The following is a 71,846-nucleotide window of genomic DNA, read 5'->3' as shown; positions in this document are numbered from 1 at the left end:
GCGCCCAGCACCCCGGGCGTCCCGGCCCGCGAGCGCTCCCGCGCCCCGGGTGTCCCGGCCCGCGCGCGCTGCAGCGCCCCGGCCGAGCACCTCTGCTGCCTCGGCCGGGCGCCCCTGCTGCCCCGGCCGAGCGCCTCTGCTGCCTTGGCCGGGCGCCCCTGCTGCCCCGGCCGAGCACCTCTGCTGCCTCGGCCGGGCGCCTCTGCTGCCCCGGCCGAGCGCCTCTGTACCTCGGCCGGGTGCCCCTGCTGCCCCGGCCGAGCGCTCCTGCCGCCTCGGCCGGGTGCTCCAGCCGCCTCGGCCGGGTGCCCCTGCTGCCCCGGCCGAGTACCTCTGCTGTCTCGGTCGGGCGTCCTCGCTGCCCCGGCCGAGCGCTCCTACCGTCTCGGCCGAGTGCCCCCGCCGCCTCGGCCATGCACACCCGCCGCCGGGCACGCCGCGCCCGGCCAAGCCTCACGCCCGGCGCGCCCCGTGCCCATCTAGACGACGCGCCCTGCGCCCTCTTGGGCATTGTGCCTCGCGCGCCCCGCTCCTGGCCACCCGGTGGGCCTCAAGGGGGGCGGCCCAAGGCCCCCTCCAACACTATAAATACCCCCCCCCCCCCTAGGGGGAGGGAAAGACACACCTTTTCTCATTGGTAAATTCACACAACTCTTCTCTCCCACTCGAGAATTCTCTCCTCTCTCGTGCTCTTGTGACATTCCAAGAGCGCGCGCTCCTCCTTCCTCGACTCAGAAAGACAAGGACCCCCTCCACTAGAGGGAGCGCGCTCCTCTTCTGCGACCCGAGCTTCTACAGTACACATTGCTCTCCTGCTTCTTGGCATTTGAGCTAGAACTCCGAGCTATGAGGCAAGCGACCCCTCTAAAGTCTTCACTACTTCCTACGAGCCGGGTCCTACTCTAAAGCCTTGGATTCTCAAGCCTCCGAGCCCAAGATAGCCCCCAACACACAAATTGAACTACGTTTTGACCTGATCCCGACTAAAGGGTACGTAGGCAGCCAACCTTTGGCACGGTCACACCCCCCAAAACACACCTCAGGGTATGGAGGGTGCAGCTCGGTCTACGAGCTCCCATTTTTGGCCAGGGCGCGGTCACTTGGTCCGGCCTTGAATCGAACCGCCCGAGGTATTTAATCGTCGTTCATTTTCGTGCGACAATATTGCATTCGGTAAGACTCTCGATAGATGAGTCACCAGCCAGCCACCTCCGTGGGCACCCGAGTGACTAGCTTGAGGTACGGCCTCAGGAACCTAGCACATCGTCTAGGAGGGCAACCTCGTGACAACGAGGGCTAGCCCTAAGACCCGATAAGTGACCCCGAGGCCACACTCCGAGAGGACACGGCTCGAGGGCTTGCCGAGCTCCTAGACCGCCCCGGCGTCGACGGCGCGCTTATCACCGACCTCCTCGGGTACGGCGTCAAGGACCACGTCAACCACGACCAGAGAGACCCCAACAACGTGGCAAGATCAAAAATCGACGAGGCCAATCTCAAGGTCCCGAAAGGGACGCTCCAAGCTCACCGTTTGCGTCCAAAACCCTTGTAGAGACGACTACGTCGATGATCGCAGCATCCATCGAGGGCGTCACCTGAATGACATACCATTGCCAAGGTTGATAGGAACGGCCAGCGGAGACTTGAGATACCGCCTTAATTCGGCCAGCAGAGACTTGAAAGACCGTCTCAATTCTCGAAGGGAATCTCATGGGAGTGACTTGAGGGATAAACTCAACACCCGACGCGAGATCACAAGAGAAGTCATCTCGGGACACCAACCACCCAACGCTGTTAATCAAGCATCCAACAAGAAGCGAGTTGCCACACTCATGGCACCAGCCACCGGTCCCGACTCGCAAAGGAAGAGGCGTAGAAATGGTCAAGTCCCTAATGACCATCATTCTCCAGCCCCGAAGCAATCCTTCGTCCTTCTCAACGCAACACCCGACAGGATCCTGAGCTTACACAGAGAGAAGCTGGGATCTTCGCCTCCAATGAAGAAGGACCCCGCAACGCGGGATAGGAGCAAAGAATGCGAGTATCACCGAGACCATGGACACGCGACGACCGAATGTTACCAGCTTAGGAAGCAAATTGATTCCCTGATTCGAGGCGGGAATCTCAAAGAATTCGTCGCACCCGCTAGCAAGGTGACAACCCCGACTGAGCGCCCGACTCGTCAGAGGGAAGGAGACGTCTACTAAAGAACAAGCTCCCACCACTTGCAGGCACGACTGTCACGGCTTTCGCCGTTAAACTCACGCCCGAACTTGCTCGACCTTGTGTCCTTTTATTTCAAGCACGTTATTTTCTTTTTCCAAAGAAGGCCAAGTGCCATGGCAAGCTGTAACAACCTCCTCATTGCAATAAAAAAAATTGCGCTACCTATTGTGACATATTATTGTATATCCCCTGCACGAGAGTTTCCTGCTTTTCGTCTCCCAAACGCAAGAAACTCGGGGGGCTAATAGGGAACAACACTCAATCAAAACAACTCAAAAAAAATAAAATAAAAGTATAACAAAGTCTCAAGGGGCCGATGGTTAGGCCGGAGGTCCCGAAGAGAAACAATCTTCACATGACTCCTCGAGTTGAGTTCACTCCTCGAGTTGAGCTCCAAGTCCACGAGTCGACTGCTAAGTCCTCGTGTTGACTCTTCACATGACTCTTCGAGTTGAGTTCACTCCTCAAGTTGAGCTACAAGTCCACGAGTCGACTGCTAAGTCCTCGTGTTGACTCTTCACATGACTCCTCGAGTTGAGCTCCAAGTCCACGAGTCGACTACTAAGTCCTCGTGCTGACTCTTCACATGACTCCTCGAGTTGAGGCCAGTTCTCGAGTTGAGTTCCAAGTCCACGAGTCGACTAATGACTCCTCGTGTTGATTCTACACATGACCCCTCGAGTTGAGGTCACTCTTCGAGTTGAGTTCCAAGTCCACTAGTCGACTGATAAGTCTTCATGCCAACTCTACACATGACTAACCCTCGAGTCAACCTTACGTGTAACCCCTCGAGTCGAGTCTATTCCTCAAGTTGAGTCCCAAAACCCACGAATCGACTTGAAAGTCCTCGTGTCAAACATGCACAACTTCCCGAGTCACCAATCAACGGTAGACCCACAAGACTCAATCTTAAATCTAAATGCTCTCCCACGAGCAACAAAAACTCTCCCCTAACGACCTACTTCAGTCGCCCCTAACGGCGCAACAAAATTCACTCCATGACGCTCTCGTGAGAGAAAGAATGGGCCAATTGAGTCCCCAAACGTGACACGCGCGCCACGGCGCCATGCTCACAAGGGCACAAGACTCGACCCGAGAGCCTCAACCCGAAAACGCGACCAGTGCACTAAGGTGCCACACTCGCCGGGGGATCAAGTCTACACCTAACCCTGCCTATCATATGATACGCGCACCCAAGGGTGCCATGCTCATAAAGTGGTATGGTCACGCTCGCCGCCCAGCTCGTGCGCCGATAGGCAGCGAGTCACATATGGGTTTCAAAGGCCTGCGCCCGCCGGACGAAACTGGTCTAGCCAGCGTCCACGGAAAACCTGGTCACACAAATGTGGCGCCAAGGCCCCCCCGAGGCCCAAGCCGTGCAAATCGATCACGCCTTCATTGGTAGGTCGAGAAAATAAGCCGCGCACAATAAAGCCGTGCAAATCGATCACGCCTTCATTGGTAGGTCGAGAAAATAAGCCGCGCACAACAAAGCCGTGCAAATCGATTACGCCTTCATTGGTAGGTCGAGAAAATAAGCCGCGCACAACAAAACCGTGCAAATCGATCACGCCTTCATTGGTAGGTCGAGAAAATAAGCCGCGCGCAACAAAGCCGTGCAAATCGATCACGCCTTCATTGGTAGGTCGAGAAAATAAGCCGCGCACAACAAAGCCGTGCAAATGGATTACGCCTTCGTTGGTAAATCGAGAAAATAAGCCGCGCACCACCAATAAAGACGTGCAAATCGATTACGCTTTCATTGGTAAGTCGAGAAAATAAGCCGTGCACCACCAACAAAGCCGTGCAAATCGATCACGCCCTCATTGGTAGGTCGAGAAAATAAGCCGCACGCAACAAAGCCGTGCAAATCGATCCCGCCTTCATTGGTAGGTCGAGAAAATAAGCCGTGCACAACAAAGCCGTGCAAATCGATTACGCCTTCATTGGTAAATCGAGAAAATTAGCCGCGCACCACCAACAAAGCCGTGAAAATCGATTACGCCTTCATTGGTAGGTCAAGAAAATAAGCCACACACAACAAAGCCGTGCAAATCAATTACGTCTTCATTGGTAAATCGAGAAAATAAGCCGCGCACCACCAATAAAGCCGTGCAAATCGATTACGCCTTCATTGGTAAGTCGAGAAAATAAGCCACGTACCTCCGAGACGTGCAAATCGATTACTCCTTCATTGGTAAGTCGAGAAAATAAGCCGCGCACCACAACCAAAGCCATAAAAATTGATTACGCCTTCATTGGTAAATCGAGAAAATAAGCCGCGCACCACCAACAAAGCCGTGTAAATCGATTACGCCTTCATTGGTAAGTCGAGAAAATAAGCCACGCACCTCCGAGACGTGCAAATCGATTACTCCTTCATTGGTAAATCGAGAAAATAAGCCGCGCACCACCAATAAAGCCGTGCAAATCGATTACGCCTTCATTGGTAAGTCGAGAAAATAAGCCGCGCACCACCAACAAAGCCGTGCAAATCGATCACGCCGTCATTGATAGGTCGAGAAAATAAGCCGCACGCAACAAAGCCGTGCAAATCGATCCCGCCTTCATTGGTAGGTCGAGAAAATAAGCCGCGCACAACAAAGCCGTGCAAATCGATTACGCCTTCATTGGTAAATCGAGAAAATTAGCCGCGCACCACCAACAAAGCCGTGAAAATCGATTACGCCTTCATTGGTAGGTCAAGAAAATAAGCCACGCACAACAAAGCCGTGCAAATCAATTACGTCTTCATTGGTAAATCGAGAAAATAAGCCGCGCACCACCAATAAAGCCGTGCAAATCGATTACGCCTTCATTGGTAAGTCGAGAAAATAAGCCGCGCGCAACAAAGCCGTGCAAATCGATCCCGCCTTCATTCGTAGGTCGAGAAAATAAACCACGCACAACAAAGCCGTGGAAATCGATTACGCCTTCATTGGTAAATCGAGAAAATAAGCCGCGCACCACTAACAAAGCCGTGAAAATCGATTACGCCTTCATTGGTAGGTCAAGAAAATAAGCCACGCACAACAAAGCCGTGCAAATCGATTACGCCTTCATTGGTAAATCGATAAAAATAAGCCGCGCACCACCAATAAAGCCGTGTGTTGTCGCAGTTTTTCAGACGACTATTTAGGAGTCAAAGGCGGTTAGACCCAAGGCCGGACCAAGTGGTCTTGCCTCGACTCGAGCGTGTCGGACTTGATATCTCAAGTCGTCCCTTAGCTGTTGGTGATGTCTATCTCGTCCAGCACCTGAAAAAGTAAGAAAATAGGTGTGAACTACAAAGGGGAAACAGAGGGGTTGCCTCTGTTTACCTCTCCGACGCTCAACATTAGTAGGATTGAGGTGGATATAGAGGGTTTAGGTGTTTAGAGGCCGAGACTTGAGAGAAACGAGCGAGGTACGAGTTCGGCAGCGTTTCAGTACTCAAGAATGGATTCCCTGGACCAGGGGAGATCCCCCATCATTTATAGGCGACCAAGGGGCATTTTGGGCATCCCCTTGGCCGAGGGCCGGCCTTGAGGCGGCCGTGGAGGGCAGGGATGCCTCTGACCCGGCCATGGAGGCCATGGACGCCTCTGACCCGGCCATGGAGGCCATGGATGCCTCTGAGGCGGTCATGGAGGCAGGGGATGCCTCTGAGGTGGCCATGGAGGTGAGGGACGCCTCTGAGGCAGCCATGGAGGCGAGGGACGCCTCTGAGGCGGCCATGGAGGCAAGGGACGCCTCTGAGGCGGCCATGGAGGTGAGGGACGCCTCTGAGACGTGGAGGTCGAGCTGAGGTCGAGCTCACGAGGCCGAGTGGAGGTTGAGTTGAGGTCGAGCTCATGAGGTCGAGTGGAGGTCGAGCTGAGGTCGAGCTTATGAGGTCGAGCTAATGATGCCGAGGTCGAGCTCATGAGGCCGAGGTCGAGCTCATGAGACCGAGGTCGAGGTCGAGCTCATGAGGCCGAGGTCGAGCTCATGAGGCAGGAGGTCGGCCATGGAGCCGGAGGCCGAGCTCATGAGGCCGAGGTCGAGCTCATGAGGCCGAGGTCGAGCTCATGAGGCCGAGGGTCGGCCATGGAGCTGGAGGCCGAGCTCATTATGCCGGAGGTCGGCCATGGAGCTGGAGGCCGATCTCACGAGGCCGGAGGTCGGCCATGGAGCTGGAGGCCGAGCTCATGACGCCGGAGGTCGGCCATGGAGCTGGAGGCCGAGCTCATGAGGCCGGAGGTCGGCCATGGATCGGGGGAGTCCCGGGGTGGTCGCTATCGCGGCCGTCGCTGCTCTACCGGGCCGAGATGGACCGGTAACATTAGCCCCCCGAGTTTCCGGTCGAGCGTAGGTCGAGTGGAAACTCAAAATCTACGCTTTCATGCGGGTGCGGGATGAACGTTCTCGGGTTTGCGAGCACGCCGTAGAAGGGCTTTCAATGCATCGCGGGGGACGGCCTCTGGTGCGTCACAAGGGACGACCTTTGTGCGTCACGGGGAACGGCCTTTTTGCGTGTCTTATATTCTCGTCATACTATCGTAGTCGACTCGCATGGTTTTGTCGGTGCGCGTCTTATTTTCTCGACTTACCAGCGAAGGCGTAATCGATTTGCGCGACTCGGGCCTCGGGGAGCCCCGGTGTCACGTTCGTGTGACCGGGTTTCCCGCGGATGCTTGCTAGACCAGATACGTCCGGCGGACGCAAGCCTTTGAAACCCATTTGTGACTCGCTACCTTTCGGCTCACGAGCTGGGCAGCGAGCGCGGTGCCACATTTGTGTGGCCAGATTTCCCGTGGACGCTGGCTAGACCAGGTACGTCCGGCGGACGCAAGCCTTTGAAAACCATTTGTGACTCACTGCCTTTCGGCTCACGAGCTGGGCGGCGAGCGCTATGGCACATTTGTGTGGCTAGATTTCCCGTGGACGCTGGCTAGACCAGATACGTCCGGCGGACGCAAGCCTTTGAAACCCATTTGTGACTCGCTGCCTTTCGGCTCACGAGCTGGGCGGCGAGCGCTATGCCACATTTGTGTGGCCAGATTTCCCGTGGACGCTGGCTAGACCAGGTACGTCCGGCGGACGCAAGCCTTTGAAACCATTTGTGACTCGTTGCCTTTCGGCTCACGAGCTGAGCGGCGAGCGTGATGCCACATTTGTGTGGCCAGGTTTCCCGTGGACGCTGGCTAGACCAGATACGTCCGGCGGACGCAAGCCTTTGAAACCCATTAGTAACTCGCTGCCTTTCGACTCACGAGCTGGGCGGCGAGCGCGGTGCCACATTTGTGTGGCCGTTCCACCTCACGAGCGTGGCACCCTTGGGTGCGCGTGTCGTGTGATAGGCGGGGTTAGGTGTAGACTTGATCCCCCGGCGAGTGTGGCACCTTAGTGCACTGGTCGCGTTTTCGGGTTGAGTCTCTCGGGTCGAGTCTTGTGCCCTCGTGAGCGTGGCGCCATGGCGCGCGTGTCACGTTTGGGGACTCAATTGGCCCATTCTTTCTCTCATGAGAGCGTCATAGAGAGAATTTTGGTGCGCCGTTAGGGGCGACTTTGTTGCTTGCGTGAGAGCATTTAGATTTATCATTGAATCTTGTGAGTCTATTGTTGACCGGTGATTCAGGAAGTTGTAGATTTTTGACACGAGGACTTTCAAGTTGATTCGCGGGTTTTGGGACTCAACTCGAGGAATAGACTCGACTCGAGGAGTTACACGTAAGGTCGACTCGAGGGCCAGTAAGGTGTAGAGCTGGCACGAAGACTCATCAGTCGACTCGTGGAGCCGGACTTGTCCTCAAGGAGTGATCTTGACTCGAGGAGTCGTGCGGAGCCGGCACGAGTAGTAGTTAGTCGACTCGTGGACTCGGAACTCGACTCGAGGAGTGAACTCGACTCGAGGAGAAATGTAAAGTCGGTACGAGGAGTAGCTTGTCGACTCGTGGACTCGGAACTCGACTCGAGGAGTGAACCCAACTCGAGAAGAAACGTAGAGTCGGTACGAGGAGTAACTTGTCGACTCGTGGACTCGGTACTCGACTCGAGGAGTGAACTCAACTCGAAGAGAAATGTAGAGTCGGCACGAGGAGTAGCTTGTCGACTCGTGGACTCGAAACTCGACTCGAGGAGTGAACTCAACTCGAGGAGAAACGTAGAGTCGGCACGACGAGTAGCTTGTCGACTCGAGGAGTGAACTCAACTCAAGGAGAAACGTACAGTCGGCACGAGGAGTAACTTGTCGACTCGTGGACTCGGTACTCGACTCGAGGAGTGAACTCAACTTGAGGAGAAATGTAGAGTCGGCACGAGGAGTAGCTAGTCGACTCGTGGACTTGGTACTCGACTCGAGGAGTGAACTCAACTCGAGGAAAAATGTAGAGTCAGCACGAGGAGTAGCTAGTCGACTCGTGGACTCGATACTCGACTCGAGGAGTGAACTCAACTCGAGGAGAAATGTAGAGTCGGCACGAGGAGTAGCTAGTCGACTCGTGGACTTGGTACTCGACTCGAGGAGTGAACTCAACTCGAGGAGAAATGTAGAGTTAGCACGAGGAGTAGCTTGTCGACTCGTGGACTCGGAACTCGACTCGAGGAGTTAACTCAACTCAAGGAGAAATGTAGAGACGGCACGAGGAGTAACTTGTCGACTCGTGGACTCGGTACTCGACTCGGGGAGTGAACTCAACTCGAGGAGAAATGTAGAGTCGGCACGAGGAGTAACTTGTCGACTCGTGGACTCGTTACTCGACTCGAGGAGTGAACTCAACTCGAGGAGAAATGTGTAGATCGTCTCTCTTTGGGACCTCCGGCCTAACCATCGGCCCCTTGAGACTTTGTTATGCTTTTATTTTTATTTTGTTTTTTTCTTTTTGAGTTGTTTAGTTGATTGGGTATTGATCCCTGTTAGCCCCCCGAGTTTCTTGCGTTTGTGAGACGAAGACCAAGAAACTCTCGTGTTGGAGGTATACAATAGTGTGTGTTGCCATGTATAGGATAGCTCTTTATTGCAAAAAGGGGGTCGTTACAGGTCGTCATGGCATTTGGCCTTCTTTGGAAAAAGAAAATTGCATAATTGAAATGAAGCGATTACAAAGTCGAGTGAGTCCGGGCATGAGTTTAAGGGCGGAAGCTGCGACAATCACGGTTTGCTAGCAGACGCGACGAATTCCTTGAGGCCCCCACTTCGAATTAGGGAATCAATTTGCTTCCTAAGCTGGTAGCATTCTGTCGTTGCGTGCCCGTGGTCTCGATGATATTCGCATTGTTTTCTCTTATCCCGTGTTGCGGGGTCCCTCTTCAGTGGAGGCGGGGATCCTAGCTTTTCTTTGTGTAAGCTCAAGATCCGGTCGGGCGTCGTGTTGAGAGGGACAAAGGATTGTTTCGGGGTCGGGGAAGGAAGGTCATTAGGGACTTGACCATTCCTGCGTCTTTTCTTTCGCGAGTCGGGACTGACGGGCGGTGCCATGAGTGTGGTGGCGCGCTTTTTGTTGGATGCACGGCTAGCAACGTTGGGCGATTGGTGTCCCAAGGCATCCTTTCTCTCGATCCCGCGTTGGGCGTTGAGTTTTTCTCTCAAGTCGCTCCAATGAGATTCCCTTCGGGAATTGAGGCGATCTCTCAAGTCTCCGGTGGCCGTCCCTATTACTTTAGGCAAAGATACGTCACTCGAGTGACGTCCTCGATAGACGCCACGGCCATCGACGTCGTCATCTCCCCGGGGGTTTTGGACGCGGATGGTGAGCTTAGAGCGTCCCTTTCGGGACTTAGAGGTCGAGCGTCCTCGAGTATTACTCGACACTTGACGCCTTGACGTGGTCTCCCGAGGGTGTCCCCTCGAGGGCGCGTGCGCGTGCTCATTAGAAAGTTGACGTCTAGACGCGGTCGCCCGAGGGTGTCCCCTTGGAAGCGTGCACGTGTGTCCCCTTTCGTGAAAAGCATGGTGGAGGTCGGTCTCGTTGGTTCCTGATTTCGCCACATAGTCGGAGTCTTTCTCGTCATGGTTGACGTCGTCGACGTTGTTGGAGTCGAGGAGGTCGGCTATGAGCGCACCGGTGACGCCGGGGCGGTCTAGGAGCTCGGCGAGCCTTCGAGCCGTGTCCTCTTGGACTGCGGCCTCGGGGTCATTCGCCGGGTCTTGGGGCTGGCTCTCGTTATCACGAGGTTGCCCTCCCAGACGATGCGCAGCGATTCGGAGGCCGTACCTCGAGCTAGCCGCTCGGTCGCCCACGGAGGTGGCGGAGACATGACTCATCTCTCGAGAGTCGTCGTCGAAGGTAGAAGAAAAGTGGTAGAGGGAATGCGTCGCCAAGGTCGGGAGATCACCTCCTTCTAGCACCAAAATGTTGTCGCAGTTTTTCGGACAACTATTTAGGAGTCAAAGACGGTTAGACCCAAGGCCGGACCAAGTGGTCTCGCCTCGACTCGAGCGTGTCGGACTTGATATCTCAAGTCATCCCTTAGCTGTTGGTGATGTCTATCTCGTCCAGCACCTGAAAAAGTAAGAAAAGAGGTGTGAACTACAAAGGGGAAAGAGAGGGGTTGCCTCTGTTTACCTCTCCGACGCTCAACATTAGTAGGATTGAGGTGGATATAGAGGGTTTAAGTGTTTAGAGGCCGAGACTTGAGAGAAACGAGCGAGGTACGAGTTCGGCAGCGTCTCAGTACTCAAGAATGGATTCCCTGGACCAGGGGAGATCCCCCATCATTTATAGGCGACCAAGGGGCATTTTGGGCATCCCATTGGCCGAGGGCCGGCCTTGAGGCGGCCATGGAGGGCAGGGATGCCTCTGACCCGGCCATGGAGGCCATGGACGCCTCTGACCCGGCCATGGACGCCTCTGACCCGGCCATGGAGGACATGGACGCCTCTAAGGCGGTCATGGAGGCAGGGGACGCCTCTAAGGCGGCCATGGAGGCGAGGGACGCCTCTGAGGCGACCATGGAGGCGAGGGACGCCTCTGAGGCGACCATGGAGGTCGAGCTGAGGTCGAGCTCACGAGGCCGAGTGGAGGTTGAGCTGAGGTCGAGCTCATGAGGTCGAGTGGAGGTCGAGCTGAGGTCGAGCTTATGAGGTCGAGCTAATGAGGGCGAGGTCGAGCTCATGAGGCCGAGGTCGAGGTCGAGCTCATGAGGCCGGAGGTCGGCCATGGAGCCGGAGGCCGAGCTCATGAGGCCGAGGGTCGGCCATGGAGCTGGAGGCCGAGCTCATTACGCCGGAGGTCGGCCATGGAGCTGGAGGCCGAGCTCACGAGGCCGGAGGTCGGCCATGGAGCTGGAGGCCGAGCTCATGACGCCGGAGGTCGGCCATGGAGCTGGAGGCCGAGCTCATGAGGCCGGAGGTCGGCCATGGATCGGGGGAGTCCCGGGGTGGTCGCTATCGCGGCCATCGCTGATCTACCGGGCCAAGATGGACCGGTAACACCGTGCAAATCGATTACGCCTTTATTGGTAAGTCGAGAAAATAAGCCACGTACCTCCGAGACGTGTAAATCGATTACTCCTTCATTGGTAAGTCGAGAAAATAAGCCGCGCACCACAACCAAAGCCATAAAAATCGATTACGCCTTCATTTGTAGGTCGAGAAAATAGGCCGCACACAACAAATCCGTGCAAATCGATTACGCCTTCATTGGTAAATCGAGAAAATAAGCCGCGCACCACCAACAAAGCCGTGCAAATCGATTACGCCTTCATTGGTAAGTCGAGAAAATAAGCCACGCACCTCCGAGACGTGCAAATCGATTACGCCTGCGTTGGTAAATCGAGAAAATAAGCCGCGTACCACCAACAAAGCCACGCAAATCGATTACGCCTGCATTGGTTAGTCGAGAAAATAAGCCACGCACCTCCGAGACGTGCAAATTGATTGCGCCTTCATTGGTGAATTGAGAAAATAAGCCGCGCACTGCCAAGCCTCGCAAATCAATTACGCCCTCATCGGCAAATCGAGAAAATAAGACGCGCACCGAGAAAACCGTGTGAATCAACTACGATAGTATGTCGAGAACATAAGACAAGTAAAAAGAAAGACAAAAAACGCCGTCCCTCTCGACGCACAAAAGCCGTCCCTCGCGACGCACAAACGCCGTCCCTTGCGACGCATAATAGCCGTCCCTCGCGAAGCACAAAAGCCGTCCCTCGCGAAGCACAAACGCCACCCCTCGCGGAACACAAAAGCCGTCCCTCGCGACGCTCAAAGGCCATCCCTCGTGACGCGAAAAAGCCGTCTCTCGCGACATAAATAAGCCATCCCTCATGACGCACAAAAGTCATCCATCGCGACGCACAAAAGCCGTCCCTCGTGATGCGCTAGGACCGCTCTACGACGCACTCGCAAACTCGAGAGTGGTCGTCTGAAGTCCATGTGTCGACGTGATTCTTGGGTTTCCACTCAACCTACGCTCGACCAGAAACTCGGGGGGCTAATGTTGTCGGCCCGTCAACGACCGACAGGGGCAAAAGAGTCAAAACGCGCCACGATTCAAAGAACCACGAGGAGGCGAGGTGTCGCTGGCCAATCCGGACCAACATAGGTGGAACCGTCGCGACGACTCTCGGCCGGCCAAGTCCTATCCGGCCGACTCCCGGCCGGCTAAGGCCCGTCCGGTCGACTCCCTGCCGGCAGATTCCCGGCCACTGGCTGGCCCAAGTTAAACCGGCCAATGACCGGCCCAAACCTTTAGCCGACCAATGGCCGGCCCAAGTTCAGCCGGCCAATGGCCGGACCAAGTTCAGCCTGGCAATGGCCGGCCCAAACCTTCAGCCGGCCAATGGCCGGCCCAAGTGCCGCCAGCCAATGGCCGGACCAAACCTTCAGCCGGCCAATGGCCGGCCTAAGTTCAGCTGGCCAATGGCCGGCGTTAATTCAGCCGGCCAATGGCCGGCCTTAATTCAGCCGGCCAATGGCCGGCCCAAGTTCAGCCGGCCAATGGCCGACCCAAAAACTCACTCGGCCAAGGGGTCCCCAACACACCCCTTGGTCGCCTATAAATATGGAGGTCCATCCTCCCCCGAAAGGTAATCCATTTTTTAGTCCCGAAACGCTGTCGAACTCATACTTCGCTCGTTTCGCTCATCTTTGGCTTCTCACCCTCTAAAACCTCTATACTCCACCTCAATCCCACTAATGTTGAGCGTCGGAGAGGTAAACATAGGCACCCCCTCTGTTTCCCCTTTGTAGTTCACGTGTTCTTTCTTCCTTTTCAGGTGCTTGGACGAACTCAAGGGACATTGGCAACTAAGGGACGACTTGGGATACCAAGTCCGACACGCTCGAGCCCGAACGCGATCACTTGGTCCGGCCTTGGGTCGAACCGTTTGCGGCTCCTAAATCGTTGTCCAAAAATGAGCGACAACATGTTCGGAAACACGTTTCCTAGTGTATAGAGAGATAGAGTGGAATTCTAGAAATTGATTCTTAGATCGACATGTTTCAAGGGAGAGCAGTGCTAATGCACAAAGGCACAAGATACATACTCTGAAATTTCCTATTTTCTACAAGGGAAAGTGTGTGAGAAAAGATTTAACTTTTGACTCACTTTAACACTTAAAGTTTGAGATTACACATCTTCTTGCATCTTCTTGCCAACTAGTCTTCGATGAGACCTCCCACTTAAATTTTCAAGAGCAATAAATTTTGAACATAAAAGATATAGATATAGTTTTGAAAACATTTTGAAAACACATTTGTTTTGTATGACAAAACATTTTCAAGTTTGAAAGTGAAAACAACTTTTCAAAATTCGAACTAGTTTTTATAAAATCTCAATTTCAAGTAAGTATTCAAAATATCAAAACTTTTCAATCTTACATATTATGTTTATTATTCTTAAAAAAAATTGCTTAAGGAAATTTTTCCATTCGAGTTCTAGAACTCTCGGAATGGGATCCGGGATCCGAAATCTTGGAATCCCGGACAACAAGTACCTCGGAGTAAAAATGTCGTAGATCGCGGCTCCAATGTCCAATTGAGACAATTCAAAATTATTTGAAAAGTAGACTCACATGCCTTTAATTTGGTTTAAGAACCATTCAATGGACTCCTTTTACCAAGAGGTATTCTAAAGCTCAAGGAATTTCGGATAAAAATTCGGCCGAGGACAAAAGTGCGAGAGAATTAGGTGTAACGAAATGTTTTATTGAGTTGTTATGTCTTATTGATGTGTTTTATTAACAAGGTGATAATAAGCATAAAATAAAATAACAAAAAATACAAAACAAGCGAGTAAATAAATAAGGCAAGCAAGACAATATTACTTTCTCATGAAATTACCCGAAATTCTCAAACTTCTCAAAACACAATTTTAATAGCATCCCAATAGTGTAGAAAATCAACATGCATTTTAATTTAAAGGCCCGAGCGATAAATGAAAAAAAATCTACAAAAACAATTCTAGCAAATTCATTACTTGAGTAAAATTAAGAAAACAATTTTCATACTCGTAGTTTAAATTACATGTACATGCTTAAACTTTGACCATAGCTCTGATACAATTTGTTGGAATAGATATAGGACTAAGAATGATTTATCGCTTCTTTTAAGCGGTGGAAAATAGAAAATTCTTTAAAACATGTAAAACGATTTTACTACCTAGACAAAGTGCATGAAGATGTAAACTAAAATAAAACTATAATGAGTTTTCACTCGGTACTAACCTCGCTTGAAGCTTGAGCATTGAGAAGCTTGTGGATTGGTTGAATCACTCGTGTTGTCGGCCCGTCTCAAGCCGACAGGATTAAAAGGACCCCTTGAACATGCACCGTCGCCGAGCCGGATGCCCCGGGCCTCACGATGGGAAATCCTGGACCGGTTGGCCGTCCAACGCTCGGCTACTCGGCCAGTCGGCTTTCCGGACAGCAGTCCGCTCGGTCAGCTGGCCAGTCAGCCATCTGGGCAGCAGCTCGCCCGGCCATCCAGCAGGTGCTCGGCCAATCGGCCATCCGGGCAGCACCTCGCCCGGCCATCCAGCAGGCGCTCGGCTAGTCGGCCATCCGGGCAGCAGCTCACCCGGCCATCCAGCAGGCGCTCGGCCAGTCGGCCATCCGGGCAACAGCTCGCTCGGGAATCCAGCAGGCACTCGGCCAGTTGGCCATTCGGGCAGTAGCTCGCCGGCCATCCAGCAGGTACTCGGACCAGTCGGCCACTCGGCGCACGGGTCACTCGGCCAATGGTCGACCGGCCATTCAGCCAACGGCCGGCTGACTACTCGGCCGCCCAACCTCCAAGGCATCCCCGAGCTCTATAAATATCGAGCTCGGCCCTCACTAAAAGGGAACCAATTTCCCCTCGTGCTTGAGTACCCGAAATGCTGTTGCGATCCTTACTCACTCGTTTCACTCGACGCGAGCGATGAACCTCTAAACCCCTCTGTTTCCCTTTTGTAGTTCACGTGTCTTTCTCTTATTTCAGGTATTCCAATGAATGCTACCAACATTCAAGCTAAGGGACAACTTGGGATACCAATTCCGACACTTTCAAGCCCAAATGCGACTACTCGGTCTGGCCTTGGGTTGAACCGTTTGAGGCTTCTCAATCGTTGTTCAAAAACGAGCGACAATATTTTGGCGCTAGAAGGAGAGGACTCCCGACTTTAGCAGCTCATTCTTCCATCCATTACATTTCATTCTGCATACACTTTTCAAGCTTTCCATCAAGAGATGAGCAAAGCACCCACAGCCTCCGCTGCAGGCGACCCAAGGCTGCCAGTTCAAGGTACGCCTTCCGCCGACTCCCTCACGGGGAATTGGGATGACCGTCCCAAGGCGGTGAACCAAGTGCAAGCCGTGGCCCTCCTCGTCCCGGCGGTGATGGCGAGAGCCTCATCGAGGAGACAACCCAAAGATTAGTTGAGTTGTTAGCAAGACCCGGCGTGAATAGAGATATCATCTCACGCCTCCTAGGCCACGAAGGCGAGGGCGAGGATTCACAAGATCACGACTATGTCGGAGATGACGCGGTCGAACCGTCTGAGACGGGTTAGTTGTTCACCCAATCGCCGACCGTTCAAGGCCATGAGGGGGCGCGCCCTCGCTCAAGAGGATACCCCAGAGCGTCCGTGTCTAGACGCCAAGATTCAAGCGAATTCCTCGAGCGTGCAATCTCGAGGTCCCGAGAGGGACTCTCTAGGATCACCATGCACGTCCGACCTTCTCGAGAAGAAGATGGCGCAGATAGCCAAGTCGAGGACGACGTCCGAATAATCTTCCCACGACGAGAGTCGTAGGAACCGCGAATGGGGATTTGAGAGATCGCCTCGCATACCGAAGGGAACCTCAAGGGGAAGACTTGAGGGAAAGGCTCAACAATCGCCATGGAACCACCGGGGGAGTAACCTTGGAATGCAACCCGCCCAGTGTTGTCGACCAAGCGTCCAACGAGAGGTGTGTTGTCACACCCATGGCCCCAGCCGTCGGGCTTGCCAATGACTTGGACATGATAACGATGATCCAAAGTCTTCAAAACCAAATCCTCGAGATGCGAGAGTCAGGGGCAGGTTCTTATGGGCCGCACAATAGGGTTGAGGCATCCTATTCGCCATTAACCGCCCAAGTTCTCACATTACCCTCCGACGAGAACTTCAAATTGCCCACGATCCCTCCATACGACGGGCTGTCCGACCCCAACTTTCACATACAACATTACAAAACATGGATGCTGATGCAGGGGCAGCCCGATGCCACCCTCTGCTAGGCCTTCAGCTGGACCCTCACGGGCTCGGGCTTCGAATGGTTATGGAGTCTCAAGCCAGGTAGCATCGCATCCTTCCAAGCGCTAAGAGAGCCGTTCCTAGCTAGATTCTCCACGCTCGTGGCACAAAAGAAGCCAAAGTCCTACTTATGGACTATAAGGCAGGAGAACGGCGAAACGTTGCACGAATACCTCGCCAGGTTCACGAAAAAGTTGCATAAAGATGAGGGCTTCGACGACAAGGACGCCATCACTGCTATAACCAAAGGGGCCACGACGAGTGACTTTCTGAAGTCTATCATGGGGAAATTCCTGAAGGATATGGTTGAGCTAATGGCGAGAGCCAGGACCTACATGGGAATTGAGAACTACCTTGAAGGGCGAAAAGATGGCGATTATAGCAGTCGTTGTCGAGACGAATCAAAGTTGCGACCTCCCCAAGTCGCGAAACAAAAGGAACAAGGTCAGCCAGGCCGCCCTCCCCCAAGGTCGTGACAGCCCCTCATCGACGACTTCAGAAGGTCATCTTTCACCCCACTAAACACTACGCCGGATCAAATTCTCACTCTCCACCGAGACAAGCTGTGATCGCCGGCACCATTGAAGAAAGATCTCGCGACGCGGGATAGAAGAAAGTATTGTGCATATCATCGAGATCATGGACATATAACCTCCGAGTGTTATCAGCTTAGACGAAAAATCTAGGCACTGATCCAAGATGGAAAGCTGAAAGAGTTTGTCATGCGCACAGCCGAGGTGACAACCGCAACCGAGCGCCCGCCTCAGTAAGGAAAAGGAAAGGGGATGGTCGCGATAGCGGACCCCGGAGTGAGAGACGAGCCAGCAAGCTCGAGTATGAATATTGTGAAGACAATTGTGGGGATGCCAGAGTACGGAGATTCTCACAACCAACCAAAGAAATATTTGAGAGCCGTCTCCCACGAGAAAATCTCCCAGAGTATCAACTTCACTGATACGAACCTCGGCCGACTAAGCTCCGAGATCCGATACCCCAACAGCACAGCGACGGATCGTCTATAATTTAGGAACGAAGGTGGATCGAATGACGCCATGGACGGATGCGAATGGCCACTTGATGAGTTAGTTTTCGAACTCCTACACGCACCGCTTTGTAAGAGACTCTAATAGTTCTAAACGAACCAAAGAGAGAATGAAAAATCCTCACAGAAAAGTGTTTTTACTCGAAAATCAAATTGTGTCTTGCATTCAGCCTAAAGGCTTAATTTATAGAGTTTACAAAGGATAAATTCGTAGCTCCATGGGCCCCATAACCTAATAAGCCCATTTAGCCTTATTTAAGTACTAATAAACATAAAACAAAGGACCAGCCCAATACAAACGCATATGGGCTTTTTAAATAACATGTCTTGGCCCAAATAACACAAACTGAAAATAGAAAAATAGGAATAGTCCGACTAATTCAATTCAGCCCAAATAACGTTCTTCATTGGTGTTTATTGGCTTCCTTGAATTCTCTCCTTTGCGAGCTTGTCCCCTTCTTCACCTTGGAGCTTGATGATTAGATTGTTAAGCTCCTCCTTGAATCTCCTCGCTCGAGCTCTCGTCACGGGTCCTTCCGGCACTTGGTATTTTGCTTGCGGCTCCTTTTGGGGCATGTCCTCATCATTCCTCTCGTCTTGAAAAGGATTTGCCCTCAAATCATGATCTGCATCAAAAGGAGATAAGTCAGTCACATTGAATGTAGCACTAACATTATACTCACCTGGGAGATCCAATTTGTAGGCATTATCGTTGATCCTGCGAATAACTTGGAATGGTCCATCGCCACGCGGCTGTAGTTTGGACTTGCGTTGCTCTGGAAAATGCTCCTTGCGCATATGTAACTAGACCCAATCACCAGGTTCGAAAATCACTCTCTTGCGGCCCTTGTTTGGCTTGCTGCGCATACTGCTCTGTTCTTCGTTCAATGTTGAGTCGTGCCCTCTCGTGAAGCTGCTTAACAAGCTTTGCTTTCTGTTCACCATCTAAATTCACATGCTCAGACATAGGAATATGAGATAAATCCAATGGCGTTAGTGGGTTAAAACCATAGACAATCTCAAAGGGTGAGAATTTAGTAGATGAATGAATAGCGTGGTTATAAGCAAACTCAACATGTGGTAAACAATCTTCCCAAGTTTTGATATTCTTCTTAATTATTGCCCCCAACAAAGTCGACAAGGTCCTATTAACTACTTCGGTCTGACCATCAGTTTGGGGGTGACAAGTAGTCGAAAACAACAACCTAGTACCCAACTTAGCCCATAAGGTCTTCCAAAAGTAACTTAAGAACTTGGTATCCCTATCCGAGACAATCGTCCTAGGCATGCCATGCAACCTAACAATCTCTCGAAAGAACAAATCTGCAACATTAGAAGCATCATCGGTTTTGTGACAAGGGATAAAATGTGCCATCTTTGAAAACCTATCAACCACTACAAAAACAGAATCACGACCTCGCTTAGTCCTAGGCAAGCCTAACACAAAATCCATAGATATATCTACCCAAGGTGAGCTAGGAATAGGCAAAGGTGTATACATACCGTGTGATTGAACTTTCGACTTAGCTTTCCTACATGTGACACAATTACCACAGATCCTCTCAACATCACGCTTCATGCGAGGCCAATAAAAGTGCTCTTGGATTACTCCTAGAGTTTTAGCTATCCCAAAATGTCCCATAAGGCCCCCACCATGAGCTTCCCTAACTAACAACTCCTGAAGAGAACAACTAGGCACACAAAGTCTACCAAACCTGAACAAAAAACCATCATGCCTAAAGTAATATCCCGACGCCATCTTCTCACTTCGTAAATATCTCACTAAACTCTCGGTCTCCTGGATACAACTCTTTGATATGTTCAAAACCAAGCAGTTTAGCATCTAGAGTGGAAAGTAAAACATACCTCCGAGAAAGGGCATCGGCTACCACATTATCCTTACCTTGTTTGTACTTGATGACATATGGAAACGGCTTGATGAACTCCATCCATTGCGCATGCCGTTTGTTGAGCTTTTGTTGTCCCTACAAGTACTTGAGTGACTCATGGTCGGTGTGGACCACGAACTCTCTTGGCAAAAGGTAGTGCTGTCAAGTCTCTAAAGCTCGAATCAATGCGTACATCTCCTTGTCGTAAATGGGGTAGTTAAGGGTGGCCCCACTCAACTTTTCGCTAAAATATGCAATAGGCCGTCGATCTTGCATGAGAACTGCTCCGATTCCCACGCCGGATGCATCACACTCGACCTCGAATGGTTTATCGAAGTTAGGTAATGCGAGACAAGGAGGGTTGACTAATTTTTCTTTGATTGCGGTGAACGCCTCCTCTTGTGCTTGCCCCCATGCGAACGCCACATGTTTCTTTATCACCTCCGTGAGCGGGGCAGCGATCGTGCTAAAATCTCTGACAAAGCGCCTATAAAAGCTCGCTAAGCCATGGAAACTCCGTACTTGTGCTGCATTTGTCGGTGTCGGCCACTCCTGAATAGCTTTCACCTTTTCCTCATCTACCTGCACTCCTTTTGAACTTACAACAAAACCCAAGAAAACAACGTGATCAGTGCAAAAGGTGCAGTTGTCAAGGTTAGAAAATAACTGTTCACGTTTGAGTACAATAAAAACCTCACGCAAGTGTAAGACATGATCATCCAAGGTCTTGCTATAAATCAAAATATCATCAAAGTATACCACCACAAAGTTACCAATGAACGAACGCAAAACATGATTCAGAAGTCGCATAAATGTGCTAGGTGCATTAGTCAAACCAAAAGGCATCACTAACCATTCATACAACCCAAGTTTAGTTTTAAAAGCAGTTTTCCATTCATCCCAATCTTTCATTCTAATTTGGTGGTACCCACTCTTTAAATCAATTTTAGAGAAAACACATGCACCATGTAATTCGTCTAGCATATCATCCAATCTAGGGATAGGAAATCGATACCTGACCATGATGTTGTTGATGGCTCGGAAATCCACGCACATCCTCTGGGACCCATCCTTCTTTGGAACCAATAGAACTGGTACGGCGCAAGGGCTCGTGCTCTCTCTAAAGTTCCTCGACTTGCCATTGCAACTCCTTCGTTTCCTCAGGGTTGGTTCGGTAGGCCGGTCTGTTTGGAAGCGAGGCTCCGGGTACAAGGTCAATCTGGTGCTCAATCCCCCGAATCGGTGGTAATCCCGTTGGCATGTCTCGAATAACAACGTCTTTGAACTCCTGCAAAAGAGAAACAATGGCAGTAGGTAGGACCTCGCCATGTTGGTTAGTGAATAAGGCAGCCTCCTTGTACACAAGTAAAATCATCGGCTGTTTGGCAAATAAGGCTTTCCTCACATCACTTTTTCCCGCAAAGAAGTTGTTTTGTTTTCTCTCACCGATTTTGTTTTTCATGACCCCATCTTTTCTTTCACTCCCCACTTCTCTCTCGGGTTTTCTCTCTGGGACTCTCTCTTTTTTTTTCTCTGTTTTTACCTCATCCCTTGGTTCTTTTCCCTTGTCTAGTGCCCTAAACCTTTCCCTCTCTTGTTGCATCTTCAGTTGATCTTCATGAACTTGCTTTGGAGTAAGGGGTGCGAGGGTGATGCTACGATTCTTGTGCCTGAGGGAGTACTTGTTGGTGTTGTTGTCAATGGTGCCCACAAGAAGAGTTGTAATCTTTATATTCTACATTTGATGTAATAAAGTCTCATGAAGACTCTTGCTTATAATTGCTTATTCATTAATAAAAAGTTGAAACGTTCATTCAATCTTCCTTGTTTGAAGCTTTATGATAAAAACCTTAGTCTTTAGTCCATAAACAAACTAAACAACTTACGAAGAGACAAATGTAGATTTGCATGATAAAACTCTTCGTAGTTTGCTTAAAACGATATATTCGCAATCTAAGGGTCAAAGGACTATTGACCCCAGTATGATTATTAGAAGAATCTATGATGTTTGGTTATGAGGCATTGAGAGTTGGAGACTCTATAGTTCTTCTAGGTATCTTCCGAAGGTACTGAATTGACCAGTGCACTTCTAGAGACAAGATAAGAACAAACCATTTAACCTCTTATGTCTCGAAGTCACTACGTATGAATTGCATCGTGCTTACCTTAATCCTGAAATGAGACATGTCATTTCACACCTTAGTATTCTCATTTGAGAAAGTAAGAGTTCGGACTCACTATGTGATTCTGAACAGGGCCTATTGGTGAAGTACTAAGTTGTGAGAATGTCATGAGTAACTTTGTGAAGTTCTCATAGATATGGAATTCATGTAAAAGATTGCTGAAATGCAATGTATATCACCTCATGCTTTGTTCCTTGGAGTGTGAATAAATGAACTGGACAGTGTCCAAATTGAGTCTTGACTCTTTTGGATGAAACAATGTGACTTGTGAGCTCCTCGTCAATACATTGTTTCTAACTTATTCACAAACGACAAAGGAGTTGAGGAAATAACAGCTAGAAGGGTAAAATGGTAATTTTGTAAATCCCGACTAGCTGATGATATTCATGAAGGGTAAACACTGATAATATTCTGTGGATCCGCTCATTACAATTAGGTTGAATTCTTGAGTAGAAAAAAAATTCAATTGAACCGAGAGATTTTCAGTGTCAACTCTTTAGTGGAGTCAGTTGACATTAAGCTAAACTTGGAAAAGGTTTGTGAACTTTTGAGTCCAAGTATTTTAGCTCAAGCTTTGTTCATTTGGATCCATGAGGTCACTATCACGAATCACATCGATTAGGAATAGTTAAATTGGAAGCTAAGTCAAAACAAGAACGAAAATTGTCAAAAGGGTATTTTTGTCTTTTGAGACATAGGATGAAATGGATGTCAATAAATTTTTTGACAAGTTCATTTGATGACTTAATGTCACTCGGCCATATTGAAATAATTGGGCCTTGTGGATTAATTTCATTTCATAAGAATTTTATTGAAAATTCTTAATGGGCCTTTCTCATGTTGTCATGAACAAATGAAGAAGCTTCTAGAAGCTCCTTCTAGAATGAGTTTGGGCGCCTACCCTATAGAGAAATAGGAGAGATTATTTTGTGCATAAATGTATCAAGATACTTGCCAAAAGAAAAAGAGGAAACAAATTTGCATATGGATGCTTAAGAATTTCGGCCAAGTTGAGAAAAAGGCAAGGCATGGAACAAAATAGGAAACAAATCCAAGGCTTAATGAGGCCTATGTTGGCCGAGTGTCGCGAGAAAAAAAAGGGGAAATTGGCTCATGAATATGTGATATTCTATAGAAGAGGAAACTGCCTTATTAAAGGTGAGACCTCTCCTATAAATAGGAGCCCCTTTCTTCACATTTCATTCATTCCAAAGTTTTAGAGATTGAGAGCTTCTCTCTCTAGACTTGGCCGATCCTCTCTCTCCCTCTTGAATTAATTTTATTTCATAAGAATTTTATTGAAAATTCTTAATGGGCTTTTCTCATGTTGTCATGAACAAATGAAGAAGCTTCTAGAAGCTCCTTCTAGATGAGGATAGGCTCCCAAATACCCAAGGAAAAGAGAGAATATTTTGTGCATAAATGTATCAAGATACTTGCCAAAAGAAAAAGAGGAAACAAATTTCCCCTAAGAGGAACATGGTGGGCGCCCAAATATGGTCAAGAGAGAAGCAAATAAAAGAGGAAACAAATCCAAGGACTTGCTTGGCAAGTCTTGGCCGTGTGACTCCTTGAAGGAAAAGGGAAATTGGCTCATGAATATGTGATATTCTATAGAAGAGGAAACTACCTTATTGAAGGTGAGACCTCTCCTATAAATAGGAGCCTCATTTCACACTTTTCATTCATCCAAGTTTAAGAGATTTGAGAGCTTCTCTCTCTAGACTTGGCCGCCCCTCTCCTCTCTCTCTCTATTCAATTTCGTTTTTATTGTTTTGGCACCTAGGTCCTCATTTGACCTAGAGTTTAGCTCTGCGACTTCAAGACTCGTTCTCAAGTCGTAGTGTTTAAAAGTGCCCACTCACTAATTCCTTTTCTCTCGAGTGATTTAGTGATAGAAACTTTTGTGGTTGCTCGAGGTGCCGAGGAAAGGAAGAGAGATGCTACGAGGGGAGACGAGCGTTGCAACTTTCTAAGAGCTCCTCAAAGATCAAGCTTCAAGAAAGGTTAGTAAACTTCTTAGCTTATAATAGTTTTTAATTACATGTACTTGCACTTGTCTAGGTTAGTAAAAACCGTTTTTACTTGTAAAAGAAAATTTTTAAAATTCCGCCGCTTACCGAAGCGTTAATTATTTTCTTAAACCCTAGATCGATTCCAACAAATGGTATCAGAGCTATGGTCAAAGATTAGCATGTACATGTATTTAAAATTATGAGATTGAAAATCGTTTTCGAAAGTTTACTAATTTTGTGACAAGTTATAATTGTTATCTTAGATTTTTTTTTTAATTTATTGCTCTTGCCTTTAAATTAAAAATCATGTTGTTTTTCTATGATTGTTTTAAAACACATTAGAATCAGTTCTAAAAGTTTTTAATTTTTTATATTGAAAAACGTGTTTTAAAGGTTTGAGAAATTTCGAGTAAAATTTTGTGACTAGTTTTCTTGTCTTACTAGTTTCTTGTTTTTTACTTGAATCGTTTTATGCTTCTTGTTATTTCTTTTATGCTTTGTTATTACCTTGCTAATAAAAACACAAATAAAAGCTTTAACAACCTTCATAAAACGTTCCGTTACACTCAATTCTTTTTCGCACCTAAAGAGGACCAAGCTTTAATTATTTCTTTTTCTTCGAGCTGGAGTAAACCCGCATTAAAAGTATCATAACTCTCTGCTCCGAAATCTAAATTTAATGATTCTTGAATCAAATTAAAGCTCTGTCTGTTCTCTGTCCAATGCCACCGGTTTCGGCTCAAAAGGACATCGGAGCCGCCAGATATGGCGATTTTACTCCGAGGTGCGCGGCTGTGCTGAAACTCCAGTTTTTTAGAAATCCGGGTTTTCAAACCCCACTACCATGAGTTATAGAACTCTAATGAGAAAATTTTCTTGAGCAAAAATGTTTTTCATATGATTATAAACATGATGTGTAAGATTAAAATGTTTTTATTTTTGAAAGTTTAATTGAAATTGAGTTTTTACAAAAACTAGTTTGAATTTTGAAAAACCGTTTTTACTTTCAAACTTGAAAAATATTTTGTCATCCAAATCAAATAACTTTTCAAAATGTTTTCAAAACTATATCTATATCACATATGTTCAAAATCTATATGCTCTTGAAAATTTGAGTGGGAGGTCTCCTTGTAGACAAGCCGAAAAATAAAAAGATGTGTAATCTCAAACTTTCAAGTGTTCGAGTGAGTTGAAGTTCACACTTCCCTCACGCACTTTCCCGAAATAGAAAATAGGAAAAGATCGAGTATGTACCTTGTGCCTTTATGCACTAATACTACTCTGAACATGTCGATCTTGGATTCTCTTCTAGTTGTCCGCTCTGTCGCTCTTTAACTAGGAAATCTGCTTCCGAACTTATAAGAGTCGACGAACCAACTCCAAAAACTAAGTGGGAGGGTTATACTTGTTGTTTGTAACCCACGATCCCCAACACTAATGAAAAGTGCAAGTGTCGCCGGACTAAGAGTCACCCTCGTGGCCCTCTCTTAAATGAGAGTACTCAAGGGCGCTTTGCTCTGATCATTGCTCAATGAGCTACGTCCGAGAGTGAGACGATGATGACAAGGCCTCCCCTTGGGGGATTGTTTTTCAAAGTTGACCTTTTGGACTAAGTGGTTGGTTGCACACTTAGACTCAATCCCTAGTAATCCTCCCTCGAGGCCCTGCGAAAGGATGTGAGTGATCAAACTAATTTACAAGGTGGCTAGTCAAAATTGATGTATTGACATCTTGGCTTAGCATTAATGATGTGTCATTTACTTATAAAAGGAGATTTTTTGCGGCCTTCTCTTGAGGGAGTAAATTATCGTTTGGTTTATAACACCTTTGGATTTTATAAAAGTCTTAATAAAACTTAAATCCTAAACCAAAGACTAATCATAAACTTGTTTCAACTTAAATAAGCAACATGTCTCGCAAACATCTCTCGTTCATCCTTTCCTCGAACAAACTCGAAAACGAAAACTACGTAGATTCGAAACATAACCTCGACATAATCCTTACCAAGCATAAATGGGTACTCACCACCCCGTGTCCTCCTCTGACGAATAATGATTCAACTCAAGAGGACAAAGACGCCTTGGCGGCCTGGCTCTGCTCCGATGAGATTGTGACGTTCTATATCTTAGCATCAATGAACAATGTGTTGCAACAACAACATCGTGACATCGAGACTTCCGTCGACATGCTCGCCAATCTCCATGAGATGTTTGGATTGCAAAGGCGTCAAGCAAGGCAAAAAGCAGTCCGACAATTTATGAACTGTCGCATGAAGGCTAGGACTCCTGTTGGAGACTTTATGATATTGATCATTAGTCATCTGAGTAAAATGGAAATCCTAGGATATGAGATTGATGGGAAGAATGTCATAGATGTGATCTTAGAAACTCTCCCCGCATCTATTGATACCTCTAAGATGAACTACTCCATTAACAAGCTAGAGTACACTGTTACCAAGCTTATGGAGGAACTTCACACTGCTGTAGGTCTCACTAAGAGAAAGAGGAATCAAGGAGAGGCACATGCTACTGAGCACACAGCCTCCGCCTCTAGAACTGAGAAGGGACCTTACAAGGTAGATAAAAAGAACTGTACCGCCTATCTCAAAGCAAAGGAACATAGTATTGTACTAGTTACCGAAGCATGCTTAGTAGCTGATAATGTATCAATGTGGATTCTTGACTCCGTTGCTACTAACCATATTTTTTGTTCCTTGAATGGTTTCAAGAAAACCAAAATCTTAGAGGAAGGCGAGTTCTGTTTCAAATGGGGTGATGGGAGCCTGGTGTCTGCGAAGCTGTGGGATCCGTGACGCTGTCTTTTGAAGACCGCACTTTAAACTTGAATAATGTTTATTTTGTTCCTACCTTTGGGAAGAACTTAATATCCGTTGCTCGACTTCTTGAGCAAGATTATTGTTTAAAGTTCATAAAGAATGGAATTCGTATTTCGTTTCCTGATAATTCTTTTGTCACTGATGCATGTATGAAGAATGCTCCCACTCAAACTTCCATCTTAGACACCGAAATAGATAATGATCTAATTAGGGAGCCAAAGATGATCAAACTTTCTGAATCCTCCGATCTAACAAAATCAACATACCTCTGGCACTTGAGACTTGGTCATATCAGTCTAGATAGGATTAAGAGACTTGTGAGGGACGGTCCACTCCAAGCCTCTGCAATAGGTTCATTGCCTACTTGTGAATCCTGCATAGAACGAAAAATGACTAAGCGACCTTTCTCCGATAAGGGTCGAAGAGCCACTGAGTTTTTGGAACTAGTACATTCTGATGTATGTGGTCCGCTCAACCAACATGCACATGGAGGATACGAATACTTCGTTACCTTCACCGATGATTACTCGCGATATGGTTTTGTCTATTTGCTCAAACACAAATCCGAGACCTTTAACGTATTTAAGGTCTTTAGGGCTTTAGTGGAAAAGCAAACTGGCAAAGTGATCAAAACCCTTCGATCTGATCGAGGTGGTGAGTATATGTTTGGAGAGTTCGATGACTTTCTTAAAGAAGAAGGTATCGCTTCTCAGCTTACCGCACCTGGCACACCTCAACAAAACGGAGTATCAGAGAGAAGGAACCGAACTCTTATTGAGATGGTTAGATCAATGATGAGTTACTCATCACTCCCTCTTTCCTTTTGGGGATATGCCCTCGAAACAGCCGCTTACATTCTGAACCAAGTTCCGTCTAAAACGGTTCCTGGTACTCCTTATGAACGATGGACTGGCCGTAAAGTGAATCTTGGCCGCATCCGAATTTGGGGTTGCCCTGCACACGTGCTGAGGCAAACGACTAGCAAGTTGGCTAGTAGGTCAGAATTGTGCCTGTTTGTGGGATATCCAAAGGAAACCAAAGGTTTTACTTTCTATAGTCCCGAGGACGATAAGACTTTCGTTAGCACGAATGCTCGTTTCCTCGAGGAGGACTTTATGAAGGATGCAAAACCTAGAAGCAAAATTGTGCTTGAAGAAAAGTTGGGTGAGGAAGCTTCTACCTCATCTGTAAGAACTGTTCTTACCCCAACTGAAACACAACCTAACTCATCAGAATCTCGTCAAGTAGTACTTAGACGTAGTGGGAGGGCTACTCAAAAGCCTGACAGGTACATGTCTTATGGAGACTCTCTTGTAGCCGTCTCCGACATGGATGACCCTATTTCCTATAGCCAAGCGATGGCTTGTTCTGAATCAAACCTTTGGCTTGTCGCCATGAAAGTTGAAATGCACTCGATGTATGTCAACAAAGTCTGGAAACTTATAGACCTTCCTGAAGGGATTAAACCCGTAGGGTGTAAGTGGATATACAAGAAGAAAAGGGGTCCTGATGGGAACGTCGAGACGTTCAAAGCACGACTTGTGGCGAAGGGTTATACCCAACAAGAAGGGATTGACTATGAATAAACCTTCTCGCCAGTCGCGATGCTTAAATCCATCCGCATACTCCTATCCATAGCTGCAGCTCTCGACTATGAGATCTGGATAATGGATGTCAGGACAGCCTTTCTGAATGGCAATCTTGACGAGCGCATTTACATGGCTCAACCAGATGGTTTCGTGGAAGAAGGTCAAGAGACCAAGGTTTGTGAGTTGCTTAAATCCATTTATGGACTAAAGAAAGCATCTAGGTCATGGAATATTAGATTCGATGAAACTGTAAAGAGCTTTGGCTTTGAACATTCAATAGATGAGCCTTGTGTTTACAAGTTAATACACGAAGGCAAAGTTGTGTTTCTGGTACTATATGTCGATGATATACTACTCATTTGTAATGACGTGGGTAAGTTATCTGAGGTTAAGGTCTGGCTGGCAAAGCAATTCGATATGAAGGATCTAGGAGAAGCCGCGTACATTCTGGGGATCCAAATCTTTCGAGATAGGAAAAACCGGACCCTGTCGCTCTCTCAAGCATCTTATATTGATAAGGTAATGGATCGCTTCTCGATGCAAGACTCCAAGAAGGGCCAAACACCCTTTAGGCATGGAGCTTCACTCTTTTGTTGGAATCGATCTAGGGTTTAAGAAAAAGTTTAACGCTTCGTTAAGCGGCGGAATTTTAAAAATTTTCTTTTTAAGTAAAACTAGTTTTTACTAACCTAGACAAGAGCATATGCATGTAAATAAAAACTAATATGAGCTATAAAAGTTACTAACCTTTTTGATGCTTGAACGTTGATGAGCCTTTGGAAGGTTGGCAACGTTCGTCTCCCCTCGCAGCACGTCTCTCTTTTCTTTCCTCGGGAACTCGAGCAACCACGATAGTTTCTATCACTAAATCACTCGAAAAGAAGGAATTAGTGAGTGGGCACTTTTAAAAACTACGACTTGAGAACGAGTCTCGAAGTCGCAGAGCTAAAGACTAGGTCGAGTGAGGACCTAGGTGCCAAGACAAGAGAAAACCGAAAATAAACTAGAGAGAGAGAGAAGAGGACTTCGGCCAAGTTCTAGAGAGAGAGTCTCTCAAATCTCTTAAACTTGGATGAATGAATTGTGAGGAATGGGGCTCCTATTTATAGGAGAGGTTTTACCTTCAATAAGGTAGTTTCCTCTTCTATAGAATATCACATATTCATGAGCAAAAATCCTTTATTTCCCATTCTATCTTGGGCGCCCAAGGCTGCCTCCTAGAGGCTTGGATTTGTTTCCTTTTTTGTTCCTTGGCTTGCCCTTTTCTCACTTGGCCGAATTTCCACATGCATGTGTGGGAAATTTGTTTCCTCTTTTTCTTTTGGCAAGTATCTAAATACATTTATGCACAAAATAAACTCTCCTATTTCTCTATAGGGTAGGCGCCCATAATCTTCTAGAAAAGGCTTCTAGAATTTTCTTCACTTGTTCATGACAACATAAGAAAAGGCCCATTTAGAATTTTCAATAAAATTCTTATGAAATGAAATTAATTCACAAGGCCCAATAATCAAGTTATGGCCGAGTGACATTAAGTCATCAAATGAACTTGTCAAAAAATTTATTGACATTCATTTCATCAAATGTCTCAAAAGACAAAATTACCCTTTTGACAATTTTCGTTCTTGTTTTGACTTAGCTTCCAGTTTAACTATTCCTATCGATGTGATTCGTGACAGTGACCTCATGGACCCAAATGAACAAAGCTTTAGCTAAACACTTGGACTCAAAAGTTCACAAACCTTTTCCAAGTTTAGCTTAATGCCAACTGACTCCACTAAAGAGCTGACACTGAAAATCTCTCGGTTCAAATGAATTTATTTTCTACTCAAGAATTCGACCTAATTATGATGAGCGGATCCACTGAATATTATCTATGTTTACCCTTCATGAATGTCATCAGCTAGTCGGGATTTACTAAATTACCATTTTACCCTTCTAGCTGTTATTTCCTCAACTCCTTTGTCGCTTGTGAATAAGTTAGAAACAATGTATTGACGAGGAGCTAACAAGTCACATTGTTTCATCCAAAAAAGTCAAGACTCAATTTGGACACTGGCCAGTTCATTTATTCACACTCCAAGGAACAAAGCATGAGGTGACATACATTGCATTTCAGCAATCTTGTACATGAATTCCATATCTATGAGAACTTCACAAAGTTACTCATGACAGACTCACAACTTAGTACTTCACCAATAGGCCTTGTTCGGAATCACATAGTGAGTCCGAACTTTGACTTTCTCAAATGAGAATACTAAGGTGTGAAATGGCATGTCTCATTTCAGGATTAAGGTAAGCATGATGCAATTCATACATAGTGACTTCGAGACATAAGAGGTTAAATGGTTTGTTCTTATCTTGTCTCTAGAAGTGCACTGGTCAATTCAGTACCTTCGGAAGATACCTAGAAGAACTATAGAGTTCCTAACTCTCAATGCCTCATAACCAGACATCATAGATTCTTCTAACAATCATACTGAGGTCAATAGTCCTTTGACCCTAAGATTGCGAATATATCGTTTTAAGCAAACTACGAAGAGTTTGTTCATGCAAATCTACATTTGTCTCTTCGTAAGTTGTTAAGTTTGTTTATGGACTAAAAGACTATGGTTTTATCATAAAGCTTCAGACAAGGAAGATTGAATGAACGTTTCAACTTTTTATTAATGAATAAGCAATTACAAGCAAGAGTCTTCGTAAGACTATATGACATCAAATGTACATAAATAGACACTACTACTCTTCTTGTGGGCACCATTGACAACAAACTCCCACTTGACTCAAAGAAGATGTGAGTATTCCTACATGCCTAATCCCTCACGATGTTGGTCGAAGACCTTGTTCGCTAGGGCCTTGGTGAATGGATCTGCCAGAGATCTACTTCACCTCCACGTCTCCACGTTGCGCGATCTCTCGAATCAAATGGTATTTCCTCTCAATATGTTTAGAGCGCTTATGGCTTCTTGGTTCCTTTGAGTTAGCGACAGCCCCACTATTATCACAATAAAGGGTCATGGGCTCGTCGACGTTTGGAACAACTTCCAAATACTTAAGGAATTTCTTAAGCCATACAGCTTCTTTGGATGCTTCACAAGCAGCCACATATTCTGCCTCCATTGTGGAGTCAGCAATGCAAGATTGCTTAATACTCCTCCACACGACAGCTCCACCATTAAGGATGAACACAGATCCCGAAGTGGATTTCCTGGAATCCTTATCCGCTTGAAAATCGGAGTCGGTATATCCCGTCATAGTCAGGTCAGTACCTGAGTATGTAAGCATCAAGTTCCTAGTTCTTCGAAGATACTTAAGAACATGCTTAACAGCAATCCAGTGCTCGGGTCCAGGGTTGGATTGGAAACGACTAACTACGCCAACGGCGAAACATATATCAGGTCGGGTGCAAAGCATAGCATACATGAGGCTTCCTACGGCAGAGGCGTAAGGAATTTTCCTCATGTCTTCAATCTCTTGTGCAGTCTTGGGAGACTGGTCCTTAGAGAGTGAAACTCCATGCCTAAAGGGTGTTTGACCCCTCTTGCAGTCTTGCATCGAGAAGCGATCCATCACCTTATCAATATAAGATGCTTGAGAGAGCGACAGGGTCCGGTTTTTCCTATCTCGAAAGATTTGGATTCCCAGAATGTACGCGGCTTCTCCTAGATCCTTCATATCGAATTGCTTTGCTAGCCAGACCTTAACCTCAGATAACTTACCCACGTCATTACCAATGAGTAGTATATCATCGACATATAGTACCAGAAACACAACTTTGCCTTCGTGTATTAACTTGTAAACACAAGGCTCATCTATTGACTGTTCAAAGCCGAAGCTCTTTACAGTTTCATCGAATCTAATATTCCATGACCTAGATGCTTGCTTTAGTCCATAAATGGATTTAAGCAACTCACAAACCTTGGTCTCTTGACCTTTATCCACGAAACCGTCTAGTTGAGCCATGTAAATGCGCTCGTCAAGATTGCCATTCAGAAAGGCTGTCTTGACATCCATTTGCCAGATCTCATAGTCGAGAGCTGCAGCTATGGATAGGAGTATGCGGATGGATTTAAGCATCGCGACTGGCGAGAAGGTTTCTTCATAGTCAATCCGTTCTTGTTGGGTATAACCCTTCGCCACAAGTCGTGCTTTGAACGTCTCAACGTTCCCATCAGGACCCCTTTTCTTCTTGTATATCCACTTACACCCTACGGGTTTAATCCCTTCAGGAAGGTCTACAAGTTTCCACACTTTGTTGACATACATCGAGTGCATCTCAACTTTCATGGCGTCAAGCCAAAGGTTTGATTCAGAACAAGCCATTGCTTGGCTATAGGAAACAGGATCATCCATGTCAGAGACGGCTACAAGAGAGTCTCCATAAGACATGTACCTGTCAGGCTTTTGAGTAGCCCTCCCACTACGTCGAAGTACTACTTGACGAGATTCTGATGAGTTAGGTTGTGTTTCAGTTGGGGTAAGAACAGTTCTTACAGATGAGGTAGAAGCTTCCTCACCCAACTTTTCTTCAAGCACAATTTTGCTTCTAGGTTTCGCATCCTTCATAAAGTCCTCCTCAAGGAAACGAGCATTCGTGCTAACGAAAGTCTTATCGTCCTCGGGACTATAGAAAGTAAAACCTTTGGTTTCCTTCGGATATCCTACAAACAGGCACAATTCTGACCTACTAGCCAACTTGCTAGTCTTTTGCCTCAGCACGTGTGCAGGGCAACCCCAAATTCGGATGCGGCCAAGATTCACTTTACGGCCAGTCCATCGTTCATAAGGAGTACCAGGAACCGTCTTGGACGGAACTTGGTTCAGAATGTAGGCGGCTGTTTCGAGGGCATATCCCCAAAAGGAAAGCGGGAGTGATGAGTAACTCATCATCGATCTAACCATCTCCATAAGAGTTCGGTTTCTTCTCTCTGACACTCCGTTTTGTTGAGGTGTGCCAGGTGCGGTAAGCTGAGAAGCGATACCTTCTTCTTTAAGAAAGTCATCGAACTCTCCAGACATATACTCACCACCTCGATCAGATCGAAGGGTTTTGATCACTTTGCCAGTTTGCTTTTCCACTAAAGCCCTAAAGACCTTAAATACGTTAAAGGTCTCGGATTTGTGTTTAAGCAAATAGACAAACCCATATCTTGAGTAATCATCAGTGAAGGTAACGAAGTATTCGTATCCTCCACGTGCCTGTTGGTTGAGCGGACCACATACATCAGAATGTATTAGTTCCAGCAACTCAGTGGCTCTTCGACCCTTATCGGAGAAAGGTCGCTTAGTCATTTTTCCTTCTATGCAGGATTCACAAGTAGGTAGTGAGCCTATTGCAGAGGCTTGGAGTGGACCATCCCTCACAAGTCTCTTAATCCTATCTAGACTGATATGACCAAGTCTTAAGTGCCAGAGGTATGTTGATTTTTTTAGATCGGAGGATTCAGAAAGTTTGATCCTCTTTGGCTCCCTAATTAGATCGTTATCTATTTCGGTGTCTAAAAGAGAAGGTTTGAGTGGGATAGATGTAGAAAAGAGCTTTCTTCATACATGCATCAGTGACAAAAGAATTATCAGGAAAAGAAATACGAATTCCATTCTTAATGAACTTTAAACAATAATCTTGGTCACGAAGACGAGCAATGGATATTAAGTTCTTCCCAAAGGTAGGAACAAAATAAACATTATTCAAGTTTAAAGTGCGGTCTTCAAAAGACAGCGTCACGGATCCCACAGCCTTTGCAGACACCAGGCTCCCATCACCCCATTTGAAACAGAACTCGCCTTCCTCTAAGCTTTTGGTTTTCTTGAAACCATTCAAGGAACAGCAAATATGGTTAGTAGCAGCGGAGTCAAGAATCCACGATGATACATTATCAGCTACTAAGCATGCTTCGGTAACTAGTACAATACTATGTTCCTTTGCTTTGAGATAGGCGGGACAGTTCTTTTTATCGGCCTTGTAAGGTCTCTTCACAGTTCCAGAGGCGGAGGCTTTTTGCTCAGTAGCATGTGCCTCTCCTTGATTCCTCTTTCTCTTAGTGAGACCTACAGCAGTGTGAAGTTCCTCCATAAGCTTGGTAACAGTGTACTCTAGCTTGTTTATTGAGTAGTTCATCTTGGAGGTATCAAGAGATGCGGGGAGAGTTTCTAAGATCATATTTATGACATTCTTCCCATCATTCTCAGATCCTAGGATTTCCATCTTATTTAGAAAACTAATTATCAGTATCATAAAGTCTCTAACAGGAGTCCTAGCCTTCATATGACAGTTCATAAACTGTCGGACTGCTTGTTGCCTTGCTTGACGCCTTTGCCCTCCAAATATCTCAAGGAGATTGTAGAGCATTTCGGCGGCAGTCTCGATGTCACGATGTTGCTCTTTCAGCATATTGTTCATAGATGCCAAGATACAGCACCTCACAATCTCATCGGATCGAAGCCAGGCCGCTAAGGCGTCATTGTCCTCTTGAGTTGAATCATCATTCGACAGAGGAGGACACGGGGTGGTGAGTACCCATTTGTGCTTGTTAACGGTAGGTATTATGTCGAGGTTATGTTTCGAATCTACGTAGTTTTCGTTTTCGAGTTTATTCGAGGAAAGAAAGATTGAGAGATGTTTGCGAGACATGTTGCCTATTTAAGTTGAAACAAGTTTATGATTAGTCTTTGGTTTAGGATTTAAGTTTCATTAAGACTTTTGTAAAACCCAAAGGTGTTATAAACCAAACGATAATTTACTCCCTCAAGAGAAGGCCGCAAAAAATCTCCATTTATAAGTAAATGACACATCATTAATGCTAAGCCAAGATGTCAATACATCTATTTTGACTAGCCACCTTGTAAATTGGTTTGATCACTCACATCCTTTCGCAGAGCCTTAAGGAAGGATACTAGGGATTGAGCCTAAGTGTGCAACCAACCACTTAGTCCAAAAGATCAGCTTTGAAAAACAATCCCCCAAGGGGAGGCCTTGCCATCATTGCATCACTCTCGGACGTAGCTCATTGAGCAATGATCGAAGCAATAACGCCTTGGAGTACTCACATTTAAGTGAGGGTCGCAAGAGCGGCTCTTAGTCCCACGTTATTGCATCTTTCACTAGTGTTGGGGATCGCGGGTTACAAACAACGAATATAACCCTCCCACTTAGTTTTTGGAGTTGGTTCATCGACTCTTATAAGTTCGGAAACAAATTTCCTAGTTAGAGAGCGACAGAGCGGACAACTAGAAGAGAATCCTAGATCGACATGTTCAGAGCAGTATTAGTGCATAAAGGCACAAGGTACATACTCGATCTTTTCCTATTTTCTATTTCGGGAAAGTGCGTGAGGGAAGTGTGAACTTCAACTCACTCGAACACTTGAAAGTTTGAGATTACACATCTTTTTATTTTTCGGCTTGTCTACAAGGAGACCTCCCACTCAAAATTTCAAGAGCATATAGATTTTGAACATATGTGATATAGATATAGTTTTGAAAACATTTTGAAAACTTATTTGATTTGGATGACAAAATATTTTCAAGTTTGAAAGTGAAAACGGTTTTTCAAAATTCAAACTAGTTTTGTAAAAATTCAATTTCAATTAATCTTTCAAAAATCAAAACTTTTAATCTTTACACATCATGTTTATAATCATATGAAAAACATTTTTGCTCAAGAAAATTTTCTCATTAGAGTTCTATAACTCATGGTAGTGGGGTTTGAAAATCCGGATTTCTAAAAAACTGGAGTTTCAGACAGCCGCGCACCTCGGAGTAAAATCGCCATATCTGGCGGCTCCGATGTCCTTTTCAGCCGAAACCGGTGGCATTGGACAGAGGACAGACAGAGCTTTAATTTTATTCAAGAATCATTAAATTTCGATTTCTGAGCAGAGAGTTATGCCGCTTTTAATGCGGGTTTACATTCCAGCTCGAAGAAAAAGAAATAAATTAAAGTTTCGTCCTTTTAGGTGCGAAAAAGAATCGAGTGTAACGAAACGTTTTAAGATATTGTTTAAAGCTTTTATTTGTGTTTTATTAGCAGGGTAATAACATAGAATAAAAGAAATAACAACATGCATAAAACGATTCAAGTAAATAAACGAAACTAGCAAGAAAATAAAACTAGTCACAAAATTTACTCGAAAAATCTCAAACCTTTAAAACACGTTTTTCAATATAAAAAATTAAAAAATTTTAGAACTGATTCTAATGTGTTTTAACATCATCCCAAACTCATAGAAAATCAACATGGTTTTTAATTTAAAGGCATGAGCAATAAATTAAAAAAAATCTAAGATTACAATTCTAACTTGTCACAAAATTAGTAAACTTTCGAAAACGATTTTCAAGCTCATAATTTAAAAACATGCACATGCATTCCTTTGACCATAGCTCTGATACCATTTGTTGGAATCGATCTAGGGTTTAAGAAAAAGTTTAACGCTTCGTTAAGCGGCGGAATTTTAAAAATTTTCTTTTTAAGTAAAACTAGTTTTTACTAACCTAGACAAGAGCATATGCATGTAAATAAAAACTAATATGAGCTATAAAAGTTACTAACCTTTTTGATGCTTGAACGTTGATGAGCCTTTGGAAGGTTGGCAACGTTCGTCTCCCCTCGCAGCACGTCTCTCTTTTCTTTCCTCGGGAACTCGAGCAACCACGATAGTTTCTATCACTAAATCACTCGAAAAGAAGGAATTAGTGAGTGGGCACTTTTAAAAACTACGACTTGAGAACGAGTCTCGAAGTCGCAGAGCTAAAGACTAGGTCGAGTGAGGACCTAGGTGCCAAGACAAGAGAAAACCGAAAATAAACTAGAGAGAGAGAGAAGAGGACTTCGGCCAAGTTCTAGAGAGAGAGTCTCTCAAATCTCTTAAACTTGGATGAATGAATTGTGAGGAATGGGGCTCCTATTTATAGGAGAGGTTTTACCTTCAATAAGGTAGTTTCCTCTTCTATAGAATATCACATATTCATGAGCAAAAATCATTTATTTCCCATTCTATCTTGGGCGCCCAAGGCTGCCTCCTAGAGGCTTGGATTTGTTTCCTTTTTTGTTCCTTGGCTTGCCCTTTTCTCACTTGGCCGAATTTCCACATGCATGTGTGGGAAATTTGTTTCCTCTTTTTCTTTTGGCAAGTATCTAAATACATTTATGCACAAAATAAACTCTCCTATTTCTCTATAGGGTAGGCGCCCATAATCTTCTAGAAAAGGCTTCTAGAATTTTCTTCACTTGTTCATGACAACATAAGAAAAGGCCCATTTAGAATTTTCAATAAAATTCTTATGAAATGAAATTAATTCACAAGGCCCAATAATCAAGTTATGGCCGAGTGACATTAAGTCATCAAATGAACTTGTCAAAAAATTTATTGACATTCATTTCATCAAATGTCTCAAAAGACAAAATTACCCTTTTGACAATTTTCGTTCTTGTTTTGACTTAGCTTCCAGTTTAACTATTCCTATCGATGTGATTCGTGACAGTGACCTCATGGACCCAAATGAACAAAGCTTTAGCTAAACACTTGGACTCAAAAGTTCACAAACCTTTTCCAAGTTTAGCTTAATGCCAACTGACTCCACTAAAGAGCTGACACTGAAAATCTCTCGGTTCAAATGAATTTATTTTCTACTCAAGAATTCGACCTAATTATGATGAGCGGATCCACTGAATATTATCTATGTTTACCCTTCATGAATGTCATCAGCTAGTCGGGATTTACTAAATTACCATTTTACCCTTCTAGCTGTTATTTCCTCAACTCCTTTGTCGCTTGTGAATAAGTTAGAAACAATGTATTGACGAGGAGCTAACAAGTCACATTGTTTCATCCAAAAAAGTCAAGACTCAATTTGGACACTGGCCAGTTCATTTATTCACACTCCAAGGAACAAAGCATGAGGTGACATACATGGCATTTCAGCAATCTTGTACATGAATTCCATATCTATGAGAACTTCACAAAGTTACTCATGACAGACTCACAACTTAGTACTTCACCAATAGGCCTTGTTCGGAATCACATAGTGAGTCCGAACTTTGACTTTCTCAAATGAGAATACTAAGGTGTGAAATGGCATGTCTCATTTCAGGATTAAGGTAAGCATGATGCAATTCATACATAGTGACTTCGAGACATAAGAGGTTAAATGGTTTGTTCTTATCTTGTCTCTAGAAGTGCACTGGTCAATTCAGTACCTTCGGAAGATACCTAGAAGAACTATAGAGTTCCTAACTCTCAATGCCTCATAACCAGACATCATAGATTCTTCTAACAATCATACTGAGGTCAATAGTCCTTTGACCCTAAGATTGCGAATATATCGTTTTAAGCAAACTACGAAGAGTTTGTTCATGCAAATCTACATTTGTCTCTTCGTAAGTTGTTAAGTTTGTTTATGGACTAAAAGACTATGGTTTTATCATAAAGCTTCAGACAAGGAAGATTGAATGAACGTTTCAACTTTTTATTAATGAATAAGCAATTACAAGCAAGAGTCTTCGTAAGACTATATGACATCAAATGTACATAAATAGACACTACTACTCTTCTTGTGGGCACCATTGACAACATCTTTAAGGACCAGTCTCCCAAGACTGCACAAGAGATTGAAGACATGAGGAAAATTCCTTACGCCTCTGCCGTAGGAAGCCTTATGTATGCTATGCTTTGCACTAGACCTGACATCTGTTTCGCCGTTGCCGTAGTTAGCCGTTTCCAATCTAACCCTGGACCCGAGCACTGGATTGCTGTTAAGCATATTCATAAGTATCTTCGAAGAACTAGGAACTTGATGCTTACATACTCAGGTACTGACCTGACTATGACGGGATATACCGACTCCGATTTTCAAGCGGATAAGGATTCCAGGAAATCCACTTCGGGATCTGTGTTCATCCTTAATAGTGGAGCTGTTGTGTGGAGGAGTTTTAAGCAATCTTGCATTGCTGACTCCACAATGGAAGCAGAATATGTGGCTGCTTGTGAAGCATCCAAAGAGGCTGTATGGCTTAGAAAATTCCTTAAGTATTTGGAAGTTGTTCCAAACGTCGACGAGCCCATGACCCTTTATTGTGATAATAGTGGGGTTGTCACTTACTCAAAGGAACCTCGAAGCCATAAGCTCTCTAAGCATATTGAGAGGAAATACCATTTGATTCGAGAGATCGCGCAACGCGGAGACGTGGAGGTGAAGTAGATCTCTGGCAGATCTATTCACCAAGGCCCTAGCGAACAAGGTCTTCGACCAACATCGTGAGGGATTAGGCATGAAGGACTACACACATCTTCTTTGAGTCAAGTGGGAGTTTGTTGTCAATGGTGCCCACAAGAAGAGTTGTAGTCTTTATTTTGTACATTTGATGTAATAAAGTCTCATGAAGACTCTTGCTTGTAATTGCCTACTCATTTTAAATAATAAAGTTGAAACGTTCATTCATTCTTTCTTTGTTTGAAGCTTTATGATAAAACCTTAGTCTTTTAGTCCATAAACAAACTTAACAACTTACGAAGAAACAAATGTAGATTTGCATGAACAAACTCTTCGTAGTTTGCTTAAAACGATATATTCGCAATCTTAGGGTCAAAGGACTATTGACCTCAGTACGATTGTTAGAAGAATCTATGATGTCTGGTTATGAGGCATTGAGAGTTGTAGACTCTATAGTTCTTCTAGGTATCTTCCGAAGGTACTGAATTGACCAGTGCACTTCTAGAGACAAGATAAGAACAAACCATTTAACCTCTTATGTCTCGAAGTCACTATGTATGAATTGCATCATGCTTACCTTAATCCTGAAATGAGACATGCCATTTCACAGCTTAGTATTCTCATTTGAGAAAGTCAGAGTTCGGACTCACTATGTGATTCCGAACAGGGGCTATTGGTGAAGTACTAAGTTGTGAGAATGTCATGAGTAACTTTGTGAAGTTCTCATAGATATGGAATTCATGTACAAGATTGCTGAAATGCAATGTATGTCACCTCATGTTTTGTTCCTTGGAGTGTGAATAAATGAACTGGCCAGTGTCCAAATTGAGTCCTGACTCTTTTGGATGAAACAATGTGACTTGTTAGCTCCTCGTCAATACATTGTTTCTAACTTATTCACAAGCGATAAAGGAGTTGAGGAAATAACAGCTAGAAGGGTAAAATGGTAATTTAGTAAATCCCGACTAGCTGATGACATTCATGAAGGGTAAACATAGATAATATTCAGTGGATCCGCTCATCATAATTAGGTTGAATTCTTGAGTAGAAAATAAATTCATTTGAACCGAGAGATTTTCAGTGTCAACTCTTTAGTGGAGTCAGTTGGCATTAAGCTAAACTTGGAAAAGGTTTGTGAACTTTTGAGTCCAAGTGTTTAGCTCAAGCTTTGTTCATTTGGGTCCATGAGGTCACTGTCACGAATCACATCGAGTAGGAATAGTTAAACTGGAAGCTAAGTCAAAACAAGAACGAAAATTGTCAAAAAGGTATTTTTGTCTTTTGAGACATAGGATGAAATGAATGTCAATAAATTTTTTGACAAGTTCATTTGATGACTTAATGTCACTCGGCCATAACTTGATTATTGGGCCTCGTGAATTAATTTTATTTCATAAGAATTTTATTGAAAATTCTTAATGGGCTTTTCTCATGTTGTCATGAACAAATGAAGAAGCTTCTAGAAGCTCCTTCTAGATGAGGATAGGCGCCCAAATACCCAAGGAAAAGAGAGAATATTTTGTGCATAAATGTATCAAGATACTTGCCAAAAGAAAAAGAGGAAACAAATTTCCCCTAAGAGGAACATGGTGGGCGCCCAAATATGGTCAAGAGAGAAGCAAATAAAAGAGGAAACAAATCCAAGGACTTGCTTGGCAAGTCTTGGCCGTGTGACTCCTTGAAGGAAAAGGGAAATTGGCTCATGAATATGTGATATTCTATAGAAGAGGAAACTACCTTATTGAAGGTGAGACCTCTCCTATAAATAGAAGCCTCATTTCACACTTTTCATTCATCCAAGTTTAAGAGATTTGAGAGCTTCTCTCTCTAGACTTGGCCGCCCCTCTCCTCTCTCTCTCTATTCAATTTCGTTTTTATTGTTTTGGCACCTAGGTCCTCATTTGACCTAGAGTTTAGCTCTGCGACTTCAAGACTCGTTCTCAAGTCGTAGTGTTTAAAAGTGCCCACTCACTAATTCCTTTTCTCTCGAGTGATTTAGTGATAGAAACTTTCGTGGTTGCTCGAGGTGCCGAGGAAAGGAAGAGAGATGCTGCGAGGGGAGACGAGCGTTGCAACTTTCTAAGAGCTCCTCAAAGATCAAGCTTCAAGAAAGGTTAGTAAACTTCTTAGCTTATAATAGTTTTTAATTACATGTACTTGCACTTGTCTATGTTAGTAAAAACCGTTTTTACTTGTAAAAGAAAATTTTTAAAATTCCGCCGCTTACCGAAGCGTTAATTATTTTCTTAAACCCTAGATCGATTCCAACATGCGTCGCCGTTGTTAGACATGGTTGCTGCAAGATATTGTTAGTAACAAAAGAAAAACCTCACAAAACTCTCCCTCACGTGTTTACACTCAAAAAAATTTATCACTCGTGTTTGATAATGGCGATAGTTATTCTCTCTGCCTTTTACCACTCACTCAAACTCTCTATAGGCTCGTACCGAACTACTCAGAGACCAGGAAGGTGATGAAAGGAATTTGAAAACGACACACCAAAACGACACAAACGACACCCAAACGACACGAACAAAAAAAACGACACCCCAAACGACACAAAGAAGAAGGACAACACCACGGAAAGTTATGACCAGGGTCTTAAATAAGTCCCAAAAACAATTCTCCCAAAATTCGATAAGATGTAGGGTACCTTAAAACGCTCCAAAACACATAAGGACTCTATCAGCAAAATAAAATTTCTTGAGGTCAAAAATACTCTTTCTTTCTTTCTTGAGGTAAAAAATACTCTATCAGCAAAACAATTTTTTTTTTTTTTCGGATCCTCTTTCTTTTTTTTTTCTTTTTTTTTTTATATCCTGGAGATAAATGCTAATTCGGAATTAAATGTGGAATGCCGAAATTAATTGTGAACAAAACAAACAGAAGGTGCAAGAGAAAGGATTCTGGAAATAAAAGCAAATAAATGAAAACCGATTTCAGGAAACTAGGAATCAATGAGATTTCCGAAATTAAGTGATAAAATCCGGAAACTGAATAAAATTGACTTCCTAAAACAGGCTGCGATAATTAGAATTGATCTCCACTGAATAAGAGTTGATCTCCACGGATTTTTTTTTTCTTTTTCGGATCTTTTCTTTCTTTTTTTTTTCTTTTTTTTTTTTGACGCTCAAGAACACAGACCTAACCCACATCTTACACAGACCTAACAAGAAGGTAACAAAAACAGACTCAACACAACAACTACGTTCGTACAGAAAGAACACAACACAAAGATGAACGGAGAAAAACAAAGAAAACAAAACAAAGGATAAGCAGACCTAAAAGTAGAGACTAGCTCTGATACCACTTGATATGAACCTCGGCCGACTAAGCTCCGAGACCCGATACCCCAACAGCACAGCGACGGATCGTCTACAATTTAAGAACGAAGGTGGATCGAATGACGTCACGGACGGATGCGAATGGCCGCCTGATGAGTCAGTTTTCGAACTCCTACACGCACCGCTTTGTAAGAGACTCGAATAGTTCTAAACGAACCAAAGAGAGAATGAAAAATCCTCACAGAAAAGTATTTTTACTCGAAAATCATATTGTGTCTTGCATTCAGCCTAAAGGCTTAATTTATAGAGTTTACAAAGGATAAATTCGTAGCTCCATGGGCCCCATAACCTAATAAGCCCATTTAGCCTTATTTAAGTACTAATAAACATAAAACAAAGGACCAGCCTAATACAAACGCATATTGGCTTTTTAAATAACATGTCTTGGCCCAAATAACACAAACTGAAAATAGAAAAATAGGAATAGTCCGACTAATTCAATTCAGCCCAAATAACGTTCTTCATTGATGTTTATTGGCTTCCTTGAATTCTCTCCTTTGCGAGCTTGTCCCCTTCTTCACCTTGGAGCTTGATGATCAGATTGTTAAGCTCTTCCTTGAATCTCCTCGCTCGAGCTCTCGTCACGGGTCCTTCCGGCACTTGGTATTTTGCTTGCGGCTCCTTTTGGGGCATGTCCTCATCATTCACATACGTGCCACCCTCGTCCGTCCCATTCGAGTCAATTTACTTCACCAAACTCGAGGCCAAGAGAGTCATGCACCGGCATAACGATGCGATAGTCGTGACAACGACAGTCGCAAACAACATCGTTCGCCACATCTTAATAGATAACAGTAGTGCAGTTGACATCATATTCAAGTCGGCCTTGGACTGCATGAAACTCGACGGAGTAAGGCCCGCACTCGTCAAGACCCCCCTCTACGAGTTCTCCGGGGAGAAGGTCTGTACTGAGGGGTCCATTGATTTGCCGGTGACTTTCGGGACGAGAGGCGACATCGAGGTCACTCGAATCGTAACATTCCTCATAGTCGACGAGCCCGTCACGTACAACATCATCATAGGCCATAACGTCGGTCTATCACTTAATGATGAAATTTCCCACTGAAGGAGGTGTGGCTCGCATGATGGGGGACCAGGCCATGGCAAGGTTGTGCTACGTCCGGGTCGTGAATAATAAAACGGTTGTCAAGGAAGAGGAGCACAAGATGATAAGCACGGTGTACCAACTCGGAGACGAGTTCCCGTGTAACATCAAGGAAGAAGGCGCATTCAATAAGCTGGACCAACGAGAGGAAAAAATGCGTCGGAGGGTGGAGATGCCCGACGACCTTACACCGGTCGTGTTGGACGATGCCAAGCCCGACCAAGTGGTCAAGATAGGCGCCCGGCTCCGTACTGACGTTAAGCTCGAACTCGCAGCCTTATTGCGAGAGGATAAGGATGTCTTCGCGTGGATGCACGCCGACATGCCAGGGATAGACCCTGAAATAATGGTGCACCGCCTCAATGACGACAAAAGAATTCCCGAGAGGGTACAACCAAGAAGAGCGTTTAGCGGGGAAAGGTATCTGGCCATTGGGGAGGAAGTTAATAAGCTCCTAGCCGCCGACTTTATCTGAGAGACAGAACACCCCAAGTGGGTGTCAAATGTGGTCATGGTAAAAAAACCAAATGGGAAGTTGCGGATTTGCATCGATTACAAAGACCTCAATAAGGCATGCCCAAAGGATAGCTTTCGTCTCCCAAGAATCAAACAACTCGTGGACACGACAGTGGGCCACGAGTTATTGAGCTTCATTGACGCATATTCGGGCTACAATCAGATCCGAACACATGCGGACGATCAAATCAAAATGACGTTTGTCACCAATCGCAGCCTTTACTTCTACAAAGTCATGTCGTTCGGCTTGAAGAACCCAGGCGTGACTTATCCACAACTGGTGAATCTAATGTTCGCCAACCAAATCGGTAAAACCACGGAGGTATATGTCGACGACATGATTCTCAAAAGTTTGAAAATAGGAGACCATGTTCGTGACCTGAAGGAAATGTTCGCAATCTTGCAGCGCTACAAAATGAAGCTCAACCTCAACAAGTGCGCATTCGGGGTCAAGTCGGGAAAATTCCATGGGTACATGGTGAGCAAGCGAGGGATCGAGGAGAATCCCGAGAAAATCAGGGCGGTCATAGAAATGACATCACCACAGAAGGCGAAAGAAGTTCAAAGCTTGGCCGGTAAGATCGCAGCCTTAACGAGGTTTGTATCAAAGGCGGCCGACAGATGCCAACCCTTCTTCAAAGCTTTGAAGAAGAAGGTGTTAGGAATTCTTGCCCACGAGAAGATTTATTTGTAATTTTCACTGAAATATGAATAAAATAAGTTTTGACATTTATAGTCTATTTGAATAGAAAGCGTTATCTACTATTGCAAATAGTTACAACAAACGTTCATCAATCCTTAGTCTCCGTATTAAACTGAGTCACGTGCTAGGCACCTGAGTTCGGGCGGTGAACTAAAACAAGGTCGGTGACTAATACAAGCCTGGGTAGCTGTATCCGAAGTCACATATGTGGAACACAAGGGAAGGTTGATCACTTAGTGGGAGCATTCTACACTTGTGGTAAGTGTACGATCTGGACAGACTTTGGTTATGGATGTATCGTGTAAAGAACGTTACGACGCACCAAATAGGGTCACTATGATGGTCACAGTGAGACTTGATCTAAATCTGAAGTGTTCATGGACTTCTAGGTCTTGTTACTTAGTTCTTTGATTCATCACGTTAAAGGCCAATTGAGGTTGCATAAACAGATGTTTTGAGAACTCGGGACTTGATCGGAGAAGGGAAGTGTCTCACAGATATGAAATCCAGCCTTCCTGAAAGAAGGTAAACGTTCTCTCACCTAAGGGTTGATTCCAGAACCAATAGATTGCGCGCACTCTTGAAGTAAGTAACGTTCGAGAGAATCTTTTGCTGGGGAAGCAACAATGCTTAGGGCTCATACGTAGGAGAAAGGTATAACGAAATAATTGACTTCTTCTCGATACGGATTGAACCTGGAGGATCTTGATCACGTACTGACTATATCAGTGGACACTCGTCACAATGAGTAAATATAATTCCAGTATTAAAGGAGAATCCAATCTTAGCTTAGACGGTGGAGTATTGACTAAGATTAGACGAATCGATCAAAAAGAGAAAGGACTATTTCGTCTTTTTGATCGGATTCGTTAAGCTTCAACTACTAGGTCCATAGTCCTCGATTCGGCTTCGATAAAGACAAATAGGAACTTTCTAATAATAATGTTTTTATTATACTCTCACATGTTGTAATATGATTAGCAGCATACATTCAGAAATTTGTTTATTTCTCGAATTAACTATTTATAGAGGAATTAATTATTTGTTGTTAGATCAAGTAAATAATTAATTGAATTTTGAGTTGGGCCTTATGGACATTGCAAAATTCAAAATTCATTGGCCCATGGAGAAACAATTAATTTGTCCATACCCACAGTGGGTATATTGGGAAAACGCCCAAAAAAGAAATCCTTTGCTCATGGGCACATGAAATTCGAAATACCCATAGTGGGTATATTGGGAAAACGCCCAACTTTTCTCTTTCATGATTTAAATAACGAGAGATTTTTTGACATTGTCATATGATGACAAATGAAACTATATCACACGGCCAAGTTCAGGTTAATTGGTCCTTGAGGATTAATTTCATTTCATAGAATTTTATTTGAAAATTCTTAATGGGCTTTTCTTATATTGTCATGAACAAATGAAGAAACATCTAGAAGCATGTTCTAGATGCCCTTAATTTCGTCCATACCAAGAGAGAAAAGAGAGTTTATTTTGTGCATTAATGTACAAAGATACTTGCAAAAAGAAAACGATGAAACAAATTTGCTTCTAGAAGCATAGGGGAATTCGGCCAACTAAGAGAGAACAAATAAGGAAACAAATCCAAGGACTTGTATGACATGTCTTGGACGTCCATAATGGAGAAAGAGAAGGTAAATATTTACTCATGAATATGTGATATTCTATAGAAGAGGAAACTACCTTGTTGAAGGCAATTCATCTCCTATAAATAGAGTCATCATTCTCATTGTTTTCTCATCCCACATAAGTTAGAGATTGAGAGCTTCTCTCTCTAGACATTGTGGCCGCCCAACATCCTCTCTCTCTCTCTCTCTAGTTTGTTTCGCTTTTGTTTTGGCACCTAGGTCCACATTTGACCTAGTATTTTAGCTCTTCGACTCTTAGACTTGTTCCTGAGTCGTCGTGTTTAAAGGTTACCACACACTAATTCCTTTCTCTCTTGAGTGATTCATGTGCTAGAAACTTTCGTGGTTGCTCGAGCCTGGACCGGTGTGGGGTCCAGCCCTCCCCCCTCCTGGTCGCACGAATCGACCGCGCAGCTCCCGCCAAGATGGGCCTGGCCCAGCGCGCCCAGCAGCCCTAGGGTTGGCGCTAGGCCCGAGCTGGCGCGCACCGCCTCGCCCAGATGGGCCCAGCCCGGCATGCCCAGCAGTCCTAGGGTTAGCGTTGGGCTAGCCTCGCCGTCCGCGCCTCCGACGGCGCCAAGCAGGTCCCTAGCCACCGACGTGGACCCGCGTGCAGCAGTGCCTCTGCCCGGCTCACCCTCGCACGCAGCCAAACGCCCGGTGTCGTGCGCCTCAGCGCCCTCGCCCGAGCTGTCTCCACACGCAGCAGCGCCCTGACCCGCGTGCATCATAGTGCCCTCGCCCTCGGGCGGTGTAGGCCCGCGCGCGCGGCGCCGGCCTTGCTAGCCAGCGTCCCGGTCGGTCGCGCAATGATGGGCCCATACACTCATTCAAAAGTCGGGAATCTGAGTTTGTGGTCTTAATTTGCAATTCAGAAGAAACTCAGGGGGCTAATGTTGTCGGCCCGTCTCGAGCCGACATGATTAAAAGGACCCCTTGAACATGCACCGTTGCCGAGCCGGACGCCCCTGGCCTCACGATGGGAAATCCCAGACCGGCTGGCCGCTCAGCGCTCGGCTACTTGGCCGGTCCGGCCATCCGGGCAGCAGCTTGCCCGGCCATCCACTGGGCGCCCGGACCACTCGGCTAGCCGGCTACTCGGCGCTCGGACCACTCGTCCTGTCGGCCACTCGACGCACGGGTCACTCGGCCAATGGCCGACCGGCCAATGGCCGACCGGCCACTCGACCATTAAGCCAATGGCCAGGCTGGCCATTCAGCCAATGGCCAGGCTGGCCATTCAGCCAATGGCCGGTCGGCCACTCGGCCATTAAGCAAATGGTCGGCTGACTACTCGGCCGTCCAACCTCCAAGGCATCCCCGAGCTCGATAAATATTGATCTCGGCCCTCACCAAAAGGGAACCAATTTCTCCTCGTGCTTGAGTACCCGAAACGCTCTTGAGATCCTTACTCACTCGTTTCAGTCAATGCGAGCGATGAAACTCTAAACACTTCTACACTCCACCTTAATCCTCCTAATGTTGAGCGTCGGAGAGGTAAACAGAGGCCCCCCCCTCTGTTTCCCTTTTGTAGTTCACGTGTTTTTCTCTTATTTTAGGTGTTCTGACGAACGCTACCAACATTCAAGCTAAGGGACGACTTGGGATACCAAGTCCGACACGCTCAAGCCTAAACGTGACTACTCGGTCCGGCCTTGGGTCAAACCGTTTGAGGCTTCTCAATCGTTGTCTGGAAACGAGACACAACATCTCGTCTCCCCACTTAGCTTGTCTCTCTTGTGTCTTTTTGAATCCGAGCAACCACGATAGTTTCTACCACTTGCTTGATGAATCAAATGATCCTATATCTCAGCCGAATCCTCAAAAGAGTGTGAATAACAATAACGAAAATCCCTTAGACATCAATAATTTTCCAAAGTTTAAAAAGGCTGGTGGACGTAGCAAAGTTAGTGGAGCGGCTAAATTATCTTCTCAAATCGAGCGTCTTGTGAAGGCAACGGAAGAGCGAAGCGACACCATATACGTAGTACGCAAAGACTTGCTTGGTACTAGTATCGCCGAAGTAATGGAAGCTGTTTTGTCACTGTCTGGTATTGATGTAGGACATCCAACGTGGCTTTTTGCGACAGGACTATTTCATAGTCGCGAGAAGAGAGAAATGTTTGCAACGATGCCACATTCGCATATTAAAAAATGTTGGCTCAATTACGAGTATAATCTAGTTTATGGCTCTACTCTAGGAGAAGCTCCAAACAACTCGAGCTTTTGCATTTTAATCAATCGTATTTAATAAGCGTTCTTATCTGAGAACTACATTCATTGTTTTGCAGTTGTTTTTTAATTTTTTTTTACTGTTATAATCAAATAGTACGAGAACTTTAGTCTCGTTTATATTCTCTGGTTACTTACTATTTTTTTATACAGTAGGTTACATATTTGTTTTCAGGAACGAATAGATATCACATAAGATGATGAGTTTGAAATTATTGTCAAAAAGGAAAATAACGAATGCATTGTCCTTATACAGAAAATTGCTCATTTGATGTGTTATTGGTCCGATGCGATCCGGCAACGCTATCGGCCCCGTCGGCCGATCGGACACCTTCGCCCGGCCAATGGCCGGCCCAGCCTTCGCCTGGCCATTGGCCGGCCCAACTCTTTCATCCGGCCATTGGCCGACCGAGCTTCACTCTGCCAATGGCAGGCCCAGCATGCTCACCCGGCCAATGGCCGACCCAGCCTTTGCCCGGCCATTGGCCGACCCAGCCTTTGCCCGGCCAATGGCCGACCCAGCCTTCGCCCGGCCATTGGCCTGCCTAACTCCTTTGCCTGGCCATTGGCCGACCGAGCTCACTCGGCCAATGGCCGGCCCAACGTTCTCGCCCGGCCAATGGCCGGCCCAGCCTTCGCTCGGCCATTGGCCGGCCCAATGGCCGGGAATGCCCTCACCCGGCCATTGGCCGACTGAGCTTCACTCGGCCAATGGCCGGCCCACTTTCACTCGGCCAAGGTGTTCCCCAAACACCCCTTGGTCGCCTATGAATTCAGAGATCCATCCTCTCCCAAAGGTAACCCGAAATTGAGTACTGAAACGCTGCTGAACTCGTGCTTCACTCGTTTCTCTCAAGCTTCGACCCTCTAAACACTAAACCCTCTATATCCCAACTCAATCCTCCTAATGTTGAGCTTCGGAGAGGTAAACAGAGGCACCCCCTCTGTTTCCCCTTTATAGTTCATCGTTTCCTTCTCTTGCAGGACCAATGACGGACGAGGCAAACACCAATCACAGCTAGGGAGAACTAGGGATACCGAGTTCAAGACGCTCGAGCCCGAACGCGACCGCTTGGTCCGGCGTTAGATTGAACCGTTTGGGGCTCCTAAATAGTTGTTCAAAAACAAGCGACAACATTCGGTATCACCGAAGACGGGTTAGGATCTATCCCGGTCAAGTCTCTCTCGCGACCATCAGTCTCACGGGACGAGGTTGAAATGATCGAGAGTACCGCTCCTCCGACTTGGATGACTCCACTTACGGACTTCTTGCAAGGACGGATACTCCCCAAAGATCGCAAAGAAGCCGAAAGGCTAAAAGCCCTCGCCTCTAAGTATGTGTTAAGAGGCGAAGCCCTATACGAGCTCGGGTACTCGACCCCGCTGCTCCGATGCCTCAATAGCGTTGAGTCGACTAAGGTCCTCCGCAAAATTCACGAGGGCATCTGTGGTAACCACTCCACTAGGAGATCCCTCACACTCAAAGCGCTCCGACAATTCTATTTCTTGCCCACGATGAAGAAAGACGCCTTCAACTAGGCAAGAAAGTGCGACACTGTCAAGGTTTCTCTAACGTTCCACGGCAATTACATCTCCCCTAGTTAGCATTGTCGTACCACGTCCCTTTGCAAAATGCGGTGTACACATCATCGGCGTTCTTCCTAATGCTCCGAGACAGTACGAATACGCGATCCTCGCTATCGACTAATTCACTCAGTGGGTTGAAGCCGAGCCTTTGGCCAGAATCATCGAGGCCAATACAACAAACTTTATCTGAAAGTCCATCATATGCTGCCACGGCATCGCAGCGTCAATTGTGACCGAAAATGGTGCACAAATTGACAACGCCCGGGTTAGAGAAATCTACGCCCAACTAGGGATCAGCAAGACATTCTCATCCCCGCGACATCCACAGGCTAACGGCCAAGTGGAAGCCGTCAACAAGATGATCAAAAGCAACATCAAGAAAAAGCTGAAGCCAAGAAGTGCGCCTGGGCTTAGGAGCTACCGTTTATCCTATGGGCCTATCGAACAACTGCTCGAAACGCCACTGGAGAGACCCCATTTTCCCTAGCTTTCGGGGTTGAGGCGGTGGTCCGTGGAAACGGAGGTCCCCACATACCGCGTCGACACTTTCGATGAGAAAGAAAACGACGAGGCCATGTGCCTTGATTTGGATCTAATCGACGAGAAAAGATCTTTTGTGAGTTATTTAAGAGTACTCTCAAAGAAATAGCAAACGATTCATACTTTTGTGAGTTATTTTCATCACGAAATTTGCATAAATTAATTGATATATTTGTTTTTTTTAAGTATTGCATTGGTGCTATAGATGGTGTTCACGTTCCAGCTTCTTTACCTCAAGCAGATCAAATACCGTTTATCGGTAGAAAGAAGATTCCTAGTCAAAATGTTCTGGCTGTATGTGACTTCAATATGAAATTCACTTTTGCGTATGCTAGTTGGGAAGTTAGTACGCATGATTCAAGGGTATTCTCTGCCGCTCTTCGTGATACTAAGATTACCTTTCCAAAACCTTCAGAAGGTATAACTTATTTTATAGAACTTTGTCTTGTATACAGTTTAAACTAAATCATTATACTCACCTTCATATGTCGCAGGAAAGTATTATCTGGTAGACGCTGGCTATCCTAGTTTACCTGGATATCTTGGTCTGTATAAAGGTCAAATATACCATCTGGAGTATTTTCGCGTGAGAAGAACTCAACCTACTACAAGCAAAGAAATCTTCAATGTCATCGAGCGGAGCTTTGGAGTGTGGAAAAAAAGATGGAAAATCCTGAATGTCATGCCGAGTTATCCATTCAAAAATCAAGTAAAAATAGTTATCCCAACTATGGCACTACATAACTATATTCGAGCGCAAGACAAGAGATGGATTTTGAAATATTCGATGAGACAGAGGGCAATGTCGAAGGGGATGCAAACGACACAATTGAAGATCAAGATGAAGATTGTCAGACATCTTCAAGTAGTATGGACCAGTTACGAGATGAGATTGCTGCAAGTTTAGCAGAAACGATGAATCTATAGTCTAAATTTTTGTCAATAATTAATAAAACTTTATATTAAAAATAAAATAAATTTTTACAATCCATATTTATCTAGTTCGTAATTATAATTCATATATATGCATATAAATAATCATACTAATAATTATTATTTAATTTTTGAGAACATGTCTATTTTAGTCTTTTTACTATAATATATTTATTTTACCAAACGCTAGATCAGCTTTTGTTACCTGCAACAACTGTTTCATAAACAGTTTACCAAACACCTGTCAGTTTTTTAAAAAAGCTATCTTTTCAAAAACTAAATCTAAAAACACGTTTTTTTTTTAAACAAAGCTATGTCAAACCGTGCCTTTGAATATTCATTTCTATAAAACGACCTCCAAAAAAAGTATTCACGGCTATTGAGAGAAAAAAAAAAGATTCCCGCTAAATATAAGCTATTTAATTAATGTCTCATTAATATCAAATAAATAAATGTCCCATTTTGAATATTACTTACTATAAATAAAAAATAAAGAAAAATTAGTCGAACTAACCCACTTGAAATGTTGAAATTGTAATCTAACCAACGTTTTGTCCAAATTTTCACTCTAGCAAAAAATGATGACGTGTCTTAATTATGTAAGATGTTAATTACTAGAATTTGCTTACAAAACTTGTAGCCCACGTTTGATCAACCAAAATTTTCGAAGTTAATACACGTGTATATATTTAGAATTTTTAAAAAAAATTCTATATTTGGCAAAGTTTGTTATTGAGCATTTATTTCTTTCTATTTTTTTGTTAATCTCCGCTGCTTTGGTAATTTCTGTTAATTATGGTAAATTTACATATGTCAAGGTAGAGCCGATCAATGCCCACCAGTTTGAAGTTATCGATGGTGTTATCAATTGATATTTATTTCTTTTCCTTTAATACGCATTTAATACGGTGTTATTCACAAGCCGATCAAATTTTCAATACAAATTTTTGAAGTTAATACACGTGTATATATTCAGAATTTTTAAAAAAAATTCTATATTTGACAAGCTTTGTTAATTTCTGTTAATTATGGTAAATTTACATATGTGCAGGTAGAGCCGATCAATGCCCACCAGTTTGAAGTTGTCGATGGTGTTATGAATTGATATTTCTTTCATTTCCTTTAATACGGTGTTATTCACAAGCCGATCAAATTTTCAATACGAATTTTCGAAGTTAATACACGTGTATATATTTAGAATTTTAAAAAAATTCTATATTTGGCAAAATTGGTTATTGAGTGTTTATTTCTTTCTAATTTTTTGCTAATCTCAGCTTCTTTGTTAATTTCAGTTAATTTCCGTTCATTTTATGCACGATAAACTTCGGCTGACTGAAACGTTGGCTAGTATTTTGGATTCTATGATTTATGTTACATAAGGGTATTTTCGATATTTTCTAACCGTTTATTTCTGTAAATTGCTACATTACAAAATTTACCAAACGTTTGCTACATCCTTAAAACCATGTTTGAAATTGGCTACGTTGCTAGATTACCCAAAAATAAAAAGAAAATCAAAACAAATTAGAAACCGTTTCGCCGAAATCATGCCACAACTCCATTTGGGTTATCTACCATTATCAATGAATCCCTAGAAAATCATTTTAGTGCTTAAAATAAAAATCAATTAAGTTGTGAGCATAGAGAGAGGTATGGAACCCTACTAGTCACACGCCTTCACACGGCCTCGCTGAGTCACCTTCTCCGTCGTCGACCCTTACTGCCACTCCGGTTTTATTCTCTCCTTCTTTTAGACGTTAAACAATGGCCCACCAAAAGCTCATAGTTTGTGGAAACGACATGCCGTTTTCACCGGTTTTCCAGCGAAAATAAGAGAAAAAAAACAACAAGACTATCGCCGACCATTTTTTGACCAGCACCGGCTCGCCGGCGAAAGTCACCAGCTTTTGAAACATTGGTTTTTAATGATATTTTCTCAAATAAATAATGTGTGAGATGAAGATTGACCAACAAAGAGTAGAAATGGTTGAACACAATTCTACTCTTTACCTCTTCATCCCATCGGCTATTATAAAACAAATTAATTCCCATAGCACCTCCATTGTCACTTCCATTTTTCATTGTACTCGTGTTTTTTATGGAGGAACGGTGCAATTTGTTACGTATTTAGCATATAGAGTTCTTAATTAAAGAAATTAAGGGTTTTCAATTATAAATTTAGAGTTTTATATTATGCAATTAAGTTTTTCAATTATACTTTTTATTATTCCGAATTTAGATAATTATTTAGGGTTTTATATATATAACTAGGTTTATGATTTTGGGCCCGGCCCATTAAGTTGTAAACCTAGTTCTATTTAAGAGACCCTGAATTAATAATAAAAAAAACAGTCAATAATCAATCACCAAAAGCTTAGTGTCTCTCAAAGGAGGGGAGTCTAAACTCGGTGAAAGATTGACAAAGCTCCCATTTCGAGATCGAATACCAGAGCCGCTCGAGATGGGAGAATGGATGGAAGAACTCACGAAGAAATTCACGTCATTCATGGAGCAACTGAATGAGAGACAAGAGGTATTCGCATGGAAGCAGGAGGCGTTGGCTAGTACGGCTATAACCACGACAACAATAACCCCTAGGGCGGCGAAAAGACAAAATTTGCATGCGGAAGAAGAAAATTTACAAACCAGGTCAGACGTCGGAAGATCTGAAGGCAAACACGGTGATGCACGACTCATCAACATAGGCATCGACGCCGGTACCGGTAATCACTTGAATATCGAAATGAAACAAGGAAGTGGCACTCAACCTCAAAATACCGAGAGCGATCAAGAAGTCCACCACCAGGTGGGATATCCAAGGCCGGCGGGCCAAGGAAAAACCCCCTTCGAATGAGACAATGTCGAGACAAACAATACATATTCGGCGGGAATTCGGCTTCCACGGCAGGATACACGACGGCTGAACTGTTTGGCATGGCCGACCAGAGCGAGATGGGCTCAGCGCTTACGGATGTGGTGACTTCCATCGCGACCCGCGGCCGAAAGAATGTCTTGGCTACACATCAGGACCACGAAAAGGCGAAAGGAGAGCCTACGCAAGCGAAGGCGACGCTCGGGTCGGCGGGAGCAGAACCGGTGATGGCGGCTGAGGGTCGCGAAACGCGTAAATTTTCCATGATGATGACGACTTCAGAAGAGACGGTAATCAAGAACGGTCCGAGGAAAGGGAAGAGTTCCTAGTCGTGAGTGAAGATAGCAGGCAAGAGAGGGATCGTGAGAGTGATACTAAACCAGTTGCGGTTCGATGCAGTGAATGGCGTAATAATTAGAGCAGCAACGACAGTCGCGTCCTCAATTACCTGGGTCGGGGAACTAGCGTTGGGGAGTCGAGTCGTAACCCGTTAAGACTCCACACGACTTGCAAAAAAGAAAATCTACTTGGATTTCGATATCGTACCGTCATCTTTTTAGTGGACGGTGGTGCTGGGATTAAAGCTCGGCCGACAAGGGGAAGCACTGTCGATGAGAATAGTTCAAGAAGCGACAGTGGTAGCGACTAGACAGTGCACCTGTACTACTACAATCTCTGACGAATGATAAACTAACGTTTCAGTTGGGATCCTGGCACAACAAAACGAGGGTGTGAACGAGCTACTCGTCAAGGAGGTGTTGCAAAGTTTGAGGTTGAGGACAAGGTCAAAGAGGAAGAGGGGAGTAATGTTACGTATTTAGTATCGAGATTCATTAATGAAAGAAATTATGGGTTTTCAATTATGGAATTAAGGTTTTATATTCTGCAATTAGGTTTTTAAATTATACATTTTTATTATTTCGAATTTAGATAATTAAGTAAGGTTTTATTTATGTAGGTTTATGGTTTTGAGCCCGACCCATTAAGTTGTAAACATATTCCTATTCAAGAGACCCTGAATTAATGAAAAAGGCAACCAATAATCAATCACAAAAAGTTTAATCTCTCTCATAAGAGGGGAGACTAAACTCGGCAAAAGATTGGCAAAGCTCCCGTTTTGAGATCGAATCCCGGATCGTAACATAAATCTTCAGCTTAAATACACAAGGAAATAATATGCAAACGAAATTGACTTTACAAATGTTAAGTATCATTAAAAAACAATATATAAAATAAAATAAAAATTATTAGATAAAAAATTATATCGTCTTAGTTAAATAGAAATCTCAAAGTGTAAATATGGTTATATAACTAATGGACTCTTATTTTTTGGGATACTTTTTCCATGTGTCCATGGATACTCGCATTAGAAAAAGATGAGAAAATAAGAGTAGAAATTTTCTACGAGAGAATTTCCCAATAAAAGAGATTAAAAAAAATCGCATAAATGAAGACGTAGAACTAGAAGTGAGATTGTTACGGGATAAATTGGTCAGACACCGAGTAGGTTAGTCAGACTCCTGAGCAGAAAGAAGAATCCAGCATCAAGCTCAGGTAGAATAGACCCAAGAACTGTCCATTGAAAATGAACAAACCGTTCATAAGACAAGAACGAAACCTACCGATCAGAACTTCAGAGAGAAGAGAAGATCGTGGGTCAAAGACTAGTCAAACCAAAAGAAAACATGTTTCAGATGCGTAAACGCACACCTCGACGGTTCCAAAATCATACGAAGAGAAATAACCGTCCGCCTCAGCAAAATGGGGGTGGCAGTTACCCGAAAAACTGTCTAGAACGTGGGATTAATCACCCCACGTTCCCCAGAATAACCGTCAAAGCCCACAACCACGAAGCTACACCAGACAAGTATAAATAGGAGCTCGCAGAGGTTCTCACCGCACGGAACTCTTGGAATACTTTTACTTATTTTCTTTCACTTAGATCCTCTAGAAAACATTGCTCTCTTGTATTAGATTCGTCTGTATAAAGAGAAAGTCTTGCCTAAATCGTTTCTATACTCGGAGCCCTCGTACTCGGAGTCTGTGTATTTTCGTAAGATATTGTTGTACTAATTTCACAGGTCAACAGTTGGCGCTAGAAGGAGGGGGATAGCTGAAGAATATGGCTAGTTCATCTACCTCGATCACTGTCCCCAACCAGGAGACAGAGATAGAACATCACAATCGCACCTTGCCTCTCACCTTGGAAGAAATAGCTGAACTTCTCCCGGAACCTAGTCTCGAAGAACAATTCAGACAGATGCAATAGCGTCTTTCGGTCTTAGAGGCGAATAACAGGGAGCTGAAGAGAAGGCTGCAGGCGAAGAAAGTCACACTGCGAAGCGCGGTAGTGATCCCAGATGAAGAACCCTCACACCGATCAGGGAAGGAACCCATCGGGCAGGATCCGCAGGTTAAGAAATCTCGGAAACATGCTAAAGATCGGTATGAGAGGATGGAAGATGACTCTGAATCCGAGAAGGAGCAGTCCAGTCAGGAAAGGGTTCATGATCGGTACCAGCCTACTATGGACAAAGGTCATTCAAACACTTTCAGAAATAGCTTGGTAAGCTCGGAAACTGAAGACAGCGCGAGTACCAACAAAACAAATTTTAGAAGATTGGAGCGTCGAATCGAAGAGGTGGCCCTAGGTCAGAAGGAATCTATCCCGAAAGTTGGAGAAGCTGTCTCCCCTTTCACAGCACGCGTGTTAGAACACCCGTTGCCTGATCGTTTCAAGATGCCAAGCATCCCAGTATACGATGGAAAGACCGACCCGGGAGACCATCTAGACACTTTTTCTTCTTGGATGCTGTTACAAGGGGCAGGACCAAAAGTTATGTGCAGAGCGTTCTCTATCACTCTAACTGGCTCAGCCAAAAGGTGGTATAGAAAACTAAAGCCGAACTCCATAGGATCCTGGAAGCAGTTATCCAGAAAATTCATGGAACAGTTTGTTGGCTCCAGCTCGGGGAAAACTCCAAAAGAAAGGCTGCTAGCGGTGAGACAAGCTCATGACGAATCATTGAAAGATTTTATTAATCGCTACTCGGAGCAAGCTCTTCAGGTTGACGATCTGAACAAAGACTTTAAGCTCTTCGGGATCTCCTCCGACGTCCGAACCGAATCAGAGTTCTGGTGGTCACTTCAGAAGACTAGTCCAAAGGACTACAACGATTTCCAGAAAAGAGCTCAGAAATATATCAACGCAGAGGAAGCAAGGTTGGCGGCAAGAAAAGCAAAGCCACCGAAGAGTTACCGAGAAGAGCACAAGGAGCGACATTCTGAGGATAACCGCCCACCAAAGAAGAGTCGGTCTGGAGCAGGACCTCTGAAGCCTTTTTCCAGTAAGTTTGATAAATATCATAAACTCAATATCCCAATAGCGGAGATATTTAGCCTTACACAGGACAAAGAAGATTTCCCTAAGCCAATGCCGATCAAGAAAGATATCTCAAAGAGAGATAAAACAAAATATTGTGCTTTCCACGCGGACATCGGTCACCGCACTGCTGACTGCTTCAACCTCAAAGAGGCTATAGAAGCTTTGATCCGAAGAGGAGCATAGAAGAAATTCAAGGCCGAGCACGGGGATCAAGAGGAACAAAAAGGTGAGGCGTATGCTGAAATCTCACTCATAGTCGGAGGACCACATGTGGGAGGAACTTCAAGGAGTGCTCAAAAGAGCTATGTAAGAGAGGCCTACGCGAGACCGCGACAAATCTTGTTTACAGCCGAACAAAGGCCTAACAAGATAGTCAAACCTAGCTCGGAGCCGATCACCTTTACAGCAGAAGATGCTCGGTGGGTGATGTTTCCTCACAACGATCCACTAGTCATATCAGTTCTTATCGGAAACAGGAATGTACACCGAATATTGGTGGACACTGGAAGTGCTGTCGACGTGCTCTATGAAGACACATTCAACAAAATGGGTCTTAAACAAGACGCATTAGCTCCTTCTCCTGAAAATCTCTACGGTTTCATAGGAGACTCAATCCAGCCTAAGGGAGTAGTCTCACTCCCAATAATTATAGGAGAGAACCCAAGAAGTAAAACCTCTAACACAACATGGGTGGTGGTTCCCGGAAAATCTTCGTTCAACGCGATCATTGGCAGGCCAACCTTGCAGTCCCTCGGGGCTATCGCTTCTGTGGAATATTTGAAGATGAAGTTTCCTACCGAGCACGGGGTAGGCGAGGTAGTCGGAACTCAGGCTATCGCAAGAAGCTGTTATGCGAATTATCTCAAGGAAAGTCAGGACAAAGATGTCCACAAAGTTATGACGATCGACTCAGACTTCGACCCACGCCTTCCGAGTCGAGAAGAAATTGGCGCAGGAGATGAAGTCGAGGAGATCACTCCGGATCCAAAACAACCTGAAAAGAAACTCAAGGTTGGAAAATATCTTGAATCAGGTACCAAAAATAACTTAATTTCTCTTTTGTCTAATAGCTTAGACATATTTGCCTGGTCACAGTCCGACATGAAAGGGATAGATCCTCAAATAACATGTCATAGGTTAAACATAGATCCTAAGGAAAAACCTATTAGGCAAAAGAGAAGGGCGTTAAACTCCGAGAGGTATATAGCCATAAAAGAAGAAGTAGATAAGCTAATCTCTAACGGGTCGATAAAAGAAACTAAGTATCCAAAATGGGTAGCCAATCCCGTCCTGGTCAAGAAACCTAACGGGAAATGGAGAACGTGTGTAGATTTCACAGATCTAAACAAGGCTTGCCGAAATGATAGTTTCCCAATGCCAAGAATAGATCAATTAGTAGACGCCACAACAGGTCATGAAATTTTAAGTTTCATGGATGCCTATTCTGGCTACAACCAAATCCCTATGTATGGTCCCGACCAGGATCACACAGCATTTATAACTGACCGAGGACTATACTGCTACACAGTAATGCCCTTCGGATTAAAAAATGCTGGAGCAACATACCAAAGATTAGTAAATCGTATGTTCGCTGAATTACTCGAGATTACGATGGAAGCATACATTGATGATTTACTGGTTAAAAGCCGAAAAATAAACGAACATACAGACGATCTTAGAAGATCATTCAAAATTTTAAGACGATATCGCATGAAATTGAATCCTCTGAAATGTACGTTCGGTGTCTCTGCAGGTAAATTCTTAGGTTTCGTCGTTCATGAACGAGGCCTCGAAGTAAATCCAGAAAAGATCACAGCCTTATGGAACATGACACCACCGCGGAACGTAAAAGAAGTGCAAAAATTGACAGGGTGCATAGCTGCATTAAGCCGTTTTATTTCAAGATCAACCGATCGAAGTATTCACTTCTTTAATGCGCTCAGAGGCTCCAAGGAATTTGAATGGACCAAGCAATGCAATGAGAGCTTCGAGTCTCTAAAGGAACACTTGGCATGGCCTCCTACTTTAAGAAAAGTACAGGAAGGAGAGCCCCTGGAAATTTACTTAGCCGTATCGGAGCATGCGGTAAGTTCAGCATTAATCAAGAATGAAGGAAAACACCAGGTCCCGGTTTATTATACTTCGCGACGTCTCAACGAGGCGGAAGGAAGATACCCGGAGCTCGAAAAACTAGCCTTCGCTCTCATCACCGCTTCTCGGAAGCTGAAACACTATTTCCTCGCGCATCCGATTACAGTCCTTACCAATTTCCCGCTACGCCAGGTGCTGCAAAAACCCGATGTGTCCGGAAGGCTAATGAAATTGTCGATCGAGCTGACACAATATGATATACACTTCAGTCCCCGCCCGACCAGCAATCAAAGGACAGGAAGTAGCTGACTTCATTGCAGAATTCACGTACAGACCAATTGATTTCCCAGTTTGGGACATGTACGTAGATGGAGCAGCCAACGAAAAGGGATCCGGAGTCGGGATTGCGCTATCCAGTCCAGAAGGAGACAAGGTAAAATTTGCTTTAAAATTCGATTTCAATGCTTCAAACAATGAAGCTGAGTACGAAGCTATGATACATGGGCTACAAATAGCAAAAGATTTAGAAATCAAAAAGCTCAAAGTGTATTCGGATTCTCAGTTAATTGTTAATCAAATGAAATTTGAGTTTCAGGCAAAAGGCGAAAAGATGTCGCTATATGCCGAGAAAGCCAGAAACCTGGCGAACGAATTCGAACTTTGCGAAATCACCCAAGTCCCCAGAGCTATGAATGAAGAGACTGATGCATTAGCAAAGTTTTCCACTTAAGGATCCGACTCGGAGTCAATTTCAGTCATCAAGATTGGGCAACCTAGCATTGAGCAAGCTCCCCACGTGCTTCAAGTCGATCAACGAAAGTCATGGCAAACTCCGATCAGAGAGTACCTGCAGCTCGGAGCTCTACCCAAAGATAAAAATGAGGCTAGAAACTTGAAATTCAGAGCTGCTCGGTATTTCATAGAAGGTCAAAGTCTCTACAAAAGAGGATTTTCTCAGGCTCTCCTCAAATGTCTAGACGAAGACGAAGCGGAATACACACTCAAAGAGATCCATGAAGGGATATGCGGAAGTCACATCGGATGCGAAGCGTTGGCACAAAAAATCATCCGACAAGGACTCTACTGGCCAACACTAAAAGCCGACGCTCGGCACATGACACAAAAATGTGTTAAGTGCCAGAAGTTCTCCAACATCCCGAGGCTTCCCCCTAATCCACTCATCTCCCTCTCGTGCCCGATCCCATTCGCAGAATGAGGACTGGACTTAATCGGGGCTTTGCCAACAGGTCGAGGTGGATGCAGGTACGCGATTGTAGCCATCGATTATTTTTCAAAATGGGTTGAAGCCGAGCCCTTGAATAAAATAACCGCTCATGCAATTGAAAAATTTGTATGGAAAAATATCATTACTCGGTTTGGGATACCAGTCAAAATTGTATCCGACTACGGAACTCAATTTGACTGCGATTCCTTCAAAAGTTTTTGTGAAAAATATGGCATTAACAAGGTTTTTTCTACTCCAGTCAGACCACAATCCAACGGATTGGTGGAGGCCGTCAACAAAACAATAAAACACGGCCTAAAAACGAAGTTAGGCGAACAGAAGTCGGAGTGGGTGGATATGCTCCAAAAAGTCCTCTGGTCATACAGAACCACCGAGCACCCCGCAACTGGTGAAACGCCTTTCTCCCTCGCATACGGTTCCGACGCGGTCATCCCGACCGACGTCATGATACCAACAATGAGAAGAGAAAACTACTCAACAGAGGTAAACAACGATATTTTAAAAATTAATCTAGACTTGCTAGAAGAAAAACGAGAAAAAGCCAAATTAAGAAATCTCGCTAACAACCAAAAAATTACTCGGTATTTTAACAGGAAAGTCCGACAAGATCATTCAAAGTCGGGGACAAAGTCCTCAGAAGAGTTTTTCTCCACACCAAAATCCACCAGGAATGAGCCTTCAACGCAAACTGTGAAGGACCCTACATCATCCGAGAAGACTTCGGAAACGGGGCATACCGATTACAACAGTTGAGCGGTGATATGGAGAAAAACCCCTGGAATGCCAAGCACCTTCGACGATTCTACGTTTAAGTATTTCCGTTTTAAACATTAAAAAAGCGGCTTGGTCGCATTTATTGTATTTTCTATTTCAAAAAGCGGCTTGGTCGCATTTATTGTATTTTCTATTTCAAAAGCGGCTTGGTCGCATGTACTTGTAATTTTCAGAAAAAATTATCCCTTGTTTACTCATATTATTCTACTCGGTGCTTGAAACACGGTTTTAACACATTCATGGCAAAATAAACTAGGCGGCGGGATAATTGGCAAACAAACTTTTAAAAAATGTTTTATTAAAACCGGTTGTCTTAAAAAAAAAATACTTTTTACTTAGTTATACTTTATTTTGCCAAGTTCAGAAAACTCATAAATTAACTCCGGCTACAGATCAACTGTTCAAAACCCAAATGGGTTACAAAAAAAATTACAAATTAAAATGATCCGACTACGGATCAACTGTTCAAAACCCAAACGGGTTACAAAAGTTACATAACAAAAGAAATCCGACCACGGATCAATCGTTCGAAACACGGGCAAGTTAATCAAAAAATAAAAAGAAAAACAAGGAACTCCTAATCTTGGTCATCACTGGCTCTCTGCTCGGGATCTTCTTCCATTGACTCCGAATCCCCGTCGAGGTCCGTAGTATCCAGCGAAGGATTCTTCGGGCCAAGGATTCGAACGGCTTCGTTGATCCCAGCGGTATAAAGATCTTCTCGCATGTTGCGATAATCTTCGGAAGCTTTGTACGCTTCAACCGCCGCTAAACGAGCAGCCTCGAGATCCTCATGGAATTTCTGCTCGAGCTCCGACCAAACCCTCGCCACCTCTTCCTTGGCCGCGTCCCTCTCCTTCAGGAAGCGATCGTTGCGTCGCCTCAAAGATGAGAGCTCGGAACTCAATGATCCGACCAGGCCAATCACCCCCAACAAAGCTCTGCAAGGATTCGAAGGGATCAGTTCAAAATTAGAGAAAGAAATGAATGAGGATCCGACTAGTTGAATATTAGAACATACCGAAACCACTGAGTCGGTAACTTGAGAAAGCCTTTCCAATGGCTCCGACTTCTGAATCATCTGAACCTTCTCGGCAGGAAGATGTTCATGAAGGAAGGAGATGATCGGTGTCAGGTGATCAGAAATAGCAGAAGGCTCGATCTGGTTTTTCCCAGAGGAAGGACTAGGACACTCCGAAATCTTCGAGGAAGATGGAGCTGTCCGCTTGGTCGGAGCAGTAGTTTTGGGGGCCTTAGAGCGTTTCGGATTTGGAGGGACCTGCTCGGGAGCAGCTCTTTTTCTTGCCATCTTTGCGATTCCTGTTAAGCAAAGCAAGTAAATAAGAACAAGAAAAGATTAAGTACATAATCAATACAATACAAATACTTACTTGAGTATGGATAATAGTAATATTGGTCGAGCAAATCCGGATCTGACAGAACAAAAGTTGATCGATCAGCCTCCGAGATATCGAAAATCTCATAATGAAGCGGTCGCTCGTCTTCGGGATATTGCGGAAGGGAACCTGAAACAAAACATGCAACGAATAAGGAAACCAGATAAGAAATCTGATCTCAGTTAAAAGAAAACCAAACCAGAGTCACACCCAATTCCGAGAACGAAGCTTTTATGGGGCATCTCTCGTAGAAAGCGTCCCCCGCAATCCAAAAGAAATAATCCTTCCAATTTTTCTGACTGAAAGGAAGACGAGTGACGACTCTAGACTGATCGTCATGGGCCCGGGCATAATAATAACCGTGTTGTCCTGGAGCCGACTTGAGCGAATAATACTGAGAGAAATCCTCTAAGGTGACGGGACGACTGTAAACCTTCGCCCATAGCACAGCCATCCCAACAAAAATCTTATATACATTAGGGACGAGCTGAGTAGGAGAACACCCCAGGTCGGAGATAAAATGAGATATGAGAGGATGCATTGGAAACCCTCCGATCACATTCAAGATAGCCTTGTTGAAGGCAATCTTCCCGGCAGGGGGCTGATCAGCCCTCTCATCTTCTGAAGGGGCTGAGATGACAATCCCATCCGCGATCTCAAACTCATCTCTCAGGTCTTGTATATATCTCTCAGTAACCCGAGAAGTCCAAATCTTGGCCGAAAATTGGCCTTCTTTACGTTCAAACACCAAGACCTCATCTTCCTCCTCTGGAAGATCTACCCCAAAAGTCCTCCCGCTCGGACCTGGAGCGCCTTGGGAATACCCTTCGTCATGATCATGTGAAAGAGAAGTGCTCATCGTTTCTCGGGACTCCGAGTCGCTTCTCCTCGAAGAAGCGGACGAAGACGATATCTTCAAAACCATGGTATCCCTACACGACAGGGAAGACGAGTCAAAAACCTTTGCCTCGTTATCAACCCCCTCGGACTCGGGACTGGGATACACGCACGATTCTTCGTAAGCGACTACGGGACGGTCCCATCCGATCTCTGGGATATGATACCAAACTCGACTCTTGAGGAAAGGGAACGTGGTCCCATCCAACAAGATAACATTATCGGGGTCGGGCTCCGATCGCCGAACAACACGGGGGTCAAAACCCAGGTCAGTACGCGCAAGTCCTCCCATGTCCCTAAGGAAGTTGAGAAACTATGATCCCCAAAGTCCGGAGGGTCCGAATACGAGAAGTAAAGGACAGTACAAATCACCGAGTAACGACCTTAAACAAAATGAAATACATCGGATTAACGATAAAGAAACCTTACCCACAAGTTTGAAGGTCGGAAGATCCGAACAAAAGACGAGAGAACTAGGAGCACAATCCGAGTAGGCAAACCAAACCGAGAACGCACCAAGAGCGAAATTTGAGGCGAAAGGTAAAATGAAGTCAAAATTTCGGAAAAGGCCTTATATAAAGACCACACAAACGGCTAGGATGAAGCTTGTCCAAGAAGCCAAACATATCTGACCGTCGAAGCGAAAAGACGCGATGATTCAACAATACCAAAGACAAACGACGTCGTACGATACCCTGCGAAAAAGAAAGGAATGTAGAATTCTACTCGGGTCATCCCGAGACGAACAAGCAAAGATGAACACGGCCATCAATAAAACCGAAATAGTTCCTTACAATTTTTTCTAAAAATACTAAGAAACTGGAGGGCTGCTGTTACGGGATAAATTGGTCAGACACCGAGTAGGTTAGTCAAACTCCCGAGCAGAAAGAAGAATCCAGCATCGAGCTCAAGTAGAATAGACCCAAGAGCTGTCTATTGAAAAGGAACGAACCGTTCATATGACAAGAACGAAACCTACCGATCACAACTTCAGAGAGAAGAGAAGATCGCGGGTCAAAGACTAGTCAAACCAAAAGAAAACATGTTTCAGATGCGTAAACGCACACCTCGACGGTTCCAAAATCATACGAAGAGAAATAACCGTCCGCCTCAGCAAAAAGGGGGTGACAGTTACCCGAAAAACCGTCTAGAACGTGGGATTGATCACCCCACGTTCCCCAGAATAACCGTCAAAGCCCACAACCACGAAGCTACACCAGACAAGTATAAATAGGAGCTCGCAGAGGTTCTCACCGCACGGAACTCTTGGAATACTTTTACTTATTTTCTTTCACTTAGAGCCTCTAGAAAACATTGCTCTCTTGTATTAGACTCGTCTGTATAAAGAGAAAGTCTTGCCTAAATCGTTTCTGTACTCGGAGCCCTCGTACTCGGAGTCTGTGTATTTTCGTAAGATATTGTTGTACTAATTTCACAGGTCAACAGAGATCATAGGAAACTTTGCTAGCAAATATAGAGTTGATAGTCTTGAACATCATCTCCCACATTCAAGTAATTGACATCAACTGCCACGTGACCAAGATCAGCTGCTCATAACCAAGAATTAACGTGAGTTACTTTCTGTCTATCAGAAGAGAAAAAATAATAGAACTTGCACAAAAAACTATGGCATAAAACTAGACCAAAAAAAAAAAAAAATTCCAAACCTTCGTATATAGTCCTCGCAACCTGAACATATTCTGGTACGATATCTCTGTATATAATTCCTTCCGGACGAGCATCTAGCACAACCAACACACCTATACAAACATAATAACGTCACCTCCATGACCATGAGCATAAAGGAATTCAACATAGTGCACAAACAAAACTAGGACGAGAAACAAAGAATTTTTCAAGTTTGACGAAACCATTTGGGTCGCGGTTCTGTTAGACCATTAGGCGTAGGCGCAGGGGCAAATTTGTAATTAATTAAGTTATTGTTATTTGATTAAATTCGTATGGATATTTTTGTCAAAGTTGGATTTCTAGTAGGATTAGGGTTTCTAAACCCATAAATAGCTATCTAGGTTATTTTATTTTCATGTTTGCATTGAGTCTTTGTCAAACATCACCGAGAGAGTGACGATCTAGCTCCCGAAGGATAGATCAATTATTTTGTGTTCATTCAGTTGATATTAATAAAATTTACGGAATTTCATCACCTTTGTGAATTTCCGGACTATAATCTCCAGGTTCCTATTAGGTTTGTAGCCGCCACATCTAAAAGATCAGATCATTGATTGGGGAAACAACAAGAAGACTATTACTACATATTTTAATCTAGTATTTGTTGCAAACAGCTAATCATCTACCTCATTTTAAGGATCTAACCTAAATTCAATTTTATTAGTGATATAGTCCACCAATCCGAAATTTATTAAATTAACTTAGCAGTTTATTTAATTAACTGTTCAGTTAATTTAATTAATTGTTCAATTAATTCAATTAACTTCGGCCTGATGAGCTATTTTCTTAATAAAATGAAATTTTGCCCATTTTTTTTAAGATTATAGGTTTTTGGGCTACTAGCCTAATTAGCCCCATTTTGATTGGTTTTCATTTACCAATAATATTACAAACTTATAATTATAATATGAAAAATGGATCAAATTCAAAATCATCTGTTATTACCGATAAGAATCCATTACTCAATGTCAGAGACAACAAACGAAAGTAGATAATGGCCTACGATCAATTTTTTTATTTTTTATTTTTACAATCAATCTTTAAATTTGCTGAATTAAATAAATGATCACATAATTTGATAAGATGATTGGTGGTATATACCTGGCGCTTCCCAGTCTTTAGTTGTGCTGGAAGGCAGCGGAGCCAACCAGAGAATATTGCGGAAGTTCATCGAATCATCATATGTAACGTTCGACCCTGATATGATAGCATGAAAGAAAATGGGATTTCGTTAAACCGTAAATATGATAAAGCTAAAAAAAAACCTTTCAAAAGATGACACATAATTGATGAAACAATGCAAAAGCTTACCTCTTTGGCAATATCCCATATTATATGGAAATAGCTCTTTATCAAATGCTGGGTATTCTTTGGCGTGGAACCTGAACAACGTTAAATTTCCTTGATCTTAAATAAATAAAATGAAGAATGCGTATGAAGATAACTACTCACAGTATACCGAGCCTTCCAGTGTCTTTCGCGAGAAAAAGGTGGCCATGGAATAAATCATAGCGAGTCAGAGAAACATCGAACCCCACATCCGGGCCTCGGCTGACAATGAGTTCAAACAAAAACCTCAAATACAAATTCAATTCCTGTGATTTACCAATACAACATGTCATCATAAAAATAAAAAATAAAATGATCTGAGTGAGCCGATAAAAGAACCACAAAACTTGTTTAACTTGTAATACAAACCTCACTTATGAAGTGCCTCCCATACGGAGATCTGGTGAGCTGGCATTTGTCTTCCCTGCATCCCTCATAATCAGGTATCTGTTATATTTGCCATTGCATCGCCAAATAAACCATCATATATTCACCACTATTCATTCGGCTATGAATCTAGAAATTCATTTTCATTTATGCGCTTATTACATAATATCAAAACAAAACAAAATATAAGTTGATCGTCCTCTCATTTACTGATCTACATAGATTCTACTAACAGATTATTCTAATTGGGATTTTTATAAGTTAATCACCATTCAAACCCAGAAGAAAGCATATTGCCTGAACCGGTGAACAATTATAAAACACTGTTGCATATACAAATAAACTAAGTCTGTTTCAAAGATGACATAACCATCACTCAGAAAATCCAATATCCCAGTCTTCGTTTACGCTTATCTAAAAAGACTCAATTCGACATTATATAGCTTGAAAAGAATTCTTAAATCCTAGCTGCATATATAGAAAATTACTACAACGAAAATAAAATCACCAATATTCTTTTGTAATCGTAAGTTTCTAAGATCAGTAAGCGAAGCTGACTTCTTTTTCTAAATACTTGTTTAAGAGCAAATTATTGAAAGTTCTGACCGATATTAATCTTCCTTTTATCGAGCACCAATTACTTGAAAGCTCATTCGATGATTTAAAAGAATCACACTTCCATATACATATAATAAAAAAAATAATACGAAAGAGGAGAGCAAGGAAAGTAACATTAATGGGAGTGGGGTCGAGAGCTCGTTGGATTGCGGCGGGATCTCCGCCGGAGTGAACGGCAATGCGAGCGAGGTCGAGAATGGAGTGCGGCGGCCACCAGACGAGCTCATTCTCTTCTCTTTCCGTCGACCTCGCCAAGCTCCTCCTTTGGCGGGAGAAGGGTTTGAAAGGGACGAGGAACCTGAAGCAGGAATCGAGTTCTCGGGCGACCAGAGGGTTGACCTTTGGTTTGGGTCCGAGGAGAGCAAGAAGGTCCGATGGCGTGGCTTTTGGGATTTTTGGGGGTGAGAGCGCGTAAGCTGCTGAGATAGAAAGAGAGAAGATGAATGTGAATCGGACTGTCAGAGAGGCCTTCGCCATTTGCTCCCCCAACTTCTCGAACCCAAACCAAATCTAAACTACCAAATAGTCAAACGTTTTATGGGTTTGCATTGAGTAATTGACCTAACAATTAATAAAAATATCAAATCTAAACCTTTTATTTCAAAAATATCCAAAAATATACTTTTGTCCCATAAATAGACAAAAAAAAAATAAAAAACCCTTCAGACCAATTTTTTTTTTAAATTTTTCTCTCATTCCCTCCTAACTCTTGGTTTCTCTCTTTCTCTCTCACCACCATCTAAAATTCCGAGACTTGTACGACAGAATACGACATTGTATAACGGCGTACGACGAAATACGATTTGATACGCTGACGTACGATAGTCACTCTTCGAATTCCAACGGTGGTGGAGGCTCAAAAACTTGAGCTTTCAAAACAACCAAAAATGTAAGTATCTCAATGATTTTCGTGTTAAATCTCATTGTAGATAGTTAAAATAGAGATTACAAGTTCGTATTTATAAGATTTGGGTTGATTTGGATCGATTTGGGTCGGATCTAGAAAGTTAGATTTTAAAATTGGGGTGAAATATGATATTGCACGATGAAATTCATGAATCATACGATGGCGTATGATATGGTACGATAATATACGATGAAGTTCATCATGGCATACGATGGGGTACAATAGGTTTCTAGTTTTTCAAATTTTTTGTTCCTACGATGTTGTACGATGCGCTACGATACCGTACGATGTTCTAAATTTCTCTCCGGTGCTTATGGAGAACGAACTAAATTTCTCTCCGGTGCTTGTACACAGTCTTCTACAATGTAAGATTGAGGAAACGACATGCGGAGAGATACACTTTGGATTAGGCGGTAAAAGAGTAAGATTTGGACGCCTCGAATACTCGCTGATTTGTGGGTTGAGTTATGAAGATGGTCCATCCAAGAATGAACGAGACCAGCGCACAAGCGATAGGTTGATCACCGAGCATGAACGACGTGGCTGGTTACAACTTCAGTGCATAGTTAACGGTGTTTAATATTTGTCATAATCCGGAAGATGCTTTCGAGCTCGGTTTTTGTGTATTCGTTTTGGGCTATCTACTAGGGCAATCAGGCTACAAAGTCATCGAAGAAAAATGACAAAAAAATTTGCGTATCGTTGAAGACCTGTTGTTCTACCTAGTCCCAGTGCTTCTCGTTCCGAAGCTCACGCTCATCTCAAAGCTTCTTTTCGTCCCGAAGATCTCGAGTATCCCGCTCCCAAAGCGGCCGCTCATCTCAAAGATCATGATGCGTTTGTAATAACGCATGAAATGTGTGAAGAACTCAGGAAATCCCATGAGATGGTCTTGCATGTCTTGAATACAAACGGTCGTAGAATAGAGAGAATCATGCGGGACCATGTATTAATATATTTATTAAAATTTAATTTCGTAGTATTCTAAGTCATTAGTTTCTTAATAAATATATTTGGTGACTTCAACTTCCAGATTCTCTGCACCAAGTCTCGCACAACAAGATGTCAAGCATACGCGAGGTACCTCCCTGCCTCCGGGACGCCCTCACGACCCCTCACGACCTTAGGCTAGTGCGCGACGTGACCTCATGTTGGAATAGATCTAGGATTAAGAATAATTTATCGCTTCTAGCAAGCGGCGGAAAATAAAAAAAAATCTTTAAAACACGTAAAATGATTTTACTACCTAGACAAAGTGCATGAACATATAATTTAAAATTAATAACTATAAAGAGTTTTCACTCCGTACCAACCTCGCTTGAAGCTTGAGCGTTGAGAAGCCTTTGGAAAGGTTGAATCACTCGTCTTTCCACTTAGCTTGTCTCCTTCGTGTCTTCTTGAATCCTGAGTAACCACGATAGTTTCTACCACTAGAGTCTTCGAGTTTAGAAAGGATTTAGTGTGTGAGCACTATTAAACACAATGACTCAAAAACTAGTCTTAGAGTCAAATAGCTAATACAAAACGCTAGGTCTAATGAGGACCTAGGTGCCAAAACAAAAGAGCAAGAACAGAGAGAGAGAGAGAGAGAGAGAGAGAGAGAGAGAGAGAGAGAGAAGGGGGGGGGGTGGATGGGCGGCCAAGCTAGAGAGAGAAACACTCGATCTCAAAAACTTGTGTATCTTCATTGTGAATGAGGTATGGTATTTATAGGAGGAGGGATTGCCTTGAAGAGGTAGTTTCCTCTTTTCTATTGAATATCACATATTCATGAGCACAATCTTTATATCTCATTCCTATCATATTACCAAGGTTGGAAATTGGTTTCCCATTTTCTCTAGTTGGCCGTCCACTTCATAGCCCATGTGCTATAAATTTGTTTCCTCTTTTTCCTTTTGGCAAGTATCTTCATACATCAATGTACAAAATAAATTCACTTTCTCTTGATGGAGGGCCACGAAATTGAGCATCTA

The 71,846-nt window shown here is 44.2% G+C and overlaps 3 protein-coding genes across 3 annotated transcripts; 1 reads left to right on the top strand and 2 right to left on the bottom strand.

Annotated features, from left to right (window-relative positions):
* Window positions 1-56,381: 56,381 nt before the first annotated feature.
* LOC149380615 (T-box protein) lies at window positions 56,382-69,484 on the bottom strand. The gene is made up of 8 exons (XM_089601572.1): window positions 69,081-69,484; window positions 68,331-68,408; window positions 68,085-68,227; window positions 67,944-68,014; window positions 67,734-67,829; window positions 66,611-66,703; window positions 66,394-66,490; window positions 56,382-56,627 (listed from the first exon to the last, which is right to left on the bottom strand). The coding sequence occupies exons 1-7, from the start codon at window positions 69,441-69,443 to the stop codon at window positions 66,408-66,410; spliced, it is 927 nt and encodes a 308-aa protein (XP_089457698.1). The 5' UTR covers window positions 69,444-69,484; the 3' UTR covers window positions 56,382-56,627; window positions 66,394-66,407.
* On the top strand, window positions 57,609-58,721 carry LOC149380617 (uncharacterized). The gene is made up of 3 exons (XM_089630403.1): window positions 57,609-57,804; window positions 57,910-58,154; window positions 58,248-58,721. The coding sequence occupies exons 1-3, from the start codon at window positions 57,609-57,611 to the stop codon at window positions 58,719-58,721; spliced, it is 915 nt and encodes a 304-aa protein (XP_089486529.1).
* Window positions 63,037-66,410, bottom strand: LOC149380616 (uncharacterized). The gene is made up of 4 exons (XM_089601571.1): window positions 64,257-66,410; window positions 64,041-64,175; window positions 63,671-63,969; window positions 63,037-63,590 (listed from the first exon to the last, which is right to left on the bottom strand). The coding sequence occupies exons 1-4, from the start codon at window positions 65,233-65,235 to the stop codon at window positions 63,441-63,443; spliced, it is 1,563 nt and encodes a 520-aa protein (XP_089457697.1). The 5' UTR covers window positions 65,236-66,410; the 3' UTR covers window positions 63,037-63,440.
* Window positions 69,485-71,846: the final 2,362 nt, after the last annotated feature.

Source organism: Urtica dioica, chromosome 11 (genome assembly GCF_054948205.1).
Source record: "Urtica dioica subsp. dioica isolate 48M chromosome 11, U.dioica_male_clone48M_v1_H2, whole genome shotgun sequence".
Taxonomy (NCBI): domain Eukaryota; kingdom Viridiplantae; phylum Streptophyta; class Magnoliopsida; order Rosales; family Urticaceae; genus Urtica; species Urtica dioica.
Note: the sequence above shows the minus strand (reverse complement) of the source record. Positions and strands in the feature narration are given on the sequence as shown.

Coding starts and splice junctions, on each gene's coding strand:
- LOC149380617 (XM_089630403.1), top strand. CDS start 57,609: ATGGAAGATGACTCTGAATCCGAGAAGGAGCAGTCCAGTCAGGAAAGG. Junction 57,805..57,909: donor AATCGAAGAGGTGGCCCTAG/GTCAGAAGGAAT, acceptor CAAGCATCCCAG/TATACGATGGAAAGACCGAC. Junction 58,155..58,247: donor CAAAAGAAAGGCTGCTAGCG/GTGAGACAAGCT, acceptor AAAGACTTTAAG/CTCTTCGGGATCTCCTCCGA.
- LOC149380616 (XM_089601571.1), bottom strand. CDS start 65,235: ATGGGAGGACTTGCGCGTACTGACCTGGGTTTTGACCCCCGTGTTGTT. Junction 63,970..64,040: donor TTACTATTATCCATACTCAA/GTAAGTATTTGT, acceptor TTTGCTTAACAG/GAATCGCAAAGATGGCAAGA. Junction 63,591..63,670: donor TTACCGACTCAGTGGTTTCG/GTATGTTCTAAT, acceptor GAATCCTTGCAG/AGCTTTGTTGGGGGTGATTG.
- LOC149380615 (XM_089601572.1), bottom strand. CDS start 69,443: ATGGCGAAGGCCTCTCTGACAGTCCGATTCACATTCATCTTCTCTCTT. Junction 68,409..69,080: donor TCGACCCCACTCCCATTAAT/GTTACTTTCCTT, acceptor CAAATATAACAG/ATACCTGATTATGAGGGATG. Junction 68,228..68,330: donor GGAGGCACTTCATAAGTGAG/GTTTGTATTACA, acceptor GGTAAATCACAG/GAATTGAATTTGTATTTGAG.